The following is a 72,089-nucleotide window of genomic DNA, read 5'->3' on the forward strand; positions in this document are numbered from 1 at the left end:
AAGTCTGAGGTGACTCAGGCAGCAGTGGCAAGGAAAAACTCCCTTAAATTGGTAAGGAAGAAACCTTGAGAGGAACCAGACTCAAAGGGGAACCCATCCTCATATGGGTGGCACTAGAGAGTGTGATTTCAAATATACAATATATCAAACAAATGTTGAATTGGTGTAAGGATTACATGGAGTTCACATCTCCTCTTAGTATCACAGAGTCCAACTGGAGCTGGTAGATCTGTAGATGTTTCAGGATTCTCATAGAGTCAGCCTCATCTCAGTGGAGGTCCAAAATCTTCATCGCACGGAAGACGATCGGAGCTGGTACAATGTCTGGATGCCTCAGGATGGGTAGAAAGAGAAAAGCAGTGTAGAGGGATTAACATATCTGCTGTCCATAAAAATGTGCAAGTCTAATGTAATGGTGCATAATTTTATGGGATGTATTATGTGTGTGTGTGTGTACACCTGACTAAAGAGATGAATTTTAAATCTACATTTAAACTGGGAAAGTGTCTGAATCCCGAACACTATCAGGAAGTCTGTTCCAAAGTTTGGGAGCTAAATAAGAACAAGCTCTACCACTTTTAGAAGGCTTAGATATTCTGGGAACTACCAGAAGTCCTGAGTTTTTTTTATCTCATAGAGCGTGAAGGATTGTAACGTGTTAGAAGACTAGCTAGATACATGGGGGCTAAACCATTAAGAGCCTTGTATGTAAGTAGCAGCAGTTTGTAATCAATTCTAAACTTAACAGGTAGCCAGTGTAGAGATGATAAAATTGGGGTTATATGATCATATTTTCTTGTCCTAGTGAGAACTCTGGCAGCTGCATCTTGGACTAACTGAAGCCTATTTATTAAAGATACAGGACAACCACCTAGTAATGCATTACAATAGTCCAGTCTAGAGGTCATGAATGCATGAACTAGGTTCTCAGCCTCAGATAAAGACAGGTTTCTCAGCTTGGCAATATTTCTAAGGTGAAAGAAGGCTGTTTTTGTGGTATGGGTGATATGATTTTCAAAAGTTGCTGTCTAATATAACACCCAGGTCTTTCACTGTCAAGTGACGGTACATCCCTCTAAATGGTGAGAGCTTCTGTGTACTGGTTTTTGGATCTATAATTAGTATTTCTGTCTTATCAGAGTTTAACAACAGAAAATTACAGCTCATCCAGTCTTTTATCTCTCTAAGGCATTGAGTTAATTTGGACATTTTGGCTATTTCATCTGGTTTTGATGAGATATATAACTGTGTATCATCAGCATAGCAGTGGAAACTAATCCCATGTCTTCTAATGATGTTCCCTAATAGAAGCATGTATATCGAGAAAAGCAGAGGTCCTAGAACTGATCTCTGAGGGACCCCATGATTAACTGGTAATAAACTGGAGGATTCACCATTTAATTCTACAAAATGGTATCAATCAGACAGGTAGGATCTAAACCAACTTAAAGCCTGTCCATGAATACCTGTGTAATTTTGTAAGCGATCTAGAAGAATGTTGTGATCTATAGTGTCGAATGCAGCACTAAGGTTAAGTAGAACTAATAGTGCCATACAGTCTTGGTCCAAAGCTAAGAACAAGTCGTTTGTGACTTTCACAAGTGCAGTTTCCGTGCTATGATGGGGCTCTGATACGGTGTTTGTAAACAAATCATCAGCATTCAAGAACTTAAAGTCCAGTTTACGTTTCACAACGTAAGATCCTATATTTAGAAGCGTGAGTCTGTCATAGATAGTTATACAAACAACATCCAACACGCAGAACAGCAAAATAATTAGTAAAAACAAACGAAAAACTGCAAAGTCTTGCATCTGGGGTCTTAATGATTCCACTTAATCTTAACAGGGTTATATTTCCATGGATTTAGCATTCCCATTTAATAAACTGTTGTAGCGATTTTGGCTTGCGAAGCAAGGTAAATATTTATAAGTAATTATAATGTGTTATAGTGACTCTAAATATTTTAACCTAAGTTGAAATTAACGGTAATGGAATTAACGTTACACTTATTTGGTCTGTTCGTCCGCCGAACAGGCCGTGTGACCTTTATTAATTCTATGAAGGAGGTATCTTCCTGGCCCAAGAAGGTTCACTCCCCTTTTTACTTTACACCATAATTTGAATTAAATTAACTTAATAGAGCATGTAGTTCAGACCAGATGTTGCAGGTACCTTAATTTGTGAGCGATACTCAGAGACAAATCACTTGTGGCACAAAAGCATGGCATTTAATGAATGAGACAAACACAACATAAAACTAACTACACAAACAAACAAAAGAAATAGGGAAAATGAAGATGAAAATAAAATAAAACAAAAGAAATTAACATTGGGGAAAGGGAGGAAGAGACTGGAAAGAAGAAATTAGAGAAAGGAAGGAAAGGAATGGCAAGCTTAGACTCAACAATGAATCAAACCCTAACTGGGAAATTGTCACCGGAAACTTAAATTCACCTTAAGACACAATACAAGGTTCATACTTAAAATACGCATCTAGATTCGTTGGTAAAGGAAACGGTTACTTGCATTGGCTTACTGCACAAGAGTCCGGTTGCAACAGAGAAATCTCTGAAGTCAAGGGTGGGGTCAGATGTTCTTCCAAGTTCTCCTGAAGATCAGAGCAGTTGTCGTTCTTGGAAGTGAAGCTTGCTGGAACTTCTTTGAAGGAAGATGGAGTCGTCTCCAAGCTGTTCCGAAAGTCTGACCACGGATTGGTGGTGTTTGTGACAATTTAAAGGTGGCGAACTCCACCCATCTTTGGGGAGATGGCCAATACTACGCCAAGATTTTGGAGGGAAAAACTCCCTTTGTTTTCAGGTGTCTGTGGGCGTGGTTTAGCTATCAAACTTTTAGATGACTTTAAAATTTTATCCAAGGTGTATTAAGAGGGTATGGCGCCTTTCGTGCTCAAATAAAATACACCATTGTTTGAAAAACGAGTAACCGATAATTTTGTGGTCATTTGGATACTAAACATGAAGGGTAATGACGGTATAAAGGCAGCGGTACATTACATACACAGATCAGTAATCGAAGGGTAACTGATGTTAATACGATATTGTGTTCTTATAAAGGCAAAGAAACAACAATGAAACACAAAACAAAATGCACTTTCATTAGGGAAGTAAAAAGAAAATGATAGCTTTGTATACATTCTGACATCAGACCTTAAAGGGGCATACAGCATTAGAACAGGTATACATTAACATGCCATGATCAGTAATTAGAGTATAACTGATGTTAAATACAGTGTTGTTTTCTGACACATGAATAAAATACACCCTTGTCAGGAAAGTAAGGAGCAAATAATTTTAAGTCAGGCAAGCCTTCCTTAAAAGAAGAAACCATTACAAAAGGGTTATAAGAATGAGAACCTTAGAGTATCTTATCTTCGGGTTTTATTAATAAAAGGAATGTCTCAATGTGTTGTGTGTGTGTGTGTGTGTGTGTGTGTGTGTGTGTGTGTGTGTGTGTGTGTGTGTGTGTTCTGGTTGAGGGCCCCTATGAGTTCAATCAGAGAAGCCGCATGGGGTTATCTGGTCTTTGTGTAGGCTCCAGTCATTCTGGAGCCAGTTGTGTGTGTGTAAAACTGGGTTGCTCATAGGTTGATTGAAGAGTAGATGTTGAAATTTAGGGTGCCTGGGACATGAAATCTAAAATTACCTGTACCAGACGCTACACTGTATCCTAAAAAAAGTCTCACTTTTGGCTCTGGTGTCTCACTGGTTGGCCAGCTGTGAAGGGCTGATTGATCACAGTACTATTTATTCATTTTGGATACTCCCATATGAAAGTCACAAGACAACCCACTGAGTCACACTGTAAAGAAACTAAAGTTGTTGTGGGTCATGTGAAATGGAGGGAACCAGGCCCACTCAACCTTCCACCTCGTAGTACTATCTACCCGGTATGTAGGGATACACCCCATCAGTCTTTAGAAAACCGCATAGGAGTCTCCTGAAGCCAATAATCTTCTGGCAAGCGTATTGGTTCCCTCCTTGGTGATGACCTCATCCTTTATCAATGAAACTAACTTCCTTTTACCCCTGCATAATGAATCTCAGAAAGGAATATCTATTCCAATGGGTAGTCTTCTTGATCAGGTATAACTGTCAACATGTTTGCAGTACCTCAGAAATCTACATCTTCATCAAAGTCTTTGGATCCATTCTTGTTCGATTTTGGCAGTTCACCTATTTCGGCAGCCTGGAAATATCGCTTAGCCTAAAAGGGGTCAGAGTGGGAGTTTTCTCCTTGGACGGATGGGACATCGGATTGGCTAAGGGGGTAGAACACCACATAAGGCTCAGTGATACTAAGCCATTTCGTGAATGATCCAGACAAATCCAAAGTGGGGAAGTCGTGGCCTAATGGTTAGAGAATGGTTCGAGTCTCGGGTTGGCCACAACTGAGGTGCCCTTAAGCAAGGCACCGAACCCCCCAACTGCTCCCCAGGAGCCGCAGCATAAATGGCTGCCCACTACTCCGGGTGTGTGTTCACGGTGTGTGTGTGTTCACTGCTGTGTGTGCACTTTGGATGGGTTAAACGCAGAGAACAATTTCTGAGTGTGGATCACCATACTTAGCCGTATGTCATGTCACTTTCACTTTTAAATCACTCTGGCTGATATAGAGGATGAACTGTAGGCTGCAGGCAGAGCCGGATTAACGCAAAGGCAAACTAGGCACGTGCCTAGGGCCCGATTGGCGGGATGGGGCCCAGACAGAGGGACAAAAAAAAAATGTATAAAAAAAAAAATTATAATAAAATGTACAAATGTCCTATCTACAATTTATTTCATTATTTTTTAATTAAATAAAAATAGTGACAATGTTTATTTAAACCATAGACTGTATTTATATAGAGGCGCCAGCCAGTTAAGTCCGAGGAGACGTCAGCGGCGGTCAGACGTTAGAGCGGGGCAACAAATATAGCAGACAGGTGTGTTTTGAGTAGTAGGCTGACTTTGAAGATGCTTTCGGGTGCGGCAAAACGTAAAAAGAAAAAAAATAGAGAAGAACAAAAGAAGAGACAGCAGGGGGCTTTGCAAATGTTTCTGTCGGGCAGCCGTCTGACAGCTGTGAACGCGGTGGAAGATGTGGCGGGAAATGCAGCGGAAGACGCGGAGGAAGATGCGGCAGAAGACACTGTGGCGCCCGTGTAATGACGTATAAATAATGAATATCAAAAAATAGTCTGATAGACTGTTTAATATACAACATAACCAATTTGTAACTAAAGACTGGGCTATGTAAAATGTGAATTAACTTTTATTAGTAACTTTGGTAAGTTTCAGATTTCAATTCATAAATAACATCGATGGAGGGGGGCCCAAAAAAAATGCAGCCTGCCTAGTGTAGTCCATTTATTTAATCCGGCTCTGGCTGCAGGTATTATTAGAGAATCATGTAGCCCAAATGCCTCTCCCATAGTGATAGCTAGAAAGAAGAATAGATGAGTGTGCTTGTGCATTGATGATCACACCTGTAGTGGAAATTTTTCTCTCAGAGATGTTTTGGGAACTTGCCCTTCTATATTTCCCATGACTGGTAATTATTGTGAATAGAGATATGCTTAAATCAGCATAACCAGCTTCCAGTACACCTTCTAGACGGCATTGGTGGGTACAGATTACCTTGGTCAGGAGTTCAAGTTCTCTTTATTGTCAACTCTTTCACATGTACAGTACATACATAAGAAAAGAATTGAAAATGTATTTCTCTCAGTCCCAAGGTGCAAAATATTAGCAATGAAATTTAATTAAATAAAGCAGTGCAAGGCATATGCAGATAAAGTGAAGAATGAGCAGACCAATGCTGCACAAAGTGACTGGTGCATGTTTTCGTATGTTAGTGGGAGGGGGGAGTGGAAGGACCTGGGGATGTGGGATCTGAAGGGGTGTGTTGGGTTCATAGATCTGTGGTGCCTGTGGCAGAAAAGAGAAGTGGAGGCAAGTTTGAGAGTGAGTTCAGCTTCCTGACAGCCTGATAGATGAAGCCTCCTTCAACCTTGATAAAGAGGTTGGAGTTGTGTGATGGTGTGCAGTCATGGGTCAGCAGGGTGAAGAGAAGGGGGCTCAGCACACACACACCCCCCAGTGTTCAGTGTGATGGTGCTGGATGTGTTGCTGCCAACCCGTACTGCCTGAGGTCTTCCAGTCAGAAAGTCCAATAGCCAGTTGCACAGTGAAGTGCTGAGCCCTAGCTGGAGTAGTTTATTACTGAGCTGTTGAGGGATGATAGTGTTGAATGCTGAACTAAAGTCTATGAACAGCATTCTAACCTACGAGTCCTTTTTGTCTATATGAGTGAGTGCTGAATGCATGGCAGTTGGGACGGCATCATCAGTCCAGCGGTTGGGCGGATATGCAAACTGGAAGGGGTCCAGAGGGGGGTATAGGGCAGACTTTATATGGTGCATGACTAGCCGCTCAAAGCACTTCGTGATGACAAGAATCGGTGCAACAGGATGGTAATCATTGAAGCATGATGGAGACAGCTTTTTCGGGACTGGAATGATGGTGGCAGCTTTGAAGCAAGTGGGGACAACAGCTTGACTGAGTGAGGTATTAAAAATGTCTGTGAAGACATCAGTGAGTTCCATTGCACAATCTCTCAGTACACGCCCAGGAATGTTATCAGGACCCAGAGTTTTGCGTACATTGATCCTGCTGAAGGATCTCCTCACACTATCCAGGGTCAGCATCATTACCTTGTCACTGGGAGAAGGTGGAGTTTTCTGGGCAGTGGTGCTGTTTTGCTTCTCAAAGCGAGCAAAGAAGGTGTTCAGCTCGTTCAGCAGAGATGTTACTTTCACAGGTCCGTGGTGGAGGCTTGTAGTCCGTTATGGTCTGTATCCCCTGCCACAGGCTCCGAGTGTTTCAGTGCTGTCACTGAATTGATGGGCTATCCTCCTGGAGTACTGCCTCTTAGTCTCTCTGATGCTACGGGATAAGTTGGCCCTGGCTGTCCTCAGGCCCACCTCATCTCCAGCTCTGAAGGCTCTTTAGACCTCCCTTGTCATCCACGGCTTCTGGTTGGCCCGGATAGTGATGGTCTTTGTGACTGTTACATCATAAATGCACTTAGAGATGTAGGCAGTGACAGTTTTTGAGTACTCTTGGAGGTCTGTGGTGTTATTGTATGTGGCAGCCTGCTTAAACATATTCCAGTCAGTGGTGTCAAAGCAGTCTTGAAGAGCCTCCGACGACCCCTCAGGCACACTTGAATTTGATTCTGAACTGGTTTGGTGACTTTAATGAGTGGTCTGTATGCAGGCATTAGCATGACAGTGATGTGGTCTGATGCGCCAAGGTGGGGGAGGGGGAGGGCTTTGTAGGCTCCTCTCTGTGTGGTGTAAACAAAGTACAAAATGGTATTACCTCATGTTGGAAAGTTAATGTGTTGGTGTATTTTTGGAAACACACTCTAAGTCTGCATGATTGAAATCCCCAGCTATGATGAGAAAAGCATCAGGGTGTGCTGTCTGCTGCTCACTGATGTGCTGGTACAGTTCATGTAGTGCATCGTTCCTGTTGCTGTTGTTGGAGTTTGGGGGAATGTATACAGCAACAAGCAGCAATAAGCAGGCGATGCTTCTCAGACAATGGTTGAAAATGTTTTGCTTTCACATGTCCTGTTTGTTTGAATCCTGGATTTCTATCAAATGCCACAGGATATCACAGGGTGACATTTCAACATTTGATGGAGGCTGCAGTGGGAGATATGAATCTATTGCAAGTGATCGTTTACTTGGATGATCTAATAGTGTTTGGGAAAACACCTGAAGAGCATGAAGACCAGCTCTTATAGGTATTGGACCGGCTAGAGGAGTGTGACCTAAAACTCTTGATTGATAATTGCTAGTTTTGTCAGCCACAAGTGAAATATGTGGGACATACTGTTTTCCCCTGGCTTTGCCACCGGCCCAGACAACATGAGGGCTGTACTGAACTGGAAAAAGACTGCATATCTAAAGTCTCTTTGGTCATTTCTAGGATTTTGTGTATATTACCACCACTTTATTGCAAATTATTCCATTATTGTCATACCACTCACTGAGTTAACTAAGGACTACCCACCTGTTCAAAAGAAACGGAGAACCAGCAGTTTGTCTGTTGTGGTTTATATCACAATAAAAGTATGTATTGTTATGGTCATCTAAGTTGTATGGCTCAAAGGTAGTTTTCCAAATGGAGCTAATGTTATAAGCTTTATTACTAAGAGTAATATTGTAGAGATGTCTAAATTAGCAAAGGCAATGTCCGATGCTGTATTATGCATTGGCCCCATCCCAATGCGGCATGGCGATGTAGCTTACAGCAGGTTATAGTTGCTGAACTGCTGGATGTCCGTGTGGTGCTCCAAAAACAATGTGGGCTTCATAGATAATTGGTCTCATTTCTTGCAGCATAGCACATATTTTAAGAACAGGACTAGTTAATCGGTGAGTAATCTGCTAGCTGCATTGAGTCGTCACCCAGGGTTCACAATATAGAGACTGTGTCTGTTTCCCGAGCTAAACAAAAAACTATAAATACTCAGATAATCTGTTTTAGTAACCTTATAAGCATAAAATTAGATCAAAGTGAATGCACAGCCAGCACCTTTAATCTGAAACTAGGACTGTTAAATATAAGATCTCTTGCATCTAAAGCCCTTATGGCTAATGAATTGATTACTGATCAGAACTTTAGTGTTCTGTGTTTAACAGAAACATGGGTTAAACAAAATGAGTTTGTCACATTAAATGAAGCTTGTCCCTTGGTTATAGTTATATACATCAGCCACACCTAACAGGCAGGGGAGGAGGTGTCGCAGTTATTCATTATGATTATGATCAATTATTCACATGTTTAACTCATTTAAAGTACTATATACTAACATACAGTATATGTAGCCACAACAGATAAGTCTACTGAGTCAGTTCCTCATTGTTTTGTGCGATTTGCCACATCACCGTATTAAACATAAATTTACATCCACTACTGCAGAGAGATTTACCAAGAGTCTTCCAGAATTATCATCTATGATTGGATCCCCATCTCACCCGACACAACTTGGCCTGGTGACTGACTATTTAGAGTCAGTGTTTCTCTACACCCTTGATATTGTAGCTCCACTTAAAAGGAAAGTAATTAGAGAGAAAAAACTCACACCCTGGTACAACAACAACAACACACAAACTTTAAAACAATCTGCTAGGAAATTAGAATGTAAATGGTGTCAAACTAAATTACCAGTATTTCAATTAGCCTGGAAGGAAAGCCTTAGTCATAGAAAAATCTCTTAGTGCTGCTAGATCTGTGTATTTCCCTAGCCTTATTGAAGATAACAAAAATAATGCAAAATTGATACTATACTATTGAAAAAATAACTGTAGCAAAATTAACTAGGAATAAAAACACTGTCAAAAAGCACACACCATCTATTTGTAGCAGTAACGACTTCATGAATTATTTAAATTAAAAAATTTATAACATCAGGCATAAAATTCAGACCATTATACCAAACAAATAGATAGATAATGCTGTAGATAATACTGTATTTCTGTTTTTGATCAGTATTTAGACTTATTTTTACTGATTTCTTCTTCAAAATTATCAACCTGCATACTGGATCCTTTACACACGTGTTTCTAAAGATAATTCATTCTTCCCTTAGCACTGACCTCGACCCAACCCAGCTGGCCAACTCTAGACCAATATCAAACCTCTCCTTTATCTCCAAGATCCTAAAAAAAGGTCGTAGCTCAGCAGTTATGCTCATACCTACATAAGAATAATATTCATGAAATGTATTGTTCGGGGTTTAGTAATAGTAATAGTAATCTACTTGATAGGCAAGAACATGTTGTTGGTGTTAAAGGGACAGCCCTCTCCTGGATCAGGTCTTATTTAACAGATCGATATCAGTTCGTAGATCTAAATGGTGACCACTTTAAACAAACTAATGTTCAGTGTTCCGCAAGGTTCTGTTTTAGGCCCATTGCTTTTCTCTCTATATATTACACAACTTGGTGCAATTATTCGTAAACATGGTATTGACTTTCACTATTATGCTGATGGCACACAGCTATATGTTTCAACTAAGACAGATGTGAGTCACCAGCTTGATAAGTTTGAAGATGTTTACTAACTTCTGCTTAAGTCTGACAAGACAGAAGTGTTTTTACTAGGTCCACAGGCAGCCAGAAGTAAGCTCTCTGATTACAGAGTAACTCTGGATTGTCATTCTATTACATCATGTGCAGCAGTAAAAGGTCTTGGTGTGATTATTGATACCAGTCTCTTATTTGAAGCTCACATAAATAATACCACAAGGGTAGCCTCCTTTCATCTCAGAAATATTGCTAAGAAATATAATGTCATTACATGAGGCAGAAACACTAGTTCATGCATTTGTTACCTCTCGGTTGCATTATTGTAATGCTTTACTGTCTGGATGTTCTAGTAGTAGTAGGAGCAGCTAGAGTCCTAACTAGAACTAGAAGATATGAACATATCACCCCTATCTTATCCTCATTGCATTAGCTTCCAGTCAAATTTCGCATTGATTATCAAATACTATCATTAACCTATAGAGCAGTTAATGGTCTCGCGCCACAGTACTTGAGAGATCTTTTGATTTTTATATTCTGTCATGCCTACTTCGATCAAAAGGTGCATGCTATTTGGTAGTACCTCAAGTACAAAAGGCTACAGCAGGGGGCAGAGCTTTTTCTCACAGAGCCCCACAGTTATGTAACAGAATTCCAATTGGTGTTCGGGACTCAGACACAGTCTTAGTATTTAAGCTAAAAGCCAATGTTTTTACACATTTGGTTTTACACATCCAGCTTTTTATGAATAGCTTTTCTTAGGTAAAGGAGTAGATATGGGAGGTTCTTGGGCATAGAGTGTTTTGTGAACTGAGATGTCTGGATGCTGTCGGCTTGCCACCCTCGCAAGTCGCTCAAGTTTGCAGACTGTGGAGTGGTGGGACGCTTTACATCCCCGAACGCCCTCATGTCTGTCTCACCTTCTGGCTCTAGCCTTTTAGTTATGCTGTCATAGCTAGTCTTTGCGGAGTCCATGACTGCACTTTGCACATAATTTACATTGTCCTGATTACAGTCATACCTAACAATTTTTCTCTCTTTCTGTCAAGCTATATATGACACGCCTGAGCTCCCGGTGTTCTGAGTTCCTAGCCTGATCATCTCTTCTTACTACTTCGTCAATCCTGATATTCTACCACTGGCTGGAGTCTCGTCACCCAGGGGTCACATTGCCAGGGATTGATCTGCATGGTCAAACAGTGTCTCATGGGATTGTTGTGTATTATAAACTTTTGTAGAAAGGACATGATTTACATTTACACTATTTACTGTAGTGTGTCACAAAAATGAGGATGGGTTCCCTTCTGAGTCTGGTTCCTCTTAAGGTTTCTTCCTCATATCTTCTCAGGGAGTTTTTCCTTGCCGTTGTTGCCTCCTGCTTGCTCATTAGGGATAGGGATAGATATATAGTATAAATTTTAATTTAATCTATTTAAATTAATTGTAAAATTTAATTGTATATATTAATTTATTTATTTTTATCCATATTTGTTCTTCTTCTGATTATATATTTGTCTTTTTTTCTCTCTCTTCTGTTTCCATACTTCTGTGAAGCTGCTTTGAGACAATGGGAAATTGTTAAAAGAACTATACAAATAAATTGAATACTTGTAGAAACTTGTAGAATGTAGAAAAGAAACCTACATAAACCTTCATTAGCAACATGTGAGAAAAAGGACAGTTGATTGTCCATGGTTACCACAAGGTTGCGAGCAGTGGCCAAAGGGGGATCAGATTTTTGTGTAGGGATGTTGCAAGATCCTGACATGGGGAAGAATTACCTGGGATGATGGGATTGATTTTCAACTGGTGAGACATCATCCATGATGCTATGTCCTGACATGTTGAGTTACGAGCAGAAGCTGCGGTATCTGAGGGAGTAAAGGAGAAAATAAGTTGAGTTTGATCAGAATAGCAGTGGAAAGAGAACCCATGTGAGGATACTTCACCAAGAAAATAGATAGTATAGATAGAGAAAAGGAGAGAAACAAGTATTTTTACTCCCCTCCACGTTACCCTATATGAACAAACGTGCAGGTAAGGATAGGAAGCAAACCATTCCTAGCCTGAACCATGAATTTCAAGACTCCTGAGGGGGGGAAAAGAGTCTGGTAGTTGACTGTATCAAATGCTGCCAAAATGTCAAGGAGCATGAGGACAGATGATGGCTTGACTGATTTAGCAGCATGTAGTTTTTTAGAGACAGACAAAAGGCAGTCTCCATAGAATTTACAGCTTTTACGACAGACTGGTTGGGATCTTGGAGGTTGTTCTGCCAGAAATCAACAGACAGTTGATGAATGTGACATTGAAGGAGTAGGGGAATCCTGGCTGTGTATTGTAGGTGTAGTCAGAACAGAAGTGAAGGTCTAGCAGACTTACTCAATCTTCTCACTGTAAAAGGTGGCAAAGTCTTTAGCAGTCATGGAAATTTATGCAAGTGGGTCTGCGAGGTTAAGCAGTGAAGAAATGATAATGTGGAGCTTCTGAGGATCTTATGTAGAAGCTTAATGCTGTTCCTTGTACAAGGCAGTCTTGGCAGAAGTAAAGTTTAAGAGAATTTTGCCAGGAGTGTACAGTAAGAGGTAAGATCTGTGTTGAAGTTTTAGGTAGGACAGGGAGAGTGTTAGTGAAGGATACCAGGTGATGACATTAAAAAACAAAGATGAGCACCATCCAGGCGGCATGCTATCTATGCCAATTGTAATGATCGTGATCCAAATATACCACCTCATCTTATAGCATGGGCATATACGGCTGTCAATGAAACTGGTTCCTTTGTGTTTATTTTGCAATGTGACACTGACAAAACATGATAAATTCTGAAAATAACCCAAGATAAAAGTAAAGTTTAACTGAACTTAAGTCAGATGCAGTAAAAGCCAATGAAAGCATAACCAGATTAGAAGCCCAGCATCTGGTGGAGTCTATGGATTCCAGATTTAGTGTAATAATTTACTGCTAATTATTAATAACCAAGAATTAACAATGATGATTTAGTGTACGATTAGGTTAGTTTATAAAGTTTCCAATTAATTTTGGCACCTTAAAACGAGGAACCAAAATTACAATAAATAAAAATAAATAATAATAATAATAATAATAATAATAATAATAATAATAATACATTTTATTTAAAGGCGCCTTTCTGAACGCTCAAGGTCACCGTACAAAAGAAGAAGAAAAACAAACAAACAAACAATATATATATATATATATATATATATATATATATATATATATATATATATATATATATATATAGTTTTAAAATAGTTACATAGAAATAAAAAATTGGACCAACATTACAAATCATGATGTAGAATAAGCTACACTAAGCAGATGAGTTTTAAGCTGAGATTTAAATGATGAAAGAGAATCAATATTACGGAGTTCAGATGGAAGTGAGTTCCAGAGCTGAGGTGCAGAGTAACTGAAAGCTCTGTTCCCCATAGTTACAAGACGGACAGAGGGAACAATGAAATGAGTGGAAGAAGAAGACCTAAGACCTAAGAGTTGGTGGATAGCTTTAAATGTTAGAAGAAGAATTTTATACTTGATACAAACATTAATGGGAAGCCAGTGTAGCTGTTCCAGAACAGGTGTAATATAATGGATAGAGGGAGTACGAGTGATAATACGGGCAGAAGAATTTTGAATGAGTTGCAGCTTATGAAGGGTTTTGTGAGGAAGCCCAATAAGAAGAGAATTACAGTAGTCAGGCCGGGAGGTTACTAGACTGTGAATAAGAGTGGTGGTAGATTGAGTGGTGAGAAAGGAACAAAGCCTATTGATATTTCAAAGGTGAAAGTATGCAGCCCGAGTAACATTATTTACATGAGAGGTAAAAGAAAGGGTGACTAACAAAGATGACACCAAGACTCTTAACCTGATATGAGGGAGCTATGAGAGATTCATCAATGGAAATAAGAAAATTTAAAAATTCGTTAAGCACAGTTTTTGTGTCTATAATGAGAAATTCTGTTTTATTACTATTTAGTTTAAGAAAGTGACTGAAAACCATGATTTTATGTCAATGAGACAATCAGAAAGAGCAGATGGAGGGAGTTTGGAATGTGGTTTTGTGGAAAGGTAGAGCTGGGTGTCATCAGCATAGCAATGAAACTTAACCTGATGTTTATGAAAAATATGTCCAAGGGGTAAAAGGTAAGTAATAAATAACAAAGGGCCAAGGACAGAGCCCTGGGGAACACCAGAGGTAACGGAAACTACAGAAGAGGTGAATGATTTTAGTTGAAAAAACTGTGTGCGATCAGAGAGATATGAATGAAACCATTTCAGAGGCGTGTTGGTGATGCCAATAGTGGAAAGCCTGTCTAAAAGAATATCGTGGGAAATTGTATCAAAAGCTGCACTCAGATCAAGGAGAAGGAGGATGGATAGTAAACCAGAATCAGCTGCTATAAGCAAATCATTTGTGACTTTTAATAGAGCTGTTTCAGTGCTATGAAATGGGTGAAAACCAGATTGGAATTGTTCATATAGATTATTGCCAGTCAAATGGATATGAAGTTGAGCAGCAACAACTTTTTCCAAAATTTTAGAAATAAAAGGAAGATTAGAAATAGGATGAAAATGATTAAGGTTGTTGGTGTCCAAACCTGGTTTCTTTAGAATTGGAGTTACAGCAGCTGTTTTGAAAAGAGAAGGAACAACTCCAGTGGTAAGGGAAGAATATATAATATCCATAATAAAATGGGAAGGAGAGGAAGCAGTAGCCTTAACAAGGACAGCTGGTAAACGATCAAGAACACAGGTTGAAGATTTGGATTGATGAATAAGTTTTAAGATATCATCAATTGAGGGCAGAATAAACTCAGAGAACAGTTGTGTAGGAACAGGTAAAACTGAGACACATGGAGTAGAAACAGGAGTGGCCATAAGTTGACGATGAATGCCTTAAATTTTTGAGGTAAAGAATGATGCTAAAGTATTACAGAAATCAGATGAGTACAAATGAGAGGGAAATGAGTCGGGGGGTGTTGTAAAATTTTTCAATAAGGGAAAAAGAACCCTTGTATTCCCTTCATTAGAACCGATTAAGCCAGAATAGTATGTAGATTTAGCTTTAGCAATAGTGTCTTTATAGTGAGACATATGTTCTGATTACATTTCCTTGTGGACAGTAAGGCCAGTTCTTCTAAAAAGTCTCTCAAGCTGTCGTCCTTTTGCTTTTAATTGCTTGAGAAAAGGAGTGAACCAGGGTGCAGTAACAGTAAACGAAACAGTCCTAGTAATAATAAGAATAAGAATAAGAATAATAATAATAATCGCACTTTACAATTTTGATTTGTGAAAAACTTGTGTCAGTTTTGAAGACAACTATTATAAGCAAGACAGAAAAAACACTGTCAAGGTAAGAAAATGGGAAATAATGGGAAACAAATCTTGTCAAAAGACTCATCCTTTCTCACTCTGGGCATTTTGCATAAGGGATTTGCAATTTCTCAATTTTTTCCCCCTGATTATAAAGGCTTGTAAACACTGGGACAATTATCGTGCACAATTAATCTTCGATTAACGGCTAAAGACTAAACAAAGGGGGGCTAATGTAAGTGTAAACTGACACACCAAAGGGCAGGTGTAAAAGCATAACAGTTTCTGACTCCTTTTTTTTTTTCTTTTACTGTCATGTCTCGGATTGTTATTGCAATCTAATTTATTCACAAATATTAATGTTTGACTTATTTATTTGATCCAAAAAAGAAAATTGTGCTTAAGTGACATAATTGTATATACCATACTTTGGCACTTGGCATATATTTGTACATAAGCATTGTTGAAATTAAAAGAGTTGCCTAATTATTGCATTATTGTATTCATAGGCAACACTTTAGCATTTTGCAGGATAACAAAATGGTGGGCCTTGGTTATATACCCCATTTATTTATTTATTCATTTATTTATTTTTATCCTTAATTTTTCTTCTTCTTCTTCCTCTTCTTCTTCTTCTTATATACCTAATTCTTTTTCTTCTGTTTCCATACTTCTGTAAAGCTGCTTTGAGGCAATGGGAAACTGTTAAAAGTACTATACAAATAAACTGAATTTAATTGAATTAATTATTTCTAATTATTATTGCAGTAAACAAAAATCAAAGGAAGTGTATTTATGCACCTCCATGTATTCCACTCTCACTGTGGGTTGATCGCGGTGGGCATGCAATTTTCAGAGCCACAGAGTTCCAGCTAATAAACAGAGCTTTGTGCTTTGCTGACAAGTTGCAGAGACCAGTTCATTAGATCACTGTGGGATATATGGACTGATTCGCCTTCCTCTGTTTTTCATCCCCTGCTTAAAAAAAAACTGCCTTGTTTGGGACTCTGAGGAGGAGCAAACCAGAGCTGCCACCCAACATGGTTCAAAATAAAGGACAACCTGTCCTCTCCTCCATCTTTGCGTTTACAAAAATTATGACGGGGTAGGATTGTAACTCTCATCAGTATGAATTCAGGCAGAAGTGATGGATGGGATGAAGAAAAAGCCATTGATTGTCACTGACTACAACCGCTGCAAGGGAGGTGTTGACAATCTAGACAAGGTATGTGCCATTACATATTTGACTCTACATGCATCCTATTCCTGTAAATTTTTAATGAATATATGTGCTTGCGTGACATAAATTTAGGAGATAGATTGTGTTTTGACAATACTTGCATGATTATTCTTGTCATGTGAAGCTATCAAATATGAAACTTGTTTTCTTGTTCTTTTGTCTTTGTAGCTTTGTAGATACAACTGCAAGCTGAGGACCAATTGGTGGCCACAATCGCTTAATGCTTTTGTTCTATTCACTGAAGTGGATCCCTAGTGGAACCATAATAAGTTCTAAAAAAGGAGGCTATTTCTAGAGGAGCTAGGAAATGCGCTCCTCTCTGCAGCAGTACTGAGAAGAAAGCACTTCCTCATGCACCAGTTGCTGATGTACTGACGAGAGAAATCCAGTCTGCAATGGCCCCATTGAGCCACGACCACCAGCAGGCACCTGCAGTGCAGAAATGAAGATAGGAAGGTGTGCGTGTTGCCCTAAATTTAAAACAAGGACCATAGGCACCTGCATCCAGTGTGGAAATCCTGTATGCAACGTGCACCAGGTTACATGCTGCCAGTCCTGCTGGAAAGACTGAACTCACACACACATGCAAAAGTAGTTTGTTTTTAGCTCTTCATCCATTCATTTGCACATTTGTTCAGTTCATTTTGATTTATAATAAATTATGTTCACAAATCTGATGAAGTATTTTTTTAAAGAAAACATGAAAAAGTAGATCACTGATGGATTTTAAAGGTAGTTTCAAACATGCTTTACCATCTAGAGAAGACAAGCATTTCATACATACACACACAAATGCACTATAGGGCCTACTGTGTTGGTTTTTTCACAGGCCTATTTAATGATTATAATATAGGTCAATGGGCCGCGATATGTAAACTGGGGGAAAGTCACTGTTAGTAATCTTTAACCTATCCAATACTTTAATATGTAACAAAAAAATCCAGTTTTCTTCTTTTATATTAAAAATAAGTCATTTTGTGAGTATTTTTAGGCAAATTTGTAATGTCAATAATTAAAATAAAATAGTATTTTTTATATATAGTAGTTTTCATTAGAACTGAGGTTGATTAACAGATTTATGCAAAAAATGTTAGAAATATTAATCTATTTTTATATAAAATCAATTTAATTTTGAATTTAATGGACATTTTTGCTCTCAAAGTACACAGGTGTAGAATTTGAATACGCCACCTAATGGTCAAAAACATCCTGATGTGCCCAGCGGGGTTAAATAAGTACAGGTGCATCTCAATAAATGAAAATGTATTGGAATTTTTTTTTAGCAATTCATCTCAAATAGTGAAACTCCTGTATTATATAAATTCAGTACAAACAGACTGAAGTAGATTAAGTTTTTGGTACTTTTAATTGTGATGATTTTGGCTCACATTTAACAAAAGCCCACCAATTCACTATCATAAAAAATGGAAGCCCAGGGTTCTTTGACAGAGGCCTTCATCTCATCTGCATTTTTTGGTCTCATTTTCCTCTTGACAATGTGGTGAGCTGGCCATTCAAGCACACCATTGTCATTTAACCAACTATTTATTACGTTTGGCACGTCTCTGTGTGGTGACTTGATGCCTTGACCCCAGCCTCAGTCCATTCCTTGTGAAGTTCACCCAAATTCTTGAATAGATTTTGCTTGACAAGCCTCTCAACGTTTCCTTCCTCTCAACGTTCTTTTAACGTGATTGGGTACAGAATTATGTGAACAGGCAGATTCTTTGGCAACTAATGTTTATGGCTTACCCTCCTTATGAAGGGTGTCAATTATTGTCTTCTGGACAACTGTCAGATCAACAGTCTTCCCCATGATTGTGTAGCCCAGTGAACCAAAATGAGAGAGAATTTTGATGGCCCAGGAAACCTTTGCATGTGTTTTTGAGTTGATTAGCTGATTGGTATGTCACCATATTCTAATTTTTTTTTTAAGATGCTATGGGAATTGGTGGGTTTCTGTTGAATGTGAGCCAAAATACTCACAATTCAATGCACCAAACTACTTCAGTCTTTGTGTGCTAAATTTATATACAGTAATACACAAGTTTCACTATTTGAATTGAATTACTGAAATAAATGAACTTTTCCACGACTTTCTGAGATGCACCTGTATATGTTAGTGACCAAATCAGCCAAAAAATAAAATTGTGCAGCACTATGTATCTGAGAATTTCTGTTTTTCCATTAAACAGCATCTAATGTCAGGGAGTGAATTTGCACTCACCAGTGGAAATCACTTGGATATAAACATTGGAGAGTGTCGTGAAAAACACTATAATCGTCCCAGTGTGAACAGAGATTAGGTTATTCATTTATGTCATTTATTCATTTTGTCACTGTCCATTGACAGGCAGGCAAGCTCAGGCCAATCGACATGAGTAGCCCTGTCAAAAGAGCATAAAATAAAATGTGCCAGGGATATGACAAAGAAATATGTTTATCGTGTAGATCTGCAATTCCCAATACCTTTCATTTTATACAAAGAGGTCAGCATTTTTTAAGGCTAAATTAGCCTCTGATCAGCAAGAAGAAACCACAGTCCAATTCCTAACTGGCACAAGCAGGTAGTTAAAATGCAATGCCTTTCTAAAGGCATAAACTCTCTTGAATAAATTACTTACTAGAATTAACATATGAACATATTCATGCAGAGAAGCAAGCTGAGGAAAATTTGAAGGTTTTCATTTATTAAGAGACATCCAGAAAGTCAGCTAGGGTACAGGAATACCTGCATACTTCAGTAAAGAGTATAATTTCATCCTAAAAAATTGTCATCATTTAGAAAATTTCACATAACAGCTTAGTCTTAGATGAGCTGCTCTTGATAAAATATTGTTTTTGAACTAATACAGGGTAGGTCGAAAAAGTTCAGGCCATTTATCTCTGCCCTGGAATGTTTTTCAGATGTTTTTTTTTTCCTGGTATTTGTCCATCCTAAGAAAAATTACACTGAAGTGAAAAAAATCTAGTACACGAGACAAAAGCAAGTAGACTCACTGCACATGTATAAGTTTTTCCTATTTAAAAAAAAAACAGCAAAATAAAATCACTTGTTATATAGTAATATAGTTCAGAATAGGGGTAGGAAAAGTGGCAGGTGGGCAGGGTAGAAAAGGGAAAATAAAAAGAAAGTGTGGAATTGGGGGGTGGAGTCACACTCACAGGATAAGCACTCAAAACCGTAGAAGCGTTTATGCACTTACTAGACCAAACAAGCTGTCAACACTCACAAAATGACATTTTAAAAAAAGGATTTTAGTGTGTTCATCTTGCAGAAACTAAATTTTACTGCAGCAAATCTGCAAGGTATGCCACATTCAGCTTTAGTTTGTGCTAAAAATCTGTATTGATACTTATAAAATCATTGATAAAAATATTCCTCTGTTAACAATATGCCTTGAAGAGAGGGGCAACAGCATGAGTGAGAGCGCTTTTGATGGCTGGAAAAAAAAGGGAACTGGACAGGGAGAGACAGTTGCTTAGAGGCAGTGGTGCTACTCAGACTTTGCCTCCTCCTTATTTTCTGCTGGAGTCTCCTCGACCTGAGAAAAAGAGATGTTCATGATCACCATATTTACTTATATAAATTACTTATACCTCACTTTTATCCTGATGAAAATCGTTGCTTGTGGGCGTCTTTAATACATCTGTCGTAGACTGTCCATCTTACATTTTCTTTAATTTTTATTTTATTTTTGTTAACTATCTATGAGATCATTACTTATCACTAAAGGCCATGCACCAAAAGTGCTATACAACTATTGTAATTACAATTTTTCACTATTATTGCACTTATGGGAGTCTAATGCAGCCCATAGAGCCCCTAAGTGAACTTTTATGAAATTTGGCACATCAAAAGAGGACAGTCCAAAGTACTCCTGGATGAAATTTGCATGAGTGCTTATGCATAAAAAAAGTTCCTTGAAATTGTGTATCAAACCATTCAACTCAGTAGCACTACCAACAGGTCACATTTCAAGGTACATTTTTGCTTGTAACTTTTTGTCCTAGAGTTGTGAACCTTATTCTTGAAAAGAAAAACATGATAAAATGACAAAGAAAAAAAGAAGAAAAAAAAAAAAACACTTTTGTGAACTAGTCCATTCCATTGATTCTATAACCACCAATTTGGTACACATCATCTACAGTTCAAGTATATATTCTTTTTTATTAAGAATTCCATGGCAAGGACAGCAAAAGAGAAAGGAGTGCTTTATTAGAGTTATGACAAACTTTCTTGGTATTAGTAATGGTTCTTTCATGAAATCTGCCAATTGGGGGACAGCATACCATTATATATATATATATATATATATATATATATATATATATATATATATATATATATATATATATATATATATATATATACACATACACACACACACACACACACACCTTCCCCACCCTGTTACTCTGGCACCAAAGCAAATATTTCCAGTAAATTTCTTGAGCTTCATTAAAGTAAAAAATCATCTCTGGGAACTTGTGAAATCCCCATTTCAACCATTTTGTGTTTTAACCATCTTCTCCTCAAGTTATAAAAAAAAAAAAATTTTGTGTGTTGGGAATTTTTGTGAATTTTTTAAAGGCTAGAACAATATAGACTAATAAATGTTGAACAATATGGCCTTGTACCTACAAATTTGTGGAAAAGTGGCCATATCTGTGCACAGCTTTTTTCACTAGCAAAAAAGTGCAGCGGTGCTAAGCAAATTGCTCTATTTATTTCTTCATTCATTTATGTGTTTTTAAAGCTCAGTTGCATCTTATTGGGCATGTAATTGAGTATTGTTTATAGCTGACCAAAAATAGTTATACTTACACCTTTCAAATGTAATGGATTAAAAAAAGAATATTTGATTACACTAAAAACATGTTTTGGGGAATGTGTGTATTACTGTTCATTCAATTCTCAAAATGTATTTCAGCTTTTTCTACACCATCTTCATGTCAATGTTGTGTTATTATATACTGCCTGACCAAAAGAGGGAAAAGAAAAAAAACAAACAAAAAAAAACACTACACTAATTAAAGAAAAGCCTCCACTTTGCTAGGGACCATACAGATCGGACTCTAGAGCAATAAGAAAAGGTCACATGGTCTGACGAGTCCAGACTGAACCTTTTCCAGAGTGATGGACAAGAAGAGTGGCGTATGAAGTAATGCCCATCATGCCCAGTGCCTACTGTTCAAGCATGTGGTCACAGTACCAAAACAGAGCTGATACTGAACAACATTAAAGAAACATCATGATCATAATGCTTTTGTTAAGCTTCTAATGGATAAAAGAAAAGTATGTGTGACGTATACCGCGTTGCTCTTGGCTTCTCCATTTTCTGAGTGGTTCTCTTCATTCGCCTCTGGCTCTGTAGACTCCCTAGCCTTCCCCTTGTTCTTTTTGTCCTCTTTCTTGTCTTTAACCACTTTGTCTTTCTGTCAGGAAAAAAAATTGCAGCATATTTTTCAGTGTTCAGTAATTTTAAAAAGTAATTCCGTGGGGGATTCTTTTTTTTTTTTTTTGGGGGGGGGGGGGGGGGGGTTTACATTTAATAAAATAATCTGAGAACTCACTTCAGAACAATTTATAATTTAACACACACACACATTATATATATATATATATATATACACACACCAAGAACATATCATAATAACTGACAAAAATTCTGTGACATGGGAATTTCTGGGTTGCTGCTTTTTCTGAGTAATGCAAAACTCCTAAATCTGACCCTTGATCAGCTCAGCATGGGAAAATTTAAATTAAACTTACCCTTTCAGAATTAAAGACACTTAAATGTGTGTTGTAATGCTACTGTTCAAAACGGTTTCTTCTACAATTAATAATTAATCACCATCATAACTTCTAAGGAAATGCAAAAATTATCAACTTGTGTTTACCTTAGCTGGCTTTTTTGCCTTTGGTTCAGATTTCGGAGGAGCCGGTCTCTATGAATTAAACACAGTTAACGACAGACCACTCACCAAAATTGCATTAAATACTCTAGCAACTTAAACAAAAACATTTTACATCAAAATAATATCTACAGATGGATAAGATGCAAATAATTTAGCAAATATTTTTGGGGACTTACTGCAGATAACCGTGCAGATCTTCTTTGAGGCTGAAAAGTTAGAAAGAATATCAACTTAACACAAAATCTACATTACTAGTTACTTGAAAACCTATAGTTCATATAAACTATAGACAAAAACAAAATGTTCAAAAAAATAAACCAAATGCAAGTAGAAGTTTGGATGTAAATTTAAAAAAAAAAAAAAGGTTTTATATATATATATATATACCTCTTCCTTTGCATCACCCTCAGCACCCTGTTGCTAAATGAAATAAGATTGGGGAAAGAAAACATGATCACTATGTTTAAAATAACAAAACAGGAACTACATTGCATATTATTTTTATTGTTAATAACAATAACAATAATAATAAATAGTACATGACAAATAAATAGACTGACCACCTGCCACTTACACATTTGTTTTGTTAAAAACATTACAGTTAGCAAATACTAAATTTTTATCTTAGTCAACAATACATCTGATGAAGTTACCATTTTGCAAATCAAATTACTAACACTCTCGTAGCTAGCAGAATTAATTAAAAAAAATTGTATTAATTGCATAATTAAATAAAGCGCTGTTTTAAAAATTATAATCATTTATATTAATATTTACTATAACTATTAACAACAACCCTTGAATTCCCAACCAAACCAGCGTCTTGTGGGGATGTGTGTACTTGAGCTGAATCTTATTATTATTTTTTTTTTTTCTCAGAATCGACAACAAAGCTTAGGAGTCGACTCTTAAGTTCCCAAAGCATGGAATCGGAGAATCTTCTTTTGCGATCGACTCCCAGACCTGGGGGGAGGGGCCGCAACGAAAGTCCAAGGCGCCATCTGCCGTCAAATAACCGTAAATGCAACCATCTGGCAGCGCGAACAAAGGGAAAAAACAACAAATATATCGTTTCGCCGCCATTAAAGTAGACCTTGTCGAGTGCAACTGAAAAGAAATGTGATGCGCCATTTTTCGAGCCCTGTTGAAGCCTATTTAGAGGTTAAAGGCGATCAAATTCAGCGTTTGTTCTCGAGCCCTTTTCACAGTGAAGTGTAAAAGCATGGCTGCTTGAGGTTTACCAGCATGGAGACCAAAACTAGATTTCAGACTCCACCGAGCAAGGTTGCAGGAGAAACAGAATACTGGTGCACTCTTCGAAAAGAATTGAAATTTAGATAGATTTTTACTGCAGCGATTTTTGTAAAACGTCTAAAAATATTTACGAAAATTAGATATTTTGCAAACAATGAGAAATAAGTCATGTGTACATAGCATTACAATAAACAGCAAGACATTAATATCAAACTCCTTCACTGTTTTCAAGTAAAATTATCAACAGAAAGAGTGGACTTACATACCTTTCTTTTCGGCATGGTGGATTCCTAAAAAGTGTCTTTAAAATTAATAAATTCAAGACTTTTTAGTTGAGGACTCAGAACATATACGTGACCGTGTCCTTATCCTAAATACAGTAGTAAACACACTGGAACATTACAGCTAGTGGCTGAATGGGGGGAGGGGAGCGGCTAAGAGGTGATTGATGTCCCATCGCACCAATCAGCACTGGGAAAAGAGACCCGCGTACGAAGAAGAAGAAGAACGCAGCCGGTATTTTCCTCATACGCGCCAAAAGCTAGTTACAGCAGAGTAGGGAAGAAATAAGTCACTAAGTCCTTCAGTTAATCAGCTTCACTTTTTCAGTTCTACAAAAGGCATTCTTATTTTATAAGTTCATAGTACATTTCCATTAGATTTATCCTATATTTTGATAACGCCTGCCTTGTTTCGAGAGCCATTCGATTGCAAGGCTTCCTATAGCTTTACACTGTGCTTTATATTTAGTCTAGGTCCAAAATGGCGCCCTCCTCACCCTGTGCATTCATGCCGGTCTTTTTCTTTATCCAAATTCACAGGGGAAAAAAGACACTTATTGCGTGAGGAGCTGTGAAGACGTCTCTAGGTGGCATCATTCGCACTCCCTTGTATAACTTGTCCAGTCTCTGGGAAGTCGTTTAAAACTAAATAGAACACAGTGATGCAGATATTGACCTGTAGTAGTTATTAGCCTTGGCAAGAGTATTTCATTTATTTTATACATGTTTTTTAATTGGGGTTTTTAACAAAACAAATCATCTGCCAACACAACATTAGAATTACAGACACATTTTGTAACACCCAATTTATGAGAGTTATGTTAGTCCAAGGAAGGTAAGAAATATATTCTCTTAGCCAACTGGAAAAAAAGATCCCTATATTTTCCCCCAAATGCATTAGGAGTTCCCTTTATTGAAAGTCTAATCTATTCTGATTTAACATTAAAAAATTATAACAGTTGGTTATGTTGGTTTCTTATAAAGGAAATTAAATACATTTTTGTTTAAATTAAGTTTGTATTCAAATATCTGATCAAATGTTTAAGCCCTGGGTTTTGCCAGTGAAAACTGCATTTGCTGTTAAATAAGGATCAATCAGCATGAAGGCCAGGGAGGTTTAGAGTTGAAGCTGAGGAAAGAGGAAATATCCATTAGTGCTATTGCACAAGTACTAGGCATAACCAATATGGAATGTCTATAATAAAAAATAAAATACACTGGTGTATTAACAAGCAGACAGTTATCAAATGGGTCAGCCACAGTAGTAACCACCACAGGTCAGAGGAGGTCACCATTCAAAGAAGATTTTGAAAGCAGAAAGATAAAAGTCATACCACAAGATGCAAACCATTTCATCATATGTAAGAATTGGAAGGTCAGATTGGAATTTGCAAAGAAATACCTACAGTAGTTGAGCCACAAGAGTTCCAAAACTTTTGTGCTAAAGAGATGTGCTAAACAACTTGTTTAAACCATGAGATGTTAACACTTAATATTTGGTTGCATCAATAAATTGAATCACACCTTCTTTCAGTTGTTTTTTGGGTTTCTCACCATTTCTTTCCTTCTGTAGGTAATGTGTTTCATCTCAATTGAGATAAGGGACATGATTGACTAGGTCACTCTAAAATCTTTCACTTATTTCCCATGATTAAGTGTTGTGTTGTATAGGCAGTGTGCTTTGGGTCATTGTCTTACTGTTATAAAGCTTCTGCCCATTAGACTGGATGCACTTATCTGTAAACTGGTGAACAGAATGCATTCTTTAGATAATAATCCTTTATCATGTTAAAGATGTTTATATCATGAGCAGATCCTTTCTGTATCCAGTCCTTTGCCTTTCCATCAATTTGGTAGAGGCTAATCTTGTTTCCAGAACCTATGGGGCTCATCCCTGTATTTCTATGCAAATACTAGTTTGTCCTTCTGATTGCATCTTGTTGTTTGACCTCTGTGAGTGTTTTTAGACATGTAAACCTGTGCTTTATTCAAAAATGACTGACTTAAATTGTTACAAAGTTGCACTTTCTCCTTGGCATTAGCATACCAGAATTTAAAATTGAACAAATTGTGTTTAAGCAAGGCACATGCAAGTAAACTGTCCTCTCATTGCTCAGACTGCACTTGTTTATTTCCCAGGTTTCTGCTCTTAGCAGCTATCCATCACAATGGGCAATCAAAATCCTTCTGAGCTTATTATGGCTTTTTAGCTGTAGTCATAATAATTCATCAGCTTGAGCAGGAATTGAGGATTCATGCAAACAACATTGTTTCAATTCACCAGTTTTGGAGAAAAGCCAATATACATAATTTTTATAAATAAATAAAAAATGCTGTGTTGTCTACATATAAGTATCAGGAAATTAAATTCTGAAGTGTCTCAAGTTTATATGTTGAAAACATATACATTATATGTTGTAAAGCAAGAACAAAATAATTCAGAGGGTACTGGATTTACAGCTGGGACAATATGGAGCCAAAATTTAAATTATGAACAAGATGTCTGAATTTCTGATGTCTGGTGCTTTTTTAATCCTAAAAGAAATGAATTTTCTTGTTTTTCTCACATTCATGGTATTTTTACCTGTATTGATTTCTTTCTGATTGATAATAGATTACTTCCTTCATTATCTGATTATTTCCTTCACTATCCTATCATTAAGTATGTAACCTAGTGAGCCAGCATTAATATATTCAATGCTAGAGATTTATGCACCTATGTACGGCGCTCTGGATAAGGGCCGTCTTCCAAATGCTGTAAATGTAAATGTATCTGTATGCAAATACAATGTCATTGTAATATCAGATTATGCTTCAATTTCAAGTTCCACCTGTGAACCAGTGTATAAGTGCTCACATACTTATGAATGAGGACTTTGTTAACTTTGTGTAACAGTAAATTGATTTTTTCATTAGCCTTAACACAGCTCCTGATACATTGTCTGCCTCTATACTCTGGGATGCATTAAAAGTATATACTAGGGGGATAATTTCAAAATATATGAAAAAAAAGATTACAAGAGATAAATTGTCCGATTTGACACAATGCATATCTCAGTTAGATAACATATATTTGACTACCCAATTCCCAAATATACATAAGGAGCATCAGTCTTTACAAGCAGAGTTTGACTTGTTATGACTAGAACCCACTCTTCCAACCAGTGTCTCTACAGATCAAACAGGGTTTTATTTTTCTCAAACAGGGTATTATTTTTCTCATATCAGGCATTTGTGTATTACAATTTATATTGCTCCAACGACTGATACTCATGAGACTTTGATATCATTAGATGCTGAGAAAGCTTTTGACTGAGTGGAGTTACCTCTTTTACACTTTAGAAGCATTTGGTTTTTAGGAAGAACTGGATTTCTTGGATTAAGCTTTAGTATTTCTCACCATACACCTCTGTCAGGACAAATAACACCCACTCTCAATACTTTTGCCTTTACAGATCAACAAGGCAGGGCTGCCCATTATTTATTTGCTGTTACGTTGAACCTCTCTCAATAGCTCTTCTAATAATCAAATTACTGGCATACTTAGAAATGGCATATAGGTGAAGGTGATATTTATTGTATGTTTCTAACCTGCCTGTTTCTGTTCCAACCACCCTTACTACTCTTTAAACCAAGAGTAGAGATACAGAGCTATTAATGGACAAAACAATAAATCTATCAGGGCACACCTGGGCAACAGTAAACCTGTTAGTCATCAAAATAGATTTTTTTTACATATAGGTGTAAATATTAGAAGAGAAAAGCTGAATTATTATCTATTTTCTCATATTCATCCTTTGTTCTCAAATACAAATGACTCAGTACCTATGGCTTTGCCATTCCATTCACCTTTGAAAGGAACTGTGTGGTTGAGATTTATAATTACCCTACTATGATGATGATATTTGTTTAAAAAAAAAAAAACAAGAAAAGTATTGTATCTACGATGCTGAGTAATAGCAGTTATATCGAAACTGTTTCCGTGTTCCAGCTTGACCAGCTAAGGGGGTTGGCAACAGTAGCTGATATATAATATGATGCTTTGGTTCAGCTAGTTCAGTTATTTACAGTTTGAACCAGTTAGTCTTATTTAAAACCTGAAATCCAGATTATGCATGTGCTGTAAACACCGCAGTAATTTGTAAGTGTATAATATAGCCTGTTGTGCTCTGTTTTGCACACGTTAGCAGTGTATTGTTCCGGCGTTGTTAGCAAACGAGGAGTGGTTGGTGTGTGAGTGAGTGAGTGAGTAAGGGTGAGAGAGAGGCGGGGAAGTTGGGAAGTCTTACGTACTCTTCCGTTGGCAAGAACACTAGTCTACAGTTTTGAGGAGGAAAAGACGCAGTCTGTCACGTTTCAGCAGCCTCCAAAGCTCTCTCTCGCTCCCTCTCTCTATTCCACGTCGCGAGGTATTTCGAGCAAGATGGTGATCAAAGTTTACATCGCGTCGTCATCCGGATCAACCTCAGTAAGCTTCAGAGTCGTGTATTCATGATGCCAATGACTGGTGGAAGGAACTTGATCCTTTTCTTGCAGCGTTTGAATGTTGTGCGGGTGAACCAACAGCTAGCGTCCATGCATGATATCAGGTTGTAGCTCAAAAGCTGAAAATCTTTCTTGGAGCGCACAGCTGCACAAAGGGGCTTTATTCATCGTAAAGCGTACACATATTTATTGATGAGTAGCAGGCCAGGACGCTGTTCAAAATTACTCATTTTCTTTTTAAACAGTAAAGGAAGTCGCAAGTAAATACCTCTATATATGGTATTGAAGAGATACATAGTGATGCAAGCACTTCCTGATCTGCCAAAGTGGGTATGTATCAGTTTATATGCAGTAATGGCAATATAGCTGCAATGTTGCTATAAATATGGCGTTGTAGCAGCTTTTTTAGTGAAAGAACTGCTTTCTTATCGTTTCAACGTGGTCATGATTGTCACCTAGGATCACAAAAAACAACTTAAAAATAATAAACCAAGAGAAAGTATTTGTATATGCTATTATACAAATTGGTATACTACAGTGACGTGCTACCACAGGCTTCAGACGTGATGAGTTTAGCTAGCTCCTCATAGTTTGGTCAGTTAACTATCTGTGTTAAGCTCCAAACTCTATTGAGTTGTCCAGATGGAATGTTTTGTGCGGCCTAATTTCAAACATGGCAATCAGGAAATGGATGAAAATATTGTATGAAAGTTGACCTTTTCATGCTTCATCTGGTTTGTTTTTCAAATTGACCATTTCTGGATATGCCGTGTGAACAGTATAAAATAGTTTCTCAGGTAAAGAACCTGTATAGTAAACCTGTATCTTAATATGAACACACAGTCCTCATTGTAACATGCTAACATTGCCAACGGTGTTACTAAAATAAGCATTTATAGATGACAACATGACTTAAAACTGAGAGATATGATGCTTTCCGTTATGCATTGTTCATCAGCTATCATCTTAAGGGACTTCATTGATAACTCTCATGTATACAATATGCATACATATTTGTGCTACCCCTGAACAAACTCACACTTATGATAATGGGGTTTAAGTGCTATGGTTAAATGGAATCAATCCTGTAGCATTAGATAGTTGAAGTTGCTTTTCCAGCATTTATGTTAGGTTATCTAACAATTATGTCATGGTTATGCAAACTACAGTACTCCAAAATGGACTTATTAAACACAGCTGAGCTTTGTCTGTAGAACCAATGTTTAGTGTTTTGATTTCAGAGTGGTTACATTATTTAAAACCTTGCTTGTTTGGTGTATAAGTTTTTGTTGGTGTTCAGGCTTACCATTATTTGAAGTAAAGAAATTAGTTTTACGTTAACATTGGCTACTTATTTTTGCAGCCATGACTAAAACAAATTAAATGTAAGCAAATAACTGTTTCTAATTCTGCTGTGAGGCATATGCAAAATTGGTCATTTGCTTTTAGGCAAACTGTACAAGCCATCTATCTGACATCTGGCATTACCTACTTTGTGTTTGCCATTTATCAAGCTGGCCTCCTAGCATGTATAAATGGTTGTATAATAGTAAAAATCATTGAAAATGAACAAAAAATTGTTTTGACTACACAATTGTCAAATGGAGAGGCTTCTACAACAGGTATTTAGGTAGATTCATAATTAAGCAGCTTTATGCAGTAATTTAATGTACTATATTAGTTTATACAGAATTTACCTTCACTGTGCAGTCTATATTTGTAAACTAATCAAGCTTATGATGTTGACTTGGTAATGAGAGAATTTTGTTTTGTAACTTTGTATTTAAAAAATTTGTAAATCAAGGTGTCTAACAGTTTGTATTTTAAATTTTGTTGAATTTTGTTATTAGCTATTGTGTTGTCACTATTCGGTTTAACATAGGCACTGTTGACAGAATGGCTGACAGTAGCTAAAAGACAAGCCTTCTTGAATTCAAAGTGGATGCCATGTTAAATTCAGCCAAATATGCAATCACTATTTTGATAATAAGAACTGTTCACAGGGCAGTGTGTTTGTGTTAGTTTTCTATTAAATGTTTATTTAAATGGTTGCTGTCTTCGCATTGATATATCGATTTCATATTAGTCCTACTTTTTCTTTTATGTTACTGTTATGTCTGACATAAAGCTGGAAATTTTACAGTTTATTGCTTATTTACTCTTCCTAATGCAGCTCCCACGATTCTTAATGATTATGATTAGAACCAACCCAGAAAAGTTTGATATTTATTTTCATTATTGCAGTATTATAGAAATAATAAGAAATACTTAATGGTACTGAGGGTCAATACTGCAAGCAATTACAGAGGATATATTGATATTGGTTCAGTTTTATTCCTGTACCTCTAACAGTTCAACAGATAGCACTTGCAGTTTAAGTGTCTCAGTCAGAGCCAATACTGAAATTAAACTATTTTAAAATGCCTGCTAGGGGGGCATGGTGGCTTATTGGTTAGCACGTTTGCCTCACACCTCCAGGGTCGGAGTTCGATTCCCGCCTCCGCCTTGTGTGTGTGGAGTTTGCATGTTCTCCCCGTGCCTCGGGGGATTCCTCCGGGTACTCCGGTTTCCTCCCCCGGTCCAAAGACATGCATGGTAGGTTGATTGGCATCTCTGGAAAATTGTCCGTAGTGTGTGAGTGAATGAGAGTGTGTGTGCCCTGCGATGGGTTGGCACTCCGTCCAGGGTGTATCCTGCCTCGATGCCTCAATGACGCCCGAGATAGGCACAGGCTCCCCGTGACCCGAAAAGTTCGGATAAGCGGTAGAAAATGAATGAATGAATGAAAATGCCTGCTGTTATCTTATGTGATATGGATGATGGATACAGTAATAAACAGACACTTATGTCAGCGTAATCATGGCATGGTAATCATGGCAATCTTTAAAATTGTAAGATTATGGACCTTTTAAATAGCACTCTTGGATTAGTAGAGCATACTGCTTTGGCAATGTCAGAATAGTGCTTACCACAGCAATTGACTGAAATTTTATATTGCACAGTTTGTTTTGGTGTTGTTGAAATTATGCTTAGGTATGCTTAGTATATTTTGGCTCATATCTCACTTGGTTTCTAGTAGGCTGGAAGTTGTGGAGATTGTTTATTGCTACTCATGTGCAAGAGAGAATATGAACAAGAAGACATGTTAAAACAACATTTTGGAATGTTAAAATGTATTTTGGGTTTTCTTTGGAAATTTGGTTCATCTTGGAATAAGTAAAATGGGTTATTTTGTGAGTGGTTGCACCCAAAGCCTGAAGCCTGATGGTGGAATGCTGCTATCCTCTTAGATTCTCTAAGGAGTGCATGAGCTTGTGCAACAACTGGTTCATGCTGCAACCCATTTCCAGACATTCTATAACCATCTAAGGAATAACACAACTGTCATTTGGTGTTTCCTCAGTGATCTCGACTCCGACATCCAGATTTTTAACAAGGATCAATCAGTTCAAATTAACAGATTTGTAACAAATGAAGCTTTTTTGTGCTGAAACACTTCTTTTGTGTTGTAATGCTTATGTATCTGCTTGCTAACAGATTTATGAACACCATTACTGTAGATTATTCAAATGATTGAACCTCTGAATTCTGTTATCCTGCTCACACTAAATGTCTCAGTCTGGTGGCATTTGGTTATTTAGAAGCAAGATATTGCTAACCTCCCCACAACAGACCTTATTTGGTTTGTATTAAACTGACTCCTCCCTTAGCCTAGTCCCAAAAGATATGGTGGTTGCAGTCTCCCCTTCTAGGGTCACTCTTCTCTACTTCTCATCAGACCTGCTTATGCTCTGCTTATGCTCTGTCTTCAGACTGTCAGCTGAATTTATCTGATCAGGTTATTGTATGTATGTATGCATTTATGTATGTGTGCATGTATTATCTTTGGCATATTTTGTGTTACAACCTAAAATTTTAATTTTCCATTTCATTTACACAATATGCCTAACATTTGAAGGTGCAAAATAATTAATACTCTCCTTACTAGATTACTCACTTTTGGTAGACAGCCTCCTCTTGGCATAGTTGTGCCATGCATAGCTTTTTTTTTTCTTTTGTTTTTAAATAATTGATTTAGTGGGTTCTTCTAAATGTTCAAGATACATTTATAACCAAATTGATTTGATATTTTTACAGAACTTTGATCAAACATGTTTATTTTGGCTCCTCGGGATTCCATTTTTTTTCTAAATGTTTTCTATCAGACCCTGGGCCTTTTGACATACATACACAGCATTGGGTATGAATACTTATTCAGTCACAAAATTTGTACTGTTTTTTGTAAATATTTTTTTTATTATTAGTTATTCTGCTATTATCCTATTATCATTAGCTAATATGTTATTAATATAATATGAAATAATAATAAAAATTATTCCAGGGTATTTATATTTTTTACTATCATTGGCCAGCATCTTTCCTGATTGTATTCTTAGGAATAGTTACAATGACAGTGCTGTGTATTAAAAAAAAAAAAAAAAACAACAACGGGGGGAGGTGTCAACCCATATTCAAGTTGCTTAGAGCATATGCATTTACAGCATTTAGCAGACACCCTTATCCAGAGCAACTTACATTTTATCTTGCTTTTATACACCTGAGCAATTGAGGGTTAAGGGCCTTGCTCAGAGGCCCAGCATTGGCAGCTTGGTGGACGTAGGAATCAAACTCACAACCTTCCGATTGGTAGTCCAACACCTTAACCACTAGGCTACCACATCCTTATATAGGTGGGTTTTATATATAGGTGGGTTAGACAGCTGATCAGTGAGGCAAGAGAGAATGGGAGGGAGCTTAGTGTTCTGGCTGGACCTAAAAAGCATGTGTAGTCCTGGAACACCACCATGTCCCAAGAACCATCAGCATAGCTGCCAGAAAGACTGGGAGAAGGTGATTATTGCTCAGGCCTGACCAGGTGATGAAACCATTTATACAGTTATTCCATGATGCAAGAACCTATGAGTGACAAAAGTTGTAAATTTTGTCAAAGGAGAGGTCTCAGACCCTGAGTCAAGCTTCAACTGACGAAGTTCAACATTATTTGTATAGTACTTTTAACAGTGGACATTATCACAATGAAGCATTACAGGATTATAAAATATTCAGAATATAATTTACAATATTTTAAATTAAATTTATTTTTATCCCTAGTGGCAACAGAAGCTAGAGCAACACCATGAGAGGATTAGGAAGACTCAAAAGGGAACCCATCCTAATCATTGCACATTATAGTGCGTATATATCAGAATCAGAAAGAGCTTTATTGCCAGGCAATTTGTTTTAGTGACACAAGCTCCACAGTGTAACAGAATGGCATATACAGTGTAGACAAAATTGTATGTACACATTTACAGGTGTGAAATGTGCAGTTTAAATATACATATCCAATATAGGCAATAAATTGTATGTACAATTTGCAACTGTGAGAAATGTGCAATGGAAGTCTACAATATATACAGTTTGTATGTACACGTGCAATTTTGAAATGTGCAACTGAAGTAAACAGTATAGAGGATATGTATGTATGTACAGGTCTGCAATTATGAAATGTGCAAATTGAGGTATACATAGTACAAATGTGCAAGTGTGGAACGTGCAATTAGGTGTTGTGTGTTCCATGGTGTAAATTGTTCATCAGGTGGATTGCTTGAGGGAAGAAACTGTTCCTATGTCTGGTCGTTCTGGTGCTTGGGCTCTGTAGCGTCGGCCAGATGGCAACAGTTCAAAGAGGGAGTGTGCTGGATGTGAGGGGTCCAGAGTGATTGACTTTGCCCTTTTGCTCACTCTGGAGAAGTACAGGTCTTGAAGAGTGGGGAGAGTTGTGCCAATGATTCGCTCAGCAGTCCGGACTACCATCTGTAGTCTCCTGAGGTCAGATTGGGTAGCTGAGCTGAACCAAACAGTCACTGAGGTGCAGAGGATGGATTCGATGATTGCAGTTTAGAACTGTTTCAGCAGATCCTGTGGCAGGTTGACTTAAATGTAAATGAAATTTGCTCTGGGCAAGGGCATCTGGTAATGCTGTAAATGTATAGTGCAATTGATACTGTACACTATATAGTCAAGTGCATTTTTTTTTTTTACCAATTTATGAATATCAGTATAAACACTGAATTCATTATAGTTTAAACATTAAGTCTTTTCTGTTGAAGTCAGTTGTTTAAAGATGAATGCTTGAGTGTAAAACTAATCATGAAAGTTGCAGTTCAAAGCCATTACCTTGGTCTCTATGGTCCAAAACAATCCCTTGTATCTCCAGTGGCTCTGGATTAAGAGGAATGGTACAAGGCATGCTACTCAGACACAACATGGGATCTCATCATCCTCAGTTGGGTATCCTGGGTGACCACTGTACAACATACAATATTGCATTACAATATTTGAGTTCAGCCTTGCTTTTTCCATCTGAAGAGCACCAACTGGCCTCCTTTTTACCTGGTGGTTGATGTAACTGCTGGTTTAATGTCCAAATATATACGTTAACCAGTGCATACACTACACAGCCAAAAGTATACAGACATCTGACAATTGCACCCATACAGTATGTGCTTGGGCATTAATATGGAGTTCATCCTCCTTTGCTGCAATTTTCCTCCTTTGCCGCACTAATGAGAAGGTTTTCTACTAGATTTTGGAGTGTGACTGTGGGGATTTGCACGTTCACACACAAGAATATTAGTGTGGTCAAGTACTGATGTCAGGAGAGATGGTCTGGTATGCAGTTGCTGTTTCAATTCATCCCGTGCTTGTTGAGTGAGCTCTGGTACAAGCCAAATGAATTCTTCTACACCAGGCTCAGCAAAGCTGCTTAGTTCCATTAAAGGGGAAAACCTAATTCTACAGCAGACAAATGTATTCTTGGTAATGGCAACTGTTTAAAGAACATACACAATGTCATATAGTGTAGAATTGGCAGCAAAATATTGATATGAATTGAAGTGTAGCTATCTGCTGCATCCACTAGTTTATACTAAGTGGTTGAATGTGAGCAGTACACTTTATGCTCATGATAAATGACCTAGGGGCATAATTTTGGTAGATCAGTTCATGCTACTGTGTGGTATCTACATTCTAGGGTACTGTTCTTTTAGTTAGTCATGCTAGCATATGTTTCTACAAAGAACTTGCTAATTTTAATAGCTCTTCCTTCAGGCTGTAATTGTAACGTGAACTTGCAAAACTGACTACCGAACACATGTACGCTCTACAATATACTCTGAGAAATATGAGATGAGATATCAATATTTATTTTTTTTTGTTCAGCAAAAGTATAGAAACTGACACGATTAATGGGAATATTTAGTTGCATATCTCTCTTGCTTTGCCAGGCCTGTTCACACTCCACACTTTTCCTTTCCATCACTTTGATATAGGTTAATCTTGGTTCCAGAACGTTTGTGGGTCATGTTTGTATTTCTTTACAAATTTCAAGCTAGCCTTCTTATTCTTAAAGCTGATTGGTAGTTTGTATCATGTTGTTTGTCCTCTATATTATCTCCTCTCAAAGTCTTCTTTGGATTGTCATTTTCACCCCTGCATTGTGGAGATTGCTGTCGATTTTACTGACAGTTGTGTTGGGGTTTTCCAATAAAGTTTTGCTTTCTTTATTTAAATTTTATTTAAATTTAAGTGGGTAGAAATTTTAAATGGTTGACTTAAATCCCTACTTGACATCGAAATGTTGTATCAGATTGGCACAAAACTGTTGAAGCTAATCTTCATTCCTCATCTTTCCTATTAGATCAAGAAACAGCAACAGGATGTCATGGGGTTCCTGGCAGCCAATAAGATCAATTTTGAGGAATGTGACATTGCAGCCAATGAAGAGAACAGGAAATGGATGCGGGAAAATGTACCAGTAGATTCCCGGCCAGCCACCGGGAATCCCCTCCCACCTCAGATTTTTAACGAGGAGAGATACTGTGGGGTCAGTCATATTTCCAGTCACTGTTAGTGTGCTAAGCAGTATGAAAATGGAGGTTGATTGGCTCTTGGGTTCACATATACTTACCCATACCTACAGAGTTTAAATCAACTCCTGGTTCTGTCTTTGCCTCAGCAGATAATAATTATTATTACACGTTAATTGTCTTTGCCTTATATTTGAACAGATTTTTGTCTCATTATTTAATGTAAATTGAAACATCTCCCTTTCCACAGAATTATGAGGCTTTCTTTGATGCACGAGAAGAGAATGCTGTGTATGCTTTTCTAGGCTTGACTGCTCCACCAGGTTCCAAGGTATGCATTTTGGGCTAAATATGAATTATATGAAGAGGACCATAAAAAGGGCTGTCTATTCCCACTTTTCATAGGATTAACAAACCCCATACAATAGAATGTAACTCAAGCAAATAACAGTAACGGGACAGAATATGGCCACCCTACTGGATTTGGCAAGTTAGGTGCAACCCTACAGAGTAATAGCTTTGTCAAATTCCCAGCAGCCTCAATGTTAATTAAGCTGCCCCTACTAAAGGCCAGCAGTATGCTTGAGTGGGCCCAGAATCACTGGCTTTGTTCCAAATGTCTAGCCCAAGCTCCCCTCTCATAACAACTGAGCTTAAGTCAGTGTCATAATCTGGAGCTTGAGGAATAGTTTTCCTAAAGCTCCCTATTGATGCTATAGCCTTCCCTAGCAGTCTTCTGAGGAACTGAATTGTTTGAATCAGAATACAGTGATACCTCGAGATACGAGTGCTTTGACATATGAATTTTTTACGAGCTGTGATTCGACCAAATTCTTGCCATGAGATACGAGCAAATTTTTGAGGTACGAGCATCCGAGCCGCCACCGCCGAAACGAAGATCCAGAACAACCACGTGTGCTCTGTTTCCCCTGCCTCAGCTTCTAGCGACTCACTCGGTTAAAGCCGCCTTTCCACTGCACACGACAAATGACGGCCAATAAACCGGAAGTCATTAATTTCCTATGGCGTGTCACAAAGGGGCTGCGTGAGGTGCCGACCATCTGCGGATCCGTAATTTTCGGATCCGTTTTTGAGCGTTGGATCTGTTAAAAAATTTTAACTTGTGCGACTACACCGCATCCGATATGCCGACCGGACAGGTTTTTATTAAAATGACCAAAAACAAGTGAAGAGAAACGCGATGAAGAAAATTAAGCCATATTAATGTAAAGAAAACAGAAATTGTAGCAATTAAGAGAATTTCAGTTAAGTTCGTTAATTTTAGTGAAGTTTAGTTAAGTTCCATTTAAGTGTAAAGTACCATTAAGAGAGTACAGTAGCGAGTGAACGAAAGTGAAAGTATAATTCCTCCGCCTGTTTACTCCTCCCTCAACCTCCGTGCGCATCTTCCGTAAAGTAAAACCAGTTAATTTTTTTAACATTCTCTTTTATTTGGGTATGTTTTTATACAATATTTGTCATTTATAAATACAGGTATTGTACATTTTTCATATTCAAAACACATAAACAAAATAACTGGAGTGGAATTTTGCGAGCTGGAATGGATTATTAGGATTTCAATCAATTTAAATGGGGAAAATTGCTTTGAGATACAAGCAATTTGAGATACGAGCAAGGTCACGGAACGAATTAAACTCGTATCTCGAGGTATTACTGTATACACATTTTATTTCGCATTCCCCCTCATAAACCACTATGACCATTAACCATTGTCAAAGGAACAGGATAATTTATCAGTTGATATAAATAAATATATATATATATATATATATATATATATATATATATATATATATATATATATATATAATTCATTTACTGGAAATTCCATGTGTAAATATGTCATTCCCTTTTTTTTTTTTACCTTACCTCATACCTCATTTTACCTCCCTGCCCAATAAAGATTATGCACCCAATTTTGTTATGGTCAGGAATGTGGTAGCTGGATGTGGCAGCTTTTTTCTACTTTTTTCTTTTTTCTACTTTATGCAAGTGATTTTTGAAAGGACTATTTTAAACTGTCCCATTTTCACTGAATAAGTTGTGAAAAAAATCTTAAGTAAAAAGTAAGCAATTTAAATCAGTCTGTGTAAAGTTTCTTTTATGCAACATTTCTTGGACATGTGCTTGGAGGGTGCCAGTTATTCTGGAGTTACTGTATGTGAAATCATTTGCAGGGGCTGACAATTGTCTGTCTGATTCATGTTGCAGAATAGCAGCAATGTTGTGGGTAAACATTGTATAAATCTTTAGGTTCTTATTGTTTGCTTAAACTAATATACTGTATTTGCTTATTTTCAGGAAGCAGAGGCTCTAGCCAAAAAGGAGCAGCAGTAGCCACAGACTCTTCAATTGCCTGACACTGTTTTGTTTCTAACCTTCTGCTTTCAATCCTATAAATTTACATTTTCATATTACTCATCAATCTCCCAATCAAATTAGACAACCCATTTCAGTGACACCTGCTCCTGCATCTTACAGCTGTGGATAGTGCAATTGAATGCAATCCTCTGTAAAGTTGGAAAAGAATTCTACTGTCTTTTTAATTGTATACATTTGTATGGTGGTATTCGTTTATGATGTGCCATAAAGCAGGTGAATTAACAGTGGCTGCATTTTTTCATAGATTGAATTTATTATCCATCAAAATTGTAAATTTATATTTCAGTTTAAAAGATGTTCCCTGTTAAATAATGTTAAAGGGCTACAGTAGGTAGTAAACATTTTGTCTCTCTTAGCATAAAGTCATTAGTGCTTTAGCTTGCTATTTTGTGTCAGAAGATATGTTTATGTATTTCAGTGTTTGATATTGGAGACCATTAAAGGTACACAAAGTATTTCTTGTACTGAATTTGTAATTTCTTAGTAGCTCCCTAAAAATCAAGTGTAAGGTCGGTAATGAATCCTTAGTATGTCAGTAATGAAATCTCATTAATGTGCCATTTAAGGTAATAATTTCTGCACAATTTGTTAAATGTGAGGTCCCAATACTAACTATAATCATTGTAATTATTATTGTTCCAGATAAGTATTACTTAATGTACCTTTATTTCATTCTCAGCTTGTCTTAATAGTGTACAATGTTTTCTATTTTATGAGCAAATAGAATATGCCAAAATTTTTTGAAGAACTGTATTATTGAAGGGGACAGTTCATTAAAGCATTGTTTTAAATAAATAAGGTTTCTTAGTGGTTTGTTTAAATGAGAAGATGTAACATCACAGAAATAAATCATATTTAAAAAAAGCTGAAAAAGCTCTACTTATATGTAGGTGTTTAATATAAGCCAAGGTATAGACTTTTATTACAAATCTATTTTCATGCAGTTATCTAATCAGACAATCATTTGGCATTAGCGCCAAGGAAAAAATCCTGCAGATACAGGCCGAGCGCTTTTGTTAATGTTCAAACTTCCAGAAGTACCATTATCCATACATAATTTATCCATTTATCTTTAGCCATAGATAATGGTACCTGATTTGAGTATCTTTTTCTAGACTTTAACTGACCAGTTTCCGTATACAGTATGCATACTTTTTTGCACAGTGCTGATGCTGCACAATTGGCTGATTAGATAACTGCATGGATGCACCCAGGTGTACAGGTGATCCCAATGAATTGAACAGTGAGTGTGCACTCTTCATCAAAACTAGAGTTAATTCTGATTGATTTTTTTTTACTTTTTATGACATGGCAGTATTGACTCATTATAGGCAGTACCAGGGGCGGATTGGCCATCTGGAGCACTTTGGAATTAATTCACTGTCAATAGTGATCACATGTAATCCAAAACATTAGTGTGTAATTCTATTTTACTCTTGCATAATTTTGTTTTTCATGAGAGTTGGATTCCAAAATTTACGAATCACGATAGTTTACAAATTCTGACAATTTAGATGGTTTGTTAGAGTACAACTCCAAAATGTACAACTATGATAGTTTACAGACAAAACATGTTTTTACCACAGATTGAGTACAAAAACGTACAAATTATGACCACGAAGTGCGGCTGGTAATGCAACAGTCAAAAATACATCATCAACGTCACAGGAATTACTGTACTATCTGAAGGAAGATTCCACGCAAGTGCACATGTGCCCTGCATTTGCCCTAAACTCTAGTGCCAAAATGGCAGCTCAATAGATCATGTACTTGGAACCAGCAACAAACAACCGTTCAAGCACTAATTCTCTTTATCTGCTTTGTGCACATTTTGCCCTCGTCTGGAGCATGACCACACCTTTTCTGAAGGCTGGGACAATCATCCATTACAGTCTGAAAGTGGGATCACCCGTAACCAGCTGTGGATAATGAGACACATACACAACTAATCTGATGCCACTAAAGATAATCTGCAGGTTTGATTTTTGTTTGATTTTCTATGCTTGAGTTGTAGTCAAACTATGCTCTTTCATGATGTATTTTCTGTATTCATTTAAGAATCTGGAATTGTTTGGAACAGACTGGGAGTCATTTGATTTTGTGACAGAAGAAGCTGCTGGAGTTCAAGTTCCTCTATCCCTGCTCTCATGGAAACCATAAAATCAATGTTTAATCTACTTGCAACATTTGACTGTTATGGCAGAGATATTTATATATTCAATATATGTTAATAATATGAAAGTCAATTAAATACAGCAGACCTATCTAAGACCATTTTAAACATTTAATTTAGATGTTTTGTACATATTGAAAATTATAAATGTTACATGTAAATGAATGAATTGAAGCAATTTGAAAAATGAACAAGTTTACTGATTTGAAAATTGTTTAAACTGATTTGAAATTGTTACACAGATGTACTTTAACAATGCTAATAAAATTACACAGAGAAGCTAACTGCATAAAGCAAAATGAAGCATAAAGTTTATAAATTCATCCAGCATCTTCAGGTGAGCTGTAGGAAATATAATTGTCATTTTGCATTGCATTGTACATCCACTTACACTCACAAAACACATGTGTGTCACAGTTGTGATTGAACTTCAGTGATGTTCAAGTCTTTCTGGTCACATGGAAGAATAGGCTTGTGTCTCACACTGCATAATTGTCATATACTGTATAACTTTACCAGCATTCATTTGTTGTTGTACCTTCACCTTCTTAAAAACAGGAAAAAACATACTTTAGAATGAAAACAAGATAAACAGACATTAAAAAGTAAACTGTCATGAAAATATACATACCACTATTCTCAATTTCCTGTAGGAGGTCTTGGAATAAGTTCAGTATGGGTATTTCTTATGTGTGTAGCATGTCCCTTTAGGAATAAAAATGGTCAGAAATACCCTGTCATCTTTTTTCCCTGGTACAAACAGTGGTAAGCATCAGTCTGGATACATGCAAGCAACATTTTATCATCCTGTATCATTTGTTAATGTTTTTTTTTTTTTTTTGTAGTAAAAATGGCATTATCGAATTCATGGTCAGATATGGTGCTCTATACTGATAAAATGTGTACCATGTACTGGACTGCAAGTCGCTTGTGATAAAAGCATCTGTCAAATGCATAAATGTAAACATGACACTAAAATCTTTTAAGTGATTCCCCGTATTCCTCAGTTCTCAATGATATCACTATCAAATGTTTTCCTGCACAGTGGACACTTAGCAGTCTGATGTAACAATGAAATACAGCTGAATTCAATTAAGCACAAATTACTGTGCACAAATTAAAGCACAAATTAAAAATCACAAAATCATAAAAAGCACAAATTAAAGCACACATTACTGAGCCATACATATACCAAAATAATGCTCCAGAAACTGTGAATTTATATTGTTAAATACATACATAGATAAATAAATAAATAGATATACATACTTGTCACCTTCCTGAGGAATATAGCTTTCAGGTGTTAGAAATATAAATGTTGCAAAACATTTACTTCAAGAGGAGATAAACACACCTCTGTCTAAATGTCAATAGAATTTGAATTGTCTGCTTGTGGTGACTTCTCAGTTGCCTAGAAATGAAACAAAATAAGACCAACCTTGTGTTTTCCGAGGACATTCTCATTGGTGATTACCATTTTAGACATATCACTTGAGGTGCACAAATCCATGTTTCTTACAGCACTTAAGTGTATGTATGTATTGGAGGGAACTATAGAGGTACCATTCTGCTGCACACTGTATACTGGGCTTTGGGCACTTTTTAAACTCTTTTGCATCGGGTGGTAATGGAGTTGTCAATTTGCTCTTGTAGAGGAACAATATATATTGTGCACTTCCCATTGCTGCTCACTGCTTTTAACTGCTTCCCATTATATCCATCTGGGTAAGCAGGGATGACAATCAATTTACTCTGCCCACCTCTACCTACAGTTCAAAATTGAAAATATAAAAAGACAATCCATCAAAAAAGTCTTTCACAGAGCTAAATGCATATAAAATCAATATCTATAAATGCATCTGATTTCAATGAAGGAGTATTAAAAAGGTTGGAAAAAACATATTCAAAACAGTTCTACATACCTGAGCACTTCTACAGTAAGGCTGCAGCTATCAATTACTTTAGTACTCAAGTATTCTATTGATTTTTCTATTTATTAATCGAGTAGTCAGAGTACATTTTCTTTATTAAAAAAGAATACTAAATATGCAAGAGAAAATAATACAGGTCTCTTAAAATGAACAACTACTTTGTTTACTTTTTTAGAATAATGGACATTTTTATTGCTGAAATTGCATAATGAATAACTGTGAAAACTAAACCAATTTAGTGCATTTAAATTGAATAATATTACATTCTCTGGTGGAATGTCGAATTTGGTAATAACGTCTTTAAGGCATTGTGGTAAGGCTGTGGGACTCTCTCTCTCTGTGTGTGTGTGTGTGTGTGTGTGTGTGTGTGTGTGTGTGACAGAGAGAGTGAGACTATGAACGTGAATGACGCTTAGGCTTTCACAAAACTAATTTGGGAACATCATAACTAGCCACCATATTGATTTCTGGTCTTAAATAGTCACTCCATACAGCACTATCAACACACATTTTAATGGGCCTAAATGTGAAAGCTAAGGATATCTTGTGTCTACTCTGCATGGACTTGATGGGAGGACTGAGTGTTTTTGGGTGAGATAATGAAGCATCAAACTTGTACTGTTGTGGTACATCAGTTCAATCTTACAGAAAACACACTGTACAAAATTTTAGTTTGAATTTTTCTCAAACTTTGGAAACTTTCTGCCATTTTATTTCGCATGAATCTTCTCCTCACCCCTCGCCACTTTCAGAGTCTGTATTTACATCTCATATCCAGAGTTTAGATGGTTGTGCGTCAGTAATAATTGTACATGGGGAAACTCAGTGCTCCATGTGTAATTACAGTAGATGGAATAAACTAAGTTTTGAGGCAAAAAAAATTGCCTCATTGATTTTTTTTTTTTGTATTCAAATTTCTCAAGGAAATGTTTCAGCCCTATTGTACAGTAACCACCCTCCAGAGATATTTGCCAGGTTTGGATATGCATTAACAACCACCTCTGATAATAATCAAAGGCAGAGATCAATAAACTATTATCTTTCTGTACTATTTTTATTATTTGTTTATTATTATCTTTCTGTACCTCCATGCTGTTAAATGCTTTAAAATATATAATCAACAGTATTAATAAAACAAGGAAACACACCCTAAACAAACAAAACCTTTTTCAAATAACCTCTGAATGACCCATGGTTTCTGTAATAGTTAATGATCTTCTCCCAAGTCCTACAAATGTAAGTTGTAATTCAATGTCTCATTTGGGTGTTTTTTCATATTGCTGGTCAAGCAGAAAAAAAACATTAAAAAGCTCCTCTCTGGGCATCAAAAATATCCATTTCCAATGTCCAAAATGTTTTTACCTCCCTATTTCCTTTTGGAAAAATACAAGAAATTACCTGAAAACATTTTATTATTTTTTTTAGCCTGTCCAGAACATTCAAACACAAATACAAAAAAAAAAATTACAGTTACAGTCTCACACCTAGCCATTTCTTGCTGTACTTACTGCACCCTACAATTGGACTTGTGCCTTTTTTCTTGTTGGGCTGACTGTCTAGTGAAATTAGACTGGGCCCTCTCTTTCTGTTGTCCAACACCATGCTCTGCTGTATTACCCTGTCTGAGTGATGTCACACATGGACACCAGATTCTGTGCAGTGCTTATGATGCCACTTAATGGTACCTGATGAACAATGTTAAATGACATTTACCATATGCTTATATCAATTGCTTATATTGATATGACTAGTCTGTTACATTGCATGAAGATAGAGCTTTACAGTAGGCTGACACTCAAAATTGCAAATACACTCAAAACTACTTCTGGATGGCAACTTTTGACCAGAGGTGTGTTTACCAAAAGCAACTATAAAAGCAAGTTCTGTCGTTACCAACAGAGATCAATGGAATTTACGACCATAGGTAACTAACAGTGCTTTTGAGAAAAACAGTGCTTTTCTGTTCTGTCGAACTGTGGTAAAAACATGTTTTGTCTGTAAACTAATCATTGTCATACATTTTAGAGTTTTATTTGACTGGGTAAAAGAGGATATGAAGGTATCTGGTGCGAGAGGTACATGAGTCGCTGTGGCGACCCCTAACGGAAAAAGCCGAAAAAAAGAAGATTTAAATTTTGCATGAGTAAAATAAAATGACACACAAATGTTTTGGATTACATATGATTATTATTGACTGTAGATAATTGTATATATGTATTACATGGTGTCAGAAGACAACTGTAACGAAGCGTCAGGAGACAGAGGATCCATATGCACGCTTTATTAGGAGATCGTAGTACAACAGGTGGGGGTCAGAGCCGGCAAACACAACAATGTAGAGAGCAAATAATCAGAATCGGTAAACACGGAAAACAGGTCGGGGCAGGCGGCAAACAATCAGAGAATCAAAATATCAAACAGATTCAAAAACCGGAAAACAGAACAACAGCCAGAAAACGCTCAGAATGACAGTAAACACTAGTCGAGACTTCGCACTGGGGAAAGGTTCAAGTTCAGCTTTTATAGCGTGGGAAATGGGAAACAGCTGGTGGTGTAATCATGACAGGAGTGATGAATTGTGGGAGATGTAGTCAGGAAGTCGCTAAAACTCGGGTGAAGGTTCCCTTTGGTGGCGGTCGGGAGATGTGGCAGATGTTTCATTCATAACAGAGCCCCCCCCTGTGAGCGGCTCCCGAAGCGAGGGTGCGTGCGCCGTCGGGGCCGTCCGCGAGGCTGAGGGGCTGGTTTGTCCGGATGGGCCTGGTGATACCCAGCGGACAGTGAGGGGTCCAGGATGTCCTGTGCCTTCACCCAGGAGCGTTCCTCTGGGCCGTACCCCTCCCAGTCAATCAGATATTCGAGCTGGCTGCCCCAGTACCTGGCATCCAGAATGCTGCGGACCTGGTACGCGTCCTCGTCGCCAATCAGCAGCTGCTGGTGGGTTGGCAGCCTCCTCCTGCTCCTTTCTCGGACCGTCGGCAGGCTTGAGCAGCAAAACATGGAACGTTGGGGAGATACGGTACGTGGGTGGCAGCACCAAGCGGTATGATACGGGGTTAATCTGTTTGATGATCTTAAAGGGACCCACGAACTTGGGGCTGAGCTTCCTGTACGGGAGGCGGAGCCGAATGTCACGGGTGGATAGCCACACCCACTGTCCAGGTTGGTACTCGGGATGTGGTCTACGATGTCTGTCAGTGGGGCACTTCTGCTGTCTGATGGCCCTTTGAAGTTGGTGGTGAGCTGCACTCCAGGTCTCCTTGCTTCACCGGAACCAGTCATCCACCGCCGGCAGATTGGATGGCTCACCGGCCCACGGGAACAGGGGCGGCTGATACCTGAGGACACACTGGAAAGGTGTGAGGCCGGTGGCTGGCTTGGTGAGCGAATTCTGAGCGTATTCTGCCCACATCAGGTACTTGCTCCAGTCCGTTTGGTTGTTCTGGCAGTAAGATCATAGGAAGCGGGTAAGCTCCTGATTCAAGCGTTCTGTTTGGCCATTGTATTGTGGATGATATCCCGAGGTGAGGCTGATATTGATGTTTAAGCGCTTGAAGAACGCCGTCCATACTCGGGAGGTAAACTGTGGTCCTCTGTCTGAAACAATGTCTTCAGGAAGGCCGTAGAAACGAAATATGTAATTACAGAGGGTTTCTGCAGTCTCAAATGCCGTGGGGAGCTTGGATAACGCTATCTGGTGGCTATTGTCAGACTTGGGTAGATCAGTGACTAAATCAATGGCGATGTGTGACCAAGGTCACTGTGGCATAGGCAGTGGCTGCAACAAACCGGCTGGGAGCTGATGCGATGCTTTCGAGGTGTTGCACCTGGTACATCTCCGAACGAAATCGCTGACGTCTTCGGACAGAGAGGGCCACCAGAACTTATTTTGAGCCAAGCGGATGGTAGCCGTGACGCCGGGGTGACCGGAACTAGGCGAGGCGTGCAGCAACTGCAGCATGGTCAAGCGTAGATTCTCCGGCACGTAGACCTTGGTGGGGGGACAGTCATTGGGAGGTGGAGTGAGTGTATTAGCCTGAGCGATCTGGGTCATGATGTTCCATTGAATGGGGCCGATGATCTGGGTTTCGGGGATAAGGGGCTCTGCTGGTGGGCTTATGTCAGGTTCACTGTCAAGGCGGGAGAGTGCGTCGGCTTTAGTGTTTTTCGATCCGGGTCTGTACGTAACTGTAAAATGGAAGCATGTGAAGAACATGGCCCACCGTGCTTGGCGAGGGTTCATCCGTTTAGCCAAGCGTAGGTATTCGAGATTTTTGTGATCCGTGAGGACCATGAACGGATGTTGAGTCACGAACAGCGAACACTGCAGCAGGAAACCTCTACACCTCATGGGGTTCCCCTCGAATTTCTCCGGGAAGGGGAGTGTGTCTGCGGAGAGATTCTGAAGATCTCGAAGGGCTGAAGCGAGTTCCCTTGTGAGCCTGGTGAGGAGCTCCATTGTACTCGGCGGGATAGCGGCTGGATCACTTAGTGGCGAAGTCTTCTGTAACGAAGCGTCAGGGGACGGAGGATCCATATGTACGCTTTATTAGGAGATCGTAGTACAACAGGTGGGGGTCAGAGCCGGCAAACACAACAATGTAGAGAGCAAATAATCAGAATCGGTAAACACGGAAAACAGGTCGGGGCAAGTGGCAAACAATCAAAGAATCAAAATATCAAACAGTCAAAAACCGGAAAACAGAACAACAACCGGAAAACAGAACAACAACCGGAAAACAGAACAACAACCGGAAAACAGAACAACAACCGGAAAACGCTCAGAATGACAGTAAACACTAGTCGAGACTTCGCACTGGGGAAAGGTTCAAGTTCAGCTTTTATAGCGTGGGAAATGGGAAACAGCTGGTGGTGTAATCATGACAGGAGTGGTGGATTGTGGGGGATGTAGTCAGGAAGTCGCTAAAACTCGGGTGAAGGTTCCCTCTGGTGGCGGTCGGGAGATGTGGCAGATGTTTCATTCATAACAACAGTACTGAGAACGGCTCGTAAAAGTTTTTTTTTTCTTTTTTTTTTCTTCAAGACCGCATGGTGAGTGATTATGGAGTCTATTGTTTTCGGAGATTTGACCTTTCAAAGGGAATGTTGCCAACAGGAATGGTGAAGGTTTGCAACCCACAACAAAACAAAACTATGGAGAGACACCAGTTTCACTCCGGCAACTAGAATTAAGGTGAGACTATAGAGACATTTATCAGTGAACTCAGGATTAAACCAAAAGCATGCCGTTTCAGAGAATTGTCAGACAAGCTAACACGTGACAGGAGTATACAGCATCAACAGTGAAAGCCTACGGAAAGCACTGTTAAGAAACGGCGACCTAACTCTAATAAAAGCCATCTTAATATGTCGCATACATGAAATGACTGAAAAAAGTAATAAAACATTGACGATGCCTCAAATGCCCACTGACGTGGATGTAGTACATCCGATTTCTAGCAGGAGGCGCCAGCACACAAGATAAAAGCCCATAATAACAGTATGATATTAGCACACCATAACTAAATGCAAAACCTGTGGAAACAATCATGTGGCAAAGCAAGATAAATACCCTTTTTTTGGACAGCAGTGTCACAACTGCAAGAAAATTAATAATTTCAGAAAATCACATTGTAAATCACGTTGTCAGTTTGGTCTAAAGAAAACATACTACAAAATGTAGTATGTAGTACATGAACTTGAAATGGACAAGCCCCCTGTATATGATGACACATATGATATGTTGATAATATTGAATTTGACAGGTTTGTCGACACTGTTCTTGGCTGAGCAGGAAGAGGAATTCATCACTTTTCACAAAAACTCCAATTGAGGTTAAAGTTTACACTTCGGCAAAGTGTAATGTGATGTCACATACAACCTTCAAGAAAACTGTCAAAAATGAACAACCAGTGAAACAAGATTGCATGCCAAAGCAATAAAAGGTTTAGTTACACTGCTGTGTAGTTTAAAAAGACAAAGTCATTCACTCCCATTTTTCTTGGTGGATCAGGATGTCCAGCCGCTCTTAGGATTTTATCCATGTTTAGACATGGGGACTGTCACAATGAGCCCACATGTTCACCTGGTCAGTGTGGATGGCAGTACTGATCAAATCCTTTAAGAATATGAAGACTTGTTTACTTATGAACTTGGAGAACTCCCAATCACATACTCCATAACAGCAATGCATGCAGCCAGTAATTTGCACTGCATATCGCATTCCACTGGCAACGCAGGACTGTGTTAAAGCAGAGTTATACCGCATTCTCAGAGCCTAAAGACTGAGTTTCATCCTTGGTTGTGACACATAAATACTACAGACAAGAAATCAAACTGTATTATCTGTGTTGGATGCAAAGAACTCTTTCTTGCCAATAAATCTTGAGTCTTCTATGATGACAACGTTCAGCACTCCATTTGGGTGCTATAGATTTCTTCATATGCCTTTTGGCATAAACTCCGCAAGTCCCTCCAGACATTGAAAATTATGTTCATAATTATAATTAAATTATATAATTATATAATTATAATCATGTTCATTAGTTACATCTCCCCTGAGTTACATCTGACTGGAGGAACTCAGAAAGGAAACAGCAGAAGATGAGGTGCTACAGGCTCTCCGCACAGTAATTCAACAAGGTTGGCCAAGTAATGAACATAGCTTGTGCCACACAGTGCATCCATACGTTCACTACAAACTAGTTGTAGAAGATGGAATAGTGATGAAAGGCCACAAAACAGTTATTCCTCACTCATTACATAGAGAATACATCGATATAGTCCACAGAGGTCATTCTGGTCTGGATTCTACCAAGCACAGAGCAAGAGGTATCATTTTCTGGCCAACAATGACGACTGACATCACAGAGAAACTCCTCACATGCTCAGTCTGTAACAGCACAAAACCACAACAGAAAGAACCAATAAATCCATACCAAGTACCATGAAATTGACCACCTTCGCACAGTAAAGGTGGTGAACAAGGAGCCTCGGTCCTACAACTATCCAATGCAACGGGAGAACATACAGGAGCAACGGATGCCGCATCCTTCTGGTTGCAGAGCCCCCTCCATCATGGCTCACCCCTGAGAACATTGACTCTCAAAATACCACTACACATACAAAAACTATCATGGACACCAGTGCACCTTACAGAACACGTTTAGGTCGTGTTTGCAAGCCTAACCCAAGATATATACAGTGAGTTCTACTATTGGTAGAACTAGCATTGTGGTTATTGTTTGGAATACCTGCTGAATGTGTCTGCAACAGTTCAGTTATTTACTGCAATGGTTACATTTATATAATAGATGGTAATGTACAATGTGGCACTGCATTTCTTCTGTTAAAAAAAAAAAAAAAAATTTTCGCAGGTAAAACTATTTCAAATTACTCCCTAACAAAAGATATTATAACATACTATTCATTCATTCATTCATGTTGACCAACATAACACCTTTATTTAACAATTGTCTCTCTTTTTCTTCACGTTTTAAACAGGAGTGCATAAAAACAATATCCTCGTACTAACAACAGACTTCAGACCGTCATAAAGATAATGTTGATGTACATTACAGGATATGAATTTAAGAAATAAAACAGCTCTATAAAACTCTTATTAATGACTGGGATTTCTTACCCAAAGTGTCTGTAAGTGACCTAATCTTGAACAGTCTCTGTGCCATAGACTTGATAAGACGATTAACCTTTTTAACTATACCGGCACATGTGACTCTCTCTTGAGCAGTTCCTATATCCTGCATATCTCAGTCTCTAGCTCACGGAGAGTTTTTCCCTATCCGCTATCCCAGCACTGTGGTTGTTGTACTGTATTTGCTATTAAGCAATTGGTGAAATGTAAACATAAAGTGTGGTTACACTGACGTTACTGTTGATGTGCGAGTCTGCCTCTGTCAATCTGTGTAGGGAGATGGGCACGTGATTTATTTGAGTTTATACCCCTTCTATATTTTTCTTCTGTTTTTCGTTAGTCAGGGAGAGAGGTAAGAATATTGTCTTTAATTTTATTTTAATTTTGGGCAGGGAAGTTACTTTGTTAACCTTAAGTAAGTTTCTGTTTTGTTTGTTGTTTTCGGCATTTGCTCTCTCCTGACGCCTTGGTTGTTTAGGCTTGTTTACACTGACATTTGTATGTAATTTATATTCATTGGCTTTTGTTGAGCCCTGAACAATGAACTCAATTTAAGAATATTTTTGGTTCAGTGTTCTTTCAAATTATGGTGTTAAATAGAGGAGAGTTGTGTGAAACTTTATGAGAAGTATCAATTTAAAAAATGAGAAGAGCTGGGATAGAGGAAAAGGAAAGTTCTCATTTGTTCATTTACTTTTTACATTCTCAATATACCCTAGACACCTTGAGCACAAATGTACTTTTATTCTGTGAGCATTGACTCAAAGAAAGTCCAGTCTCAATCACTTAGCAATCAGTACATGATCTCAGACACTCAAGTAAGTGCCTTTTACTCTCTTGTTATAACCTTGAGCCTGTTTGTGTTGCTATTTAACAGCATGCTAATGCACAGTAGCTCTTGCCTCCTGGAGATGAGAGAGTAACGTCTTAGCATGACTACCATAATCTACCACCATGGGATCTCGGAGTACCTGCTTAAACATTAAGTCTACAGGCATAATGGCTTGTCACCTGACCAAACATTAGGTAAAAAGATGGAAAACTTATTGTTTCATGCACGGTGGCATTTCCCCTAAACTCTAAACCTGAAATGTGTATTTCCCGGGTCTTAGGTAATCATAGGTACTTTAAGGTAGTTTTCCATGTAGGAGCTAACGATACAGTAAACACTTTCCTCAGTCAGAGAATATTACAAATATTACTGAGTAATATTGTATGTATGTAAATTAGTGAAGGCTATGTCTGATGCTATAGTATGCTATGTCCCCATCCCAAAGCAGCATAGTGATGTACAGTAGCTTAAAGCAGGTTATGGTCCCTGAACTGCTGGATTTAGAGATGGTGCTCAGAAAACAATGTAGGCTTTATAGATAATTGGAGCACTTTTGAGGTTAAGGCTGGCCTGTTAGGATGGGACAATGTCCATCCCACTCGGGAAGTTGCTGTTCTTATTTCTTGCATCTCATTTGTAGTTTAAGAACAGGCCTAGTTAATCAGTGACAATCTGGAGGCAGGGCCAGGGAGCAGTCAATCAGGCTAAGACCATCTGCCAGGGAGCCTGCTAGCTGCACTGAGTCATCACCCAGGGTTCATAAAATAGAGACTGTGTCTGTTTCCCGAGCTAAACAAAAAAAACACTCTAAAAATTTGTTGTAGTAAACACAGCCAGCACAGCCAGTACCTTTGATATGAAGCTAGGACTGTTAAGTATAAGATCTCTTGCATCTAAAGCTCTTATGGCTAATGAAATGATTACTGATCAGAATTTTAGAGTTCTGTGTTTAACAGAAATATGGGTCAAACCCAAAGTTTAATGCATTACCGCCTGGTTATATACATCAGCCACGCCTAACAGGCAGGGGAGGAGGTGTCGCAGTTATTCATGATGATAAGCTTGGTGTCAAGTAAGAATCTAGACATATGGTCAACTCATTCGAAGTTCTTCATACTAGCATAACATATATAGCCTCAAAAAGTAAGTCTACTGAGTCAGTTCCTCTAATTTTTATTTTCAGACCTCCTTGGACCATATTCTTAATTTCTCTGAGAACTGCAGTTGTTTTCATCTTAGTTTTGGTAGGGGTTAACCAGAAGGTAATAATTAAATTAAAAAATAGTAATTAAAAAGTATTTATTTTTCTTTTTATCTTTATTAAATATTGATTAGAACTGTGGTTGATTAACATTTTTATTGTAAAAAATATTAATCTGATATAGTTTTTGTAGTATTAATTTAGTGGACTTTTCTGCCACAGAGGTACACGTAAGTGTAGTGTTTGTGAAGTTTTCAAAAAGGTTAAAATTTGTAATGTGAAAACTTGAATAAAATTAGTTTCTATGATCTTAATTTAATTAAGCACTGTCAGGGTAGGTGTAACGAAGCGGAGTCGTAAGGATCCATTTGCAGCATTTATTTAAATTCGGCAGAACAGACAGGCAGGGTCAAGCCTGGCAAACACAATGTCAGAGAACGGCAGATCAGAGTCAAAGAACAGGCAGGAAGTCAGGGCAGGCAGCAAAGAATCAGAGAAACAGGTAACAGAAACAGAATCAAAACAATCAGAACAGAAAATCAGGAAACGTTCGGACAGACTGCAGAAGCAAGTCGAGACTTCGCAATGAGGTCAAGTTCATTTCCTTATTTAAGCATGTCAGCTGATGGGGACACGTGCAACGTCGAGGTCTACCATGAGACCGGGGAGCGGGCCTGTCTGGGTGTTGTAGGTGGAAGTCGGCGGTGAGTGAGGGGTCCAGGATGTCACCTGCCTTGACCCAGGAGCGCTCTTCAGGGCTGTACCCCGCCCAGTCGGCCAGGTATTCCAGGCAGCCCCATCGGCGCCTGAAGTCCAGTAATTCGCAGAGCTGGTATGCCTCTCCCTCATCGACCAGGAGGGGTGCAGGTGGTTCGGCGAAGGTTTCTGGGTCTCTCGGTGGTCCCTCCGTGGGTTTCAGCAGCGAGGAGTGAAAGGTGGGAGATACGCGGTATGACGGTGGCAGTGCCAGGCGGTAGGAGACCGGGTTAATCCATCTGACGATTTGGAATGGGCCCACAAACCGTGGGCTGAGCTTACGACAGGGCAGATGGATTAGTCATGGTGTTCACGGTGGCGGCCTGTGCTTTTTGCCTGCGAATGGCTCGCTGTAGCTGCCGGTGTGCCACGCTCCATGCGTCCTCGCTGCGGCGAAACCACTCGTCAATGCCGGTAAGTCAGAGGGCGTGTCGGACCAGGGAAACAGGGGACCAGGTAAGCCGAGCGTAGCCTAGGAACTGTAGCCCAGGACTGCCTAGGACTGTCATGTCGTTCAGCGCCCGGTAGTCAATGCATGAGCGGAGACCATCTTTTTTCTTCATGAAGAAGAATCCGGAGGACGCCGGGGAGACGGAGGGTCAGATGAAGGCCTTCTGGAGCTCATCCTCGATGTAAGCTTTCATGGCCGCTGTCCCTGGCTGTGACAGCGGAAAAATTCTCCCTCTGGGCGGAGTGGATCCGGGCAGGAGCTCTATGGCGCAGTCACTGGGCCTGTGCGGTGGTAGTTCGGTGGCCCGAGTTCTGCTGAAGGCTTCCGTCAGGTCTTGGTACTCTGGTGGTTCGGAGGTGGTGGAGACAGAGCATACAGAAAGCATGGTGCTGGGTCGTGAGGTTTCTGTAGGGAGTGGCTGATGTCGGCTTGAGATGTGCAGGTCTCTCCAGGAGATAACAGGGTTGTAAAGTTGGAGCCAGTGAATGTGAAAAGGCAGGTATTCTTGGTGGTGAGGGCCCACCTGCAGCCGGAGACTCCTGGAGATGTGAGTGATGTGGCCCTCACCGAGCGGCTTGCCGTCTACCGCCTCCACTGCCAAAGGAAAAGTACACGGGGTTACCGGCACGTCATAAGCTTGAGCAAACTCCCTTGACATGAAGTTACCTGTGGCGCCGGAATCGATTAGCACGGACAGATTAATAATTTTCCCCCATATTTCAACTTGTACTTGCACCACCGCACAGTGCGGAGATTGAGGAACAAGCAAATCAGGACTCACCGATGTGTTCCATCTGCCGGGAGGCTTGTTGGGGCAGGCGGCCAGTCTGTGTCCGGCTTCTCCGCAATAGAGACAGAGTTGGAAGCGGAAGCATCTTGCTTTCTTCTCAGATGTGAGGTGAGTGGTGTCGAGCTGCATGGGCTCAGGATCCGTAGGTCGGGTGGCACGAGGGGGTTCACGCACGTGTCGGACGGAGGTCGTACATTGGAGGTCGACGTGTCCACATCGAATTGTCTGAGCAGCTGAGCCAAACTCAGAAAAATAACAAAAACAATCCCAAGTTTTTATTTAGCATAGTGGCTAGGTTAACAAAAATTCAGCTATCTCAAAACACTATTCCATCACAGTTCAGTAGTGAGGACTTGAGAGATTCTTCACTGATAAAATTGAAAGTATCAGGAAAAAATTGTTGATGTACAACCCATAACAGCATCCCATGCCTCAAGGTCCAGCCTCATCACTCACAACTACAGTGATTTACAAGTATAGTACAGGAAAAGCTAGATAAACATTACCACAGCTAAATCAACAATATGTGTGTTAAATCAGATTCCAACTAAATTACTGAAAGAAGTGTTACTTACAGCTGGTGAGCCTCTTCTTAATATTATTAACTCCTTATAATCTTTAGGTCATGTTCCTAAATCCTTCAAGTTGGCAGTTATTAGGCACCTCATTAAGAAACCTACATTTATGTCTAAAATATTGTACAAGGTTGCGTCTGTTCAACTGTGCTCCTTCTTACAGGAGAATATTTAAAGGGTTTCAGTCAGGTTTCATAGCACAGAAACTGCACTTGTTAAAGTTACGAATGACTTGTTCTTATCTTTGGATCAAGACTGCATCTCACTATTAGTTCTACTTGATCTTATTGCAGCATTCAACACTATAGATCACAACATTCTCGCTTACAAAATTACACAGGTATTCAGAGACAGGCTTTAAGTTGGTTTAGATCCCACCTGTCTGATAGATACCTTTTTATAGACTTAAATGGAGAATCCTCTAGTCTCTTGCCAGTTAATTATTGGGTCTCTCAAGGATCAGTTTTAGGACCTATGCTTTTCTCAACATACATGCTTCCCTGGGAAACATTATTTGAAGGCATTGGATTAGCTTCCATTGTTATGCTGATGAAACGCAGCTATACAGGTGCATCTCAATAAATTAGAATGTTGTGGAAAAATTCATTTATTTCAGTAATTCAACTAAAACCGTGAAACTCCTGTATTATATAAATTTAGTACACACAGACTGAAGTAGTTTAAGTCTTTGGTACTTTTAATTGTGATGATTTTGGCTCACATTGAACAAAAACGCACCAACTCACAAAAGAATTTAATACGTCCAAAGACCCAAGATTTTTAGTGAATTGTTGGCCTTCTGGAAAGTATGTTCATTTACTGTAAATGTACTTAATACTTGGTAGGGGCTCCTTTTGCTTTAATTACTGCCTCAATTCACTTTGGCATGGAGGTGATCATCAGTAGCTGTAGCACTGCTGAGGTGGTAAGGAAGCCCAGGTTTCTTTGACAGTGGTTGAAGGTGTTGGTGTTCTTTGACAGTGGCCATGGTGTTTGTGTGCTTGACTGGCCAGCACACCAACACCATGGTCATTTAAACAACTTTTGGTGCTTTTGGTAGTATGTGTAGGTGCCAAATCTGCTGACCAGCTTTTTAAAGATGCTTAGGAAGCATGAAGTGCTCTAAAATTTCATGGTAAATGGATGCAGTGACTTTGGTTCTCAAAAAACACTGTGGACCAACACCAGCAGATGACACAGCAAATCATCACAGACTGTGGTAACTTAACACTGGACTTCAAGCATCTTGGGCTATGACCTTCTCCACCTTTCCTCCAGACTCTAGGACCTTGGTTTCCAAATGAATTACAAAACTTGCTCATTTGAAAAGTGGAACAATCAAGTTCTTCTCCTTGGCTCAGCTAAGACGCCTCTGATGTTGTCTGCGGTTCAGGAGTGGCTTAACAAAAGGAATACAACAAACAACAGTAACCAAATTCCATGACGCATCTGTGTGTAGTGGCTCTTGATGCCTGATCCCAGCCTCAGCCCATTCCTTATGAAGCTCTCCCAAATTCTTGAATTGATTTTGCTTGACAAGCCTCTCACGGATGCGGTTCTCTCTGTTGGTTGTGTGTCTTTTTCTTCCACACTTTTTTGATCGCCCGTATTTCAAAAACAGCCTTCTTCCACCTTAGAAATATGGCCAAGCCAAGAAACATCTTTATCTGATGCAGAGAAGCTAGTTCATGTATTTATGACCTCTAGACTGTGTGGGCTGTGGGCAACGGCTGCACTGCAAAGTTCAGCTCCAATCACATCGTCAAGTTTGCTGATGACACAACTGTGATCGGTCTCATCAGCAACAACGATGAAACTCACTACACTAAATGGTGTGAAATAAATAACCTGTCCCTTAATGTTGAAAAGACAAAAGGAGGTCATGATGGACTTCAGGAGAAACTCCATTGAGCACCGTCCACTGACCATCAACAACACAACAGTTGAGAGGGTTGTCAGTACAAAATTCTTGGGGGTGCATATCACAGAGAATCTCATCTGGTCCACCAATACACGGTCACCCTCCAAGAAGGCACATCAGCGGCTGCACTTTCTCCACCACCTGAAGCGAAGCTTTTATTGTCATTTCAACCATATACTGTATAGCTGTTGCAGTACATATCGAAATGAGACAACATTTCTCCAGGATCATGGTGCTACATAAAACAAAGACAGGGCAACTTGTAATCTTAGCCACATAAAGTGCAACTGTGCAACCTGGTGCAAACAGTGCTGGACAAGACAAACAAGACAGACAAGACAGTGCAGGACAAAAGACAGTGTAGACAAAAAGTTACCAGACAATATAAAAAGTACAAAAAATACAATACACAAAAGACAATAAACAGAAAACTGAGACAGTGAATACTGTATGTGAATACTGAATGTTCAAACAATATTTCATGAAGTAACATTAGAATGGACACAGTTTCCTAGCAGCAGGTCCTTGGGATAATATACAGAATTGTGCAAAAAACAGCAAAGGACTGAAATATTGTATAGCATGTGCAAAAAGGCTGAGATATTGTACAATATGAGCAAAAACAGCTGAAATGTTGGACAGTTTGTGCAAAACAGCAGAAAAGTGTGCAAAACAGCATGTAAACAGTTTTATGGATTGTAAGCAGCATGTAAACAGTTTTATGTGTCAGTGTGTGTGTTTTGTGTGGGTCTGTGCAGTCCATACAGCTGATGTGTGTGTATGTTGTGCTCAGTACAGTTCAGTTCAGTTATTGAGAGGTCTGATGGCTTGTGGGAAGAAACTATTACACAGTCTGGTCGTGAGGGCCTGAATGCTTCGGTACCTTTTTACAGACAGCAGGAGGGTGAAGAGTGTGTGTGATGGGTGTGTGGGGTCATCCACAATGTTGTTGGCTTTGCGCATGCAGCGTGTGGTGTAATTGTCCATGATAGAGGGAAGAGAGATCCCAATGATCTTCTCCGCTGTCCTCACTATCCGCTGCAGGGTTTTGCGATCAGAGATCGTACAGTTCCCAAACCAGACAGTGATGCAGCTGCTCAGGATGCTCTCAAGATGAGTGCAAACGGGAAATGTGGGTAGAGTGCTGACAATGCACAATTAGATGGCCATAACTTACATTTTCGGTGACCATTGTTAGGTGCTTTTGTTTTTATCCTTTTGCAAATCTGCTTGTTAACATACAAGCACTTATTTCTGTAAAGAAAAAAGTTCACTTTTTTTTTGATAATTTTTTGCACCTAGAAAGATAAAGAAATTAACTGCCATTCAAGTAAGATGAAATTATAAAACAGCTTAATAAACAAAAAATGAGAATTTAAAACAAATCACAACACAGAAACACTTACAACTATTAAAGGGTATTTAATTACAGCAATTAATGTTCCTAAATAAAAGTAATAGAAATTATAAGACTCCACTAGATAAACTGTTTACTCTAACACATGGTTTGCTGCTAATTAGTTTATAGTTACTATTTTTGTTCATGTGTTATATGATGGAAAACATTTTCACCTTCAAGATGTGTAATTTACTTGTTTTGCTAAATGACCTTAAAGACATAAAATATGGATTCGTGAGTAAATAAAGTATAGCTATATTATGTACATTATTATGAAAACAGAATAAACATTTCAAGACCAGAAACATTCCTGGAACTCAAATAAGTTGACATCTACTACTTATATACTACTGTTTTGCCCTTAAGCACATACTGTTTCATAATTGTGTTAAACATCAGAGAAGAGTCTATATGTTCACCAGACATTACATGTGAACATCATTCTCTCTTTCTGCTGATAGTGTTCTTGCACATGTTAAAGGAGAGTTCTGTAGTATCCCTTTAAAACAACATTTTATAATAAAAAGTATAATAAAAATCTTATATTTTTATAGCAAATAGTTATCACAGAAGCATAACAATTACTGTCATATTAATTTTATCAATTGCCCATTTATAAATTCTGTTCATTTTATTCATAATGTTTGGAAAAAAAAAAATCTTGCTTTTTCGGACACAAAATATATTGTCCCAAGATATTATTTATTGTTATGTTACATAAAATCACAGACACTTCTGCAGTAACATAAAACTAAGAAACAAAAAAACTTTTAAACAGATGGTGAGCTTTCTGCAGAGAACGTATGACTGAAAATTCATATGCTGTAACTTTTCAAACTAAATCAGGATATGGATGACCAGCTGTCTTCCTCTTCTTATATTATGAAAGTTTCTTTCCTGAATGGATGCAGACTATATTAACTTCTTCTTCTTCTTTTTTTTTTTTTTTTGCAAATTTGACTATTTTGTATACAAATAGAATTTTTTTGTGATAATACAGTAATGTATAGCCCATTGCTCCAATCTTTTTCCACGTAACATAATATTTAACATGTGAGATCCTGCAAAAAGTTGCTGTTCTTTTTTGAAAAATAATGTTTTGTGCCTCAACTTTTATGTTAAAAGGGCACTTTAACCTAATTTTGAATGTATGCATGTCTATTACCTATTACCCTAGTATAAATCATCATGCAATTTGAAATAATAGTTTCATTAGTCAAAGGGGAAATGTAGGATTAGAGTTTTTCAATGAAAGATTTACGTAACAATACTGTAGTAAAACCTTTCGAAATATACCAAAAGTCTTCATTACTAACATTAGGCAAAGTAGCTAGATAAATTAGTATGCATTTTGTTTTCTGGCTTATGTTTTGGTACCACGTTACCCAGATATTTCATGGCAAACAACAGTCTTACACAAAAGTACTGAAAATCTACAATTTATTCTTGTTTCTTTGGCGACATAGTACATGTTGTCTTGTACTCTTGTAAATTTCTTAGGTGTAAATTTTCTCACAGTAATCATTTGCTGTCACTGTGACAGTAACTGAGTGGATTCAATATTGTCCTTCATGGGGATTGACTGGACTACAAATGGCAAATGGTGCTTTCTGGTCTTCACAATAGATTTTCCGATAAGATTCTTAATCATGACCAAAGTTGTGGTAAATCTGTTCACTTGAATTTAATTGAACCTGCAGGTCTTCTCAGAACTGCCTATCATCGTCTTACAATCTTAAAACTGGTTGTTCATTTTACTGCGTGCTGTCTGTATTAAAGTATTGCCTGAGAATTATTTTGTCGACATGTCAAGTACCCAGTAGGTTGCAGTTTAAACTGTTTTATGTGTAATGCAAATAGTAGACCTTTGACAACTAGTAGGTCACTGCATGGTCAACCACACATACAAGCTTGCATACAGTGTACTGATCATTGTTGTCTACCTCTCAACACAGATATTAAACCTGCCCAAAGTTAAAATGAATGCACTAATGTCTTCAGCTCCCCAAAACACTTACTATAATATTTTGTATGAACGAATGAATGAATGAATGAATGAATGAATGATGAGTTAATTTATACACAACAACCTTGTGGCTCTTTGGCGCAGTTGTGGCCTAATGGTTAGAGAGTCTGACTTGTAACCCGAAGGTTGCGGGTTCGAGTCTTGGGCCGGCCATGACTGAGGTAGACAAGGCACCGAATCCCCCCCAACTGCTCCCCGGGCTCTGGGTGTGTGTTCACGGTGTGTGTGTGTGCACTTTGGATGGGTTAAATGCAGAGAACGAATTCTGAGTATGGCTCACCGTACTTAGCCGTATGTCACTTCACTAGTAAAAGTGACCACTGTACATTTAAAGCAAAGATTTTATGACAGAGCATTTTTAAAGAAAAATCCATGCTCAAACATTATAAAAGTCAAACCAAAAAAATTCATAATTATAAGAAAATCATTTTCAATTTAAGCATATCTTTGGCCTCAATATAGACAGGTGGAAGATCAGAAATGGTTAAAACTCACACTGTGCAAAACACAGAATTCTATGTTAATTTTTTAATGATTGCAGTATGGTTGGTTAAGTTTAAGTATCAATAACTAATGATCTATATAAAGTGAGCAACTACAAATGTGTTATCCCATTATTTGTACATAACTGGTACGTACTACATTATAATTTTAGGAATGGCATTTTCATTGGTAACACACAAGCTTTATAGTCACATTATACCGATTTGCCCAAAAGATTGCATACCTTGGGAGAATTTGCAAGATGTGTATAATTCTTTTAAACATTTCTAAAGAAAAAATGAGTGAGAAGGCAAAACAAATTGATTTTATTAGGACTTAAGTTAATATGTAAGGCATAACAGAATGGGACAATTATCAAACAATACATAACAAAAAAGAAAATAAGAAATAATCCCAGTTCAAATTTTTGCATGCCTTTAGTTCTCAGTATTGCCCCCTTTAGAATCAATGATGGCATGTAATATTTTGTAATAATTGTGCACGAGGTCCTTAATTCTCTCAGGTGGTATAGCTGGCTATTCTTGCCAAAATGCCTCCAGTTCCTGTAGATTTTTTGGTTGTCTTAAACAAACTGCATGTCTGAGATCTCCCCAACCTGTGTTTATAATGTGGCCAAACATTCAAGGATATGTATATTTTTATCAGGATTGTTTAGGTAATTTCAGTTATCTTTAGGTTTTAAAAAGGAGTCAAAAAACTGTGATAATTAATGACTTCATGTGGCCACTATCGACTATCCACTATCTAACAGAGAATGCCCTTGCACTCCTCCACCCCGCAGCCACAGACATAGGCCACTGCCCTGGTTCAGCACCCAACCACAATCCTTGGCCTGCTTACTCACTTTGGCTGGCTAAAGGATTGTGGTTACTGCTCGGGTTGGGGTTTGCTTGGGGTCCCATGACTTCTATGATTCTTGTTGGCATTTGGGACGGATTACAGGCTCCTAGCAAGTGAGGACTGTGGGTGGTTCAAGCAGCTGAGGTCAATAGCATACACTACATATACTTCAATTCAACATCACAGAGGTAATAAAGTGTTTCTTTATATAGAATGTATGTAGGGAACTGTTAAAATAATTTAGAGTTGATTTGACTTTCAAAAGTCCGATTTATTTTATATAATGCACTTTTTGGACAGACCTTATATTTGAAAACAAGTTCCAGTAAAATTAAAAAACTGCATTTAGTTTAATGAGTTTGCTGAATTAGGGAACTCTCTAAACACAACAACAACAACAACAACAACAACAACAACAACAACAACATAGCCTATAAAAGTCAGGTATCTCCAGTGAAGTATCTCTCCAGTATCTCCAGTCTCATTGGTATATGTTATTTGATATGAAAGTTATACACATTTAATATTCTTTTAACAGCATCATACACAACACAGAGCCAGCAAAAAAATTACAGTTACAAAACTTTTTTTTTTTTAGCTTTTTTATTCTCTAGGACTCAGAACACAAGAGAAAATAAAAATGTTCAGCTGATAGTTGCATTTAATAGAAAGACAAAGGAAAGTTAAAAGTTGAAAGTTGGGGGAGTTAAGGTGCTCTTATAGAATAGTCACTACTAGAGAAAATCTCACTATACTATGAAAACAAAGAAGAAAAGATTTCTTGATTGAAAATAAACCCTATTGTAAAGCAGCAACTGATACATATATTTACAGTGTTCTTCAATGGCTCTCTTTCCTGTTCTACAGGAAACACTCAGCTTGCAATATTTTACAGTGTATATTTAAGGGTCCCTATGATTGAAGCAGTATACTGTGGAAATCTGTAAAGTAGTACATTTTCATTAACTTGCTAACATACAGTACACTTAAAATGAAACAGGTTTGTCTTTAAGGTAATTTGTCCCAGGCACTGATTGCTAACTCACTGCTATGCTGAAAGTTTAGCTCAATTGTTTGCTCCATTAATCCAATATCAGCCATACTTTAAAAAACATAATTATACCTAGTGAATTCTAATTCATAATTCTACACATCAGTTTGTTGTGGTGTTTTGTGCTCCCCCTGTGGTGAATGGGAAGAGTTGCACCTGCCTTGGCACCTCCTGTAGGTAGCTATATTAGACAGGAAGTGATGTGGCAAGGGGAAGTGGGAAGGGAGACAGTTTTTTTTGACCTACATGCACAATGTGGAGTTGGATGTATCGTTTCACGTGGAATTGAATCTTTTCGGAAAAAATCATCCTCAATTCAACTATGGAGCAGCGTCAACTTTACTTTCCCACCAGAAAAGGTTAAATTCAAAAGGAAGCCATTGCATTAGTCAAAAAACTCCCAATGTGGCAGGCCCAACCAAGGTCTGCATTCGAAATAACCAAGCCATCTGTGAATGTTCCTGTTCAAGTAACTCATCAAGGTTGTGAGTAAACGCTGGGAAATTTATCTTTATCAGAATGCTGTTGCTGATAATGCTGGCTTTGATCAAGGGAATGCATATGATATAAGACGCTGATGCTTATGTGAATGATGGCCTGCTGTTTCAACGGATGTCAGGTTTGATTGAATCATCTGTGTCAGTATGGAATAGGAAGGGCCTCAAGGTGAAGTTCCTAAGCAAAATGCTGCATCTCTCAGTGCTACGCGCAGGCTTGGTGTTTGTACCCGAAGGATGAATGAACTGAAAGCAATGTTTGTTCATTATTATGATTCTGAATTGATGAAAATTACTGTGGAAGCATTTTATAGTGCACTTGAAGAATTTAAGGAAACTCATAGGCTTGTGCAAGAGAACTTGCCTGATGATATCCAAGAGAATGAATGCATTGATTGGTTTGATCCCAAAATGGCTACGTTTGAGAATTTTATGAAGGAATTAGAGACATGGAAGCTTGGAGATATACCAAAGGATCCACAAGCACTCATAGAGCCAAATGACAGTGCCTCGAATGTGTCCAAAAGGTCACATAAACCTCATAGTTCCCATTGTTTGAATACGTCTTCATCAGTGTCTTCATTGAGGATTAAGGCAGCTGCTGACAAAGCAGCCCTTCTTGCTCGTAAAGCTGCATTGAAGCAGAAGCATACTCTTGAGATGGAAAAGGCTGCTTTGAATATGAAACTGGAGACAATTAACTTGGAATGTGAATTAGCTGCAAATGATGCTAAACTAAATTAGATCTGTTGTTATATCACAATCATCTGAACTTAAAGATGGAATGAATGAGTATTTTGGAAAGCACTGTATCGATCATTCTAAGCAGCTATAAAACTCAGGATCAAACGTCACCTGGAACATCACCATCTTCTGAATTTGTCCAACTTGGAGCTATTCCAAAAACTCCATTGCAAAGAATTCTTCAAGCCCCAAAACGATGGTTTCACAAAGAAAATATGAAAACAAGGCAACGACATCTGATGAGTCTACAATAAATATTCCAAATCAATCAAGCAGTAATAATGAAGTGGGACTTACCAATATGAATCTTTCAAATGTGATGCAGAGGCAGGATAATATTGCAGAACTTTTGATCCTTCAGCAAAAACACACTTTTCTCCCCTCCAGAGAGATTCCGATGTTTGATGGAGACCCGTTAAGCTTTTAGTCCTTCATGCAAGCCTTTGAATATGGCATAGAACACAAGACAGATAATTGCAGGGAAAGACTTTACTATCTGGAACAATTTACTTCTGGCCAATCAAAGGAGCTGGTCCAAAGTTGTTTACATATGGATGCCAGAAGGGGTTATGCAGAAGCTAAAAGGCTCTTGAAACGTAATTTCAGTGATGAAGTGAAAATTACCAGTGCTTATATAGAGAAGGCCCTAAGTTGGTGCAATATCAAGGGTGATGATGGAAATGCTCTTAATGCCTATGCACTTTACTTAAGAGGCTGCTGTAATGCTGCAGAAGATCTTCCTAATATGTTTGACCTTGATTTGCCATCAAATCTTAGACAGATCATATCAAAGCTTCCATATAATTGAAAGGAAAAGTGAAGGAACATGGCCTGTGATCTTTTTGAACGAATGCACAAAAGAGCGAAATTCAAGGATGTGGTTGCCTTTATTGAAAAACAGGCCAAGATCCTTCAAGATCCTCTTTTTGGCAATATTCAAGACTTTACACCTGTAACAAAGGGACCTAAAGCTAGGACTGAGTTTCGTCCCACAAAGCTTGGGAGTAAGAAAAGTTTTGCAACTGCTATATCACCATTGACTTCGAGTACAAGAGACATGAAGGATGTAAAAAACTTAAGTGCAGCACTGCAGACCCCTTGTATGTTTTGCTCTGGTTATCATGCTCTGGAATCATCTCATCAGATAACTTGAAAGGCTCATGAAGAGAAGATTGACTTCCTGAAAGGAAAAGGATTATGTTTTGCCTGTCTTTCGAAGGGGCACATAAGTAAAATGTGTAGAAAACGTTTAGAATGTAAGATTTGTCATAAAAGAAATCCAACAATTCTACATGCTGAGCATCAAGCTTACAAAGATAAAGGCAGCAGTGAGGCAACTACAAACAATGGAGGCATTCCGGTTACTATTGCTGTGGTGTCAACAGAACAGGCTGGTTCCCTTGACTATAAACTGGCCATTTTGCCTTTGAAGATCAGAGCCTGCAATGGCACTAAAATCATCGAGACCTATGCTTTTCTTGTCCTGGGAAGTTCTGCTACTTTCTGTATGGAAAAACTAATGGAAGATCTTCAAATAAGAGGAAGTACAGCAAAAGTTCTTCTTAGGACTATGGGACAAGAGAGGCCAATTTCTACATTCAAACTGGATAGGCTGCAAGTAAGCAGCCTCATTAGCAATAATTTCATTCCACTGCCAGAGGTTTTTACTCAAGCTTTTATACCCGTTGGAAAAGAAAACATTCCCACTGCGGATGACATTAAATGCTGGACCTACCTTAATGATGTTTGTTTGAATACCATTGATGCAGAAGTTAATCTGTTAATTGGAGTTAATGCTACAAAGCTTATGGAACCATGGATAGTCATTAATAGCCAAGGAGATGGACCTTATGCAGTCTTAACTCTCACTAATTTAGAAGAGCTTCTTGTGAGTCAGTTTAATTATGATTTTCCTGAAAAGGCATGCGATGAGAGATCTGAAGATTCCGTTGAGGAAAAGATGTTCCTCAAAATTGCAGCAGATTCTGTAATCAAACAAGATGGTCACTATCAATTGCGCCTTCCATTCCGTCATGAAGACATCTATTTGCCTAACAATCGAAGGATTGCCGAACAGCGAGCAATTAATCTCATGGAGAAATTTCAAAGGGATCACGTATCCTTTGTTGACTACAAGGAATTCACAAGTGATCTATTGGATAAAGGGCATGCTGAAAAGGTGCCACAAGATCATTTACCTGGAACCCCTGGCAGAGTATGGTACATACCCCATCACGGTGTGTACCATAAGAGAAAAGTGAAGATTGGGGTTGTGTTTGATTGTGCATCCATGTTCCAGGGTACATCTCTAAACCAAGAGCTTCTTCAGGGCCCTGATCTCTCAAATAGCCTCATTGGAGTTCTCCTTAAATTCCGTCAAGAACCTGTAGCAATCATGGCGGATATCGAAGGAATGTTTCATCAGGTTAAAGTGCCACCTGATGATGTTGACTTTCTGCGGTTCTTGTGGTGGCCTAGTGGCGACACTAGTCAGCCATTGGCAGAGTATCACATGCTGGTCCATTTGTTCGGTGCTGTCTCTTCACCAAGTTGTGCAAATTATGCACTCAAGAAAACAGTAGAGGATAATGAGGACAAAGTTTGTGAAGAAGTTCTCAGTATCATTCAAAACAACTTTTATGTTGATGACTGCCTGGCTTCCTTACCCAAGGAGGATGTAGCTATTGCCAGGATTGGAGAATTAAGAATGATCTGCGATACAGGTGGATTTAGACTGACAAAGTGGACTAGTAATTGTCGTTCTGTTCTAGTATCAATTCCAGAAGAGGAGAGAGCAAACGATGTTAAGGAGTTAGATCTAGATAGAGATAAGCTCCCTGTTGAAAGAGCTCTCGGGCAACCTGCTTCACTTCTACCCGGATTACAGTAATCAGACCGGCCGCTCAGAGACGAGAGATGAACTTATGCAGAAAAAGCTCACGCAGATAGGAATCTCCTCCTTTATGATCTACCTCTCCGTAGTAAAGCTAACGCACCACGGATCAACCGCACTCCTTCAAACGCCCTCGGAGGTGGAAATGTATCTCGCTCAACAACAGGCTCTCGCCACCCCCACGTCGGCACGTAATAACACCTCAGCTGAAACGTTAATGGAAGCCAATCCGTGATATCAAAGGTAAAGATGGCATTACTGTCTATGGGGCAGCTGTGTCAGGAAAGTTTTGGATAAATTGTGATGCCGAGGTGACCCCCGGGCTCGGTGATCAACTGTTATACTGGCTACGTATCTCACATGTGTTCATTTCCAGGCGGATAGGGGAGTTTTTCTCTCTCTGCTTACTGCCTTTTCATTTTGTTCTCACTGTTGTTCATTTACTGTTCCAGCTGCCATGATATGTTTTCGTAAGTCCACATGGTTTTGTTTTTCATTAAAAATGTATATAATGCTGTTTTTGATCTATGGCTCTTAAAGTAATTTCTTGGAACGTCAATGGTCTAAATGGTGCAATCAAAAGGGCAAAGTGCTTAGATTATTTAAGATCTAAAAAGGTGTCCGTTGTATTGATACAAGAATCTCATTTGAAAGCAGGTGACGTTAATAGATTTCAAAACAGGCATTATAAATTAGTCTCCTTTTCCTCCTCCACTAAGAAAACAAAGGGGGTTATGATACTTATAGCCCATCATCTCACTTTACATATTCATCATACTAGGAGTGATACGGCCGTATTACATGTGTGCTAGGTACTTGGTCCCATAATAAATACGCCTTTATCTCAGTTTATGCCCCCAATGAATGACAATGTTTTTTATCAACAACTCACACAAATGATATTAAGCCTTAATGGCTTAATCCCTGTTGAAAGAGCTCTCGGGCAACCTGCTTCACTTCTACCCGGATTACAGTAATCTAGATAGAGATAACCGTATTTAAATACGGTGCATGACCCCATACTTGATAGGTCTCTGTAGCGATTTTGGCTCGCGAAGCAAGGTAAATATTTATAAGTCACTATAACATGTTATAGTGACTTCTAAATATTTTAACCTAAGTTGAATATTTGGTCTGTTCGGCCGGCGAACAGGCCTTGTAAACTTTATTAATTCTATGAAGGCGGTATCTTCCCAGCCAAGAAAGATTTGCTTCCCTTTTACTTTACACCGTAATTTAAATTAAATTAACTTAATAGAGCATGTAGTTCAGACCAGATGTTGCAGGTACCTTAATTTGTGAGCGATACTCAGAGACAATCACTTATTTGGTACAAATATGGCATTTAATTGATAATTCTAATTCATTTAATGAATGAGACAAACACAACATAAAACTAACCACACAAACAAAACAAAAGAAAATAGGGAAAATGAAGATGAAAGGAAGGAAAGGAATGGCAAGCTTAAACTTCAAAATTAATCACACCTTAACTGGGAAATCGTCACCGGAAACTTAAATTCACCTTAAGGCACAATACAAGGTTCATACTTAAAATACACATCTAGATTGGTCGGTAAAGGAAACGGTTACTTGCATTGGCTTACTGCAAAAGAGTCCGGATGCAACAGAGAAATCTCTGAAGTCAGACATTCTTCCAAGTTCTCCTGAAGATCAGAGCAGTTGTCATTCTTGTAAGTGAAGCTTGCTGGAACTTCTTTGAAGGAAGATGGAGTCGTCTCCAAGCTGTTCCGGAAGTCTGACCACGGATTAGTGGTGTTTCTGACAATTTAAAGGTGGCGAACTCCACCCATCTTTGGGGAGATGGCCAATGCTATGGCCTTACATTTTGGAGGGAAAAACTCCCTTTGTTTCAGGTGTCTGTGGGCATGGTTTAGCTATCAAACTTTTAGATGACTTTAAAGTTTTATCCAAGGTGTATTAAGACGGTATGGCGCCTTTCGTGCTCAATCAAAATACACCATTGTTTGAAAAATGAGTAGCCGATAATTTTGTGGTCATTTGGATACTAAACATGAGGGGTAATGACGGTATAATGGCAGCGGTACATTACATACACAGATCAGTAATCGAAGGGTAACTGATGTTGATACGATATTGTGTTCTTATAAAGGCAAAGAAACAAAAATGAAACACAAAACAAAATGCACTTTCATTAGGGAAGTAAAAAGAAAATGATAGCTTTGTATACATTCTGACATCAGACCTTAACGGGGCATACGGCATTAGAACAGGTATACATTAACATGCCATGATCAGTAATTAGAGTATAACTGATGTTAAATACAATGTTGTTTTCTGACACATGAATAAAATACACCCTTGTCAGGAAAGTAAGGAGCAAATAATTTTAAGTCAGGCAAGCCTTAAAAGAAGAGACACATTACGAAAGGGTTATAAGAATTAGAACCTTAGAGTATCTTATCTACTTGTTTTATTAGTTAAAGGAATGTCTCATTGTGGTGTGTGTGTGTTCTGGTTGAGGGCCCCTATGAGTTCAATCAGAGAAGCCGCATGGGGTTATCTGGTCTTTGTGTAGGCTCCAGTCATTCTGGAGCCAGTTGTGTGTGTAAAATTGGGTTGCTCATAGGTTGATTGAAGAATAGATGTTGAAATTTAGGGTGCGTGGGACATGAAATCTAAAATGACCTGTACCAGACGCTACATCTCATATGTCACAGTCGGATCCAGCCTCTTCTAAGATGTTTAAAGATTTTATAAAACAAATTAATGTATGTGACATATGGCGACTGAAAAATGACAAGGTCAAAGATTTACCTTTTTTCTCAGCACGCCACAAAACCTTTTCTTGTATTGATTACTGTTGGTATCGCCTGCTTATATTCCATTTATTGACAGCACTGATATATTACCTCTTCTTCTCTCAGATCACTCCCCTGTGAGCCTAAGCCTTCTTCCATACCCCCTCCTAACCGGGTATAAGCGCTCGAGATTCAATACCTCCTTACTTCACGATCAAAAATTTATCACACAACTACATGCCTCTTTAGTTGATTTTATTCAACTAAATAATGATTCAATAAACAATCCTCAATCTCTATGGGAGGTTACAAAATGTTTTATAAGAGGAAAATGCATCGCTTTTTCTTCCCATCGTCAGAAAATAAAGAACAGTTGCAGAAACGAGTTGGAAAATTTAGTTCAGGTGACAGAACGAGAACTTAAAAATATTTATAGTCAACATAAGGCAGAAAAACTGCGAGCACTTAAATCTGAGTTGAAAGGTTTACTTTTACATAGAGCAGAATTCATTATGCATCGCACAAGGCAGTCAAATTATTTTAATGGGGAGAGACCAAGCAGGTTATTAGCAGCAAGGATCAAACAGGTAGAATCTAAAGCAATCATACAAGCCGTGAAGAAAAATTATTTTCTTATTACACACAGCCTTTGTTATTTACACACAGCCTGAAGATAATCAGATATTCAAATCTTTTTATGAGCAACTATACACCTCTAGTTCCTCCAGCAGTCCCCAGCAATATATCTCCTTCCTTCAACAGCTTCATCTTACTAAGTTTGATGCAGAACATCAGGAGCTACTAAACCGTCCCATATCCCCTGAAGAGTTAAAACTGGCCCTCGATTCTATGGCAATGAACAAACCCCGGGTAATGACGGAATTCCACCTGAATTAATATCTTCTATATGGGACATAATATCGCCAATTATTCTTAACTCCCTAAATTCCACAATTAAAAATAATGCTCTGCATAGAGACCAAAACACAGCTCTTATAACTCTGCTACTTAAGAAAGGAAAAGATCCCCTAGAATGTGCTAGTTACTTGCCCATTAGCCTAATTGCCACTGATGCAAAACTTCTCGCTAAAACCCTAGCTATTAGGCTCAACAAATGTGTTGGTAAGGTTATTAATTATGATCAATCCGGATTTCTTAAAGACCGGTTTGCTTCCGATAATATCACACGACTTTTTCACATCATCCACGGATCGGACTCCTATCAGGCCTCCTCCGCAGTCATCTCACTAGATGCAGAGAAGGCCTTCGATAGAATTGAATGGGGGTTCTTATGGGCGGTCCTCGAACACCTAGAAGTAGGTTATGGATTCATTAATATGGTCAAAACCCTTTACAGTAACTGCTCAGCCAGTGTAATAACAAACTCTATGATATCCCACCCCTTTACTTTGGGTTGTGGCACTCGTCAAGGCTGTCCACTATCGCGTCTTCTTTTTACACTTTCAGTAGAGCTGCTAGCACAAGCAGTGCGTCAGTCCTCAACTATTCATCCCATTATTTGTGTAGATACATCACACAAAATTTCTCTCTACGCAGATGACATTTTGCTTTATGTGTCTGATATATCTTCATCAGTCCCTGAATGTTTAAGTCTTTTTGACACATTCGGTGCATTATCTGGTTATAAAATTAATTGGAGTAAATCCGCCTTAATGCCACTCAATGATTCAGCAAGACAAGAATATCTCAATTTATCATCTCAGATTCCTATAGTCCAACAATTTACTTATCTGGGCATCAACATCTCATCCCCAATCTCCCAAATTTCAAAAAATATCTATCAAACTCTTCTGAGCAAGATTAAAGTAGATCTAATTAGATGGTCCCCCTTATGTTTAGCTCTTCACAGAAGAATATCCACTATCAAAATGAATGTACTGCCAAGGGTTAATTTTCTATTTTCTACCATACCAATTGCACCACCAGAATGTTTTCTCAAAGAACTTAATGCGGCCATTAGTAGATTTATATGGAATAACAAAAGACCCAGAATTAGACTTAAAACAATGCAATGTAAGAAACTGGATGGAGGTTTATCATATACAAAAGATTTCAGGAAGAAACTTGGACCTTGTCAGGGAGCACTCTGCTACGTCTCCCGTGCGCGCCCCGCCT

General features: G+C 38.3%; 2 protein-coding genes across 3 annotated transcripts; one reads left to right on the plus strand and one right to left on the minus strand.

The window, feature by feature from the left end:
• Nucleotides 1-19,341: 19,341 nt before the first annotated feature.
• On the minus strand, nt 19,342-24,418 carry hmgn6 (high mobility group nucleosome binding domain 6). The gene is made up of 6 exons (XM_027135563.2): nt 24,120-24,418; nt 22,987-23,019; nt 22,776-22,805; nt 22,582-22,629; nt 21,994-22,116; nt 19,342-20,222 (listed from the first exon to the last, which is right to left on the minus strand). The coding sequence occupies exons 1-6, from the start codon at nt 24,132-24,134 to the stop codon at nt 20,175-20,177; spliced, it is 297 nt and encodes a 98-aa protein (XP_026991364.1). The 5' UTR covers nt 24,135-24,418; the 3' UTR covers nt 19,342-20,174.
• A 3,969-nt stretch (nt 24,419-28,387) lies between these two features.
• On the plus strand, nt 28,388-39,727 carry sh3bgrl (SH3 domain binding glutamate-rich protein like). 2 transcript variants are annotated; one of them, XM_027135560.2, is made up of 4 exons: nt 28,388-28,602; nt 36,361-36,546; nt 36,780-36,860; nt 38,852-39,727. In XM_027135560.2, exons 1-4 carry the CDS (start codon nt 28,558-28,560, stop codon nt 38,885-38,887), a joined length of 348 nt encoding a protein of 115 aa, XP_026991361.1. In that variant the 5' UTR covers nt 28,388-28,557; the 3' UTR covers nt 38,888-39,727. The 2 variants fall into 2 exon arrangements, with proteins under 2 accessions (XP_026991361.1, XP_026991360.1); XM_027135559.2 differs by having other exon boundaries at nt 28,564-28,949.
• Nucleotides 39,728-72,089: the final 32,362 nt, after the last annotated feature.

The sequence above is a fragment of the Tachysurus fulvidraco genome, chromosome 17, assembly GCF_022655615.1.
Source record: "Tachysurus fulvidraco isolate hzauxx_2018 chromosome 17, HZAU_PFXX_2.0, whole genome shotgun sequence".
Classification (NCBI taxonomy): domain Eukaryota; kingdom Metazoa; phylum Chordata; class Actinopteri; order Siluriformes; family Bagridae; genus Tachysurus; species Tachysurus fulvidraco.

What these genes read in the sequence shown, in the direction of transcription:
- sh3bgrl (XM_027135559.2), top strand. Translation starts at nt 28,896, where the DNA reads ATGGTATTGAAGAGATACATAGTGATGCAAGCACTTCCTGATCTGCCA. An exon ending in TTCCTGATCTGCCAAAGTGG is followed by an intron (nt 28,950 to 36,360) that starts GTATGTATCAGT and finishes CTTTCCTATTAG; the next exon opens with ATCAAGAAACAGCAACAGGA. An exon ending in CTGCTCCACCAGGTTCCAAG is followed by an intron (nt 36,861 to 38,851) that starts GTATGCATTTTG and finishes GCTTATTTTCAG; the next exon opens with GAAGCAGAGGCTCTAGCCAA.
- hmgn6 (XM_027135563.2), bottom strand. An exon ending in AGGGTGATGCAAAGGAAGAG is followed by an intron (nt 22,806 to 22,986) that starts GTATATATATAT and finishes CTAACTTTTCAG; the next exon opens with CCTCAAAGAAGATCTGCACG. An exon ending in GAGAAGCCAAGAGCAACGCG is followed by an intron (nt 20,223 to 21,993) that starts GTATACGTCACA and finishes TCTTTTTCTCAG; the next exon opens with GTCGAGGAGACTCCAGCAGA.